General features: G+C 43.4%; 3 protein-coding genes across 7 annotated transcripts in view; 1 reads left to right on the top strand and 2 right to left on the bottom strand.

Moving 5' to 3' along the window:
- SDF2L1 (stromal cell derived factor 2 like 1) overlaps window positions 1-4,113 on the bottom strand; it is a 5,599-nt gene extending 1,486 nt beyond the window's left edge. The window contains exons 1-3 of the mRNA XM_058851696.1: window positions 3,837-4,113; window positions 2,917-3,113; window positions 1-1,711 (exon numbers count right to left, since the gene is read on the bottom strand). The exon at window positions 1-1,711 is cut by the window's left edge and continues 1,486 nt beyond it. Coding sequence (XP_058707679.1) covers window positions 1,433-1,711; window positions 2,917-3,113; window positions 3,837-4,005 — 645 coding nt within the window. The 5' untranslated portion in view covers window positions 4,006-4,113 and the 3' untranslated portion in view covers window positions 1-1,432. The remainder of the gene's footprint in view (window positions 1,712-2,916; window positions 3,114-3,836) is intronic.
- An 8,040-nt stretch (window positions 4,114-12,153) lies between these two features.
- Window positions 12,154-24,558, top strand: YDJC (YdjC chitooligosaccharide deacetylase homolog). Of its 5 annotated transcripts, none has more exons than XM_058851690.1 (6): window positions 12,154-12,292; window positions 12,899-13,071; window positions 20,770-20,929; window positions 21,632-21,731; window positions 22,633-22,810; window positions 24,224-24,558. In XM_058851690.1, exons 2-6 carry the CDS (start codon window positions 12,914-12,916, stop codon window positions 24,531-24,533), a joined length of 906 nt encoding a protein of 301 aa, XP_058707673.1. In that variant the 5' UTR covers window positions 12,154-12,292; window positions 12,899-12,913; the 3' UTR covers window positions 24,534-24,558. The 5 variants fall into 5 exon arrangements, 4 of the variants coding, with proteins under 4 accessions (XP_058707673.1, XP_058707675.1, XP_058707676.1 ...); XM_058851692.1 differs by lacking the exon at window positions 12,154-12,292 and adding an exon at window positions 12,305-12,489; XM_058851693.1 differs by lacking the exon at window positions 12,154-12,292 and adding an exon at window positions 12,501-12,630.
- Window positions 24,559-26,634: 2,076 nt separating this feature from the next.
- UBE2L3 (ubiquitin conjugating enzyme E2 L3) lies at window positions 26,635-44,143 on the bottom strand. The gene is made up of 4 exons (XM_058851700.1): window positions 44,063-44,143; window positions 35,758-35,853; window positions 32,290-32,476; window positions 26,635-29,318 (listed from the first exon to the last, which is right to left on the bottom strand). Exons 1-4 carry the CDS (start codon window positions 44,087-44,089, stop codon window positions 29,164-29,166), a joined length of 465 nt encoding a protein of 154 aa, XP_058707683.1. The 5' UTR covers window positions 44,090-44,143; the 3' UTR covers window positions 26,635-29,163.
- Between the last annotated feature and the right edge of the window lie 26,718 nt (window positions 44,144-70,861).

Consider the following 70,861-nt stretch of genomic DNA (forward strand, 5'->3'; position numbering starts at 1 on the left):
CTCTTACAGAGGTTCTTTGTTCCATATGGACAGATCTTCCCTAGCAGAAAATCCTTAAATGAAACCTTGAGCCAGCCTGGACAGCACTCTGCATGAAGTGCAGAGAGCAGCTGCTGGATTTGTAAAGATGAACTCAACTGCCTGCTGCACCCTCTCAACACAACACCAACACTGCAGCTCCTGACCACAGCTTCCTGCTTCTTTAACTGATTGACTAATGAGCACCGTAATCAGTAAACTATTTACACATGGAAACAAGAACACCTAAATGTTCTGACTTTTCTCACTCGTTTAGTGAGCTTTTCAATTTGAAACAAAATCACAAATATATGGTATTTTGAATTTTAATCAGTATTTCCAGTAACACTGTGTAAAAAACACACTGAAAAATTAATTTCTCTTTTCACAGAGGAACACAGAAATTCTTAACTTGTTCAGTGAAGATTCCTTGCTAGAACTCCAGTGCATACCACTCCGTCAGAAATCCATGACCAAACCATTGTCTCAGATTTTTTTTTATTCTTCTGGATTCACACATAGAAACCCCCACACTGGTGTATGTCTCACTATTTTTTCACCTGGATTGTCATTCTGATCTTGTAGAGTGTCACAGGAGTAAGCCAAATTCAACTCTTCCTTTGCACAGTAAGAAAGTTTGTAAAATTCTAATATTAATTAAGCAAGCAGCAGTTTTCCACACCTGTTCATAGAGCAGAGCAGCCTCACCAATGGACAAGCAGCTGTACCACCACTACTAGAACATCCAAATTTTTTGGATGAAGTGAAAATATTAAAATTTTGCCTTCTTACTCCAACATACACAATATTTTCAAGTCTTCCAATACAATACAGAATGAAACTCTCATAAGACATTGGATGCAATTTTCAAACGAATACTTTTTTTTAACTCAAAGACTGAATAGCTGACTGCAAGGCATTCAAAAAACACCATATTTCAGAACCATTTTTCCATTTCTAGACTCAATCCATCTCCTTATCAATAACATTGTTTCACTAGGACAAAGAAATCTTTGGAAACAAAAAAGTTTCCAAATATTTAATTATAGCTGGAAAAAGATTACAAAATACAAAGTTTTATTCAGACTAGAGAAAAGTACTACTTTCATTTTCTCATTTCCTTCAATTTCGAGAAAAAGTAACAAGCAAATAAATGACAACAAAACCTAACAGATGTATGAACTAGTTTCACCAATAAAGCTTGGAAATTCAGAAAGGATTTCACCAAATAAATGTCAGTGGCTGAACCTGGCAGAAGCCATCCACCACTGAAGTGCTGCATTCCTAGAATGAACTAATGCCCTTCAGTAAAACAGAAAGTCAGTTGCTCAGCCAAGGCAGGACTTAGAAGAGACCAAGGATTAGCATCTCCGAACACTGGAGTCAAATGGAGCATTTTGGATCCTGTGTCAATTCAGAGCTCATCATGTTTTGCAGGGTCCAGACTGGGTTTGATGAAGACTCCCTCCATGGCTTTCCAATAGTTGTGGTGGTTGGCAGCAGGCATGCCATGAACTTCCCGCTGGCCTCTAATGGGGTGGCCGTACTGCTCCCCCGTGATGGACAGGAACACCTCAGTCCCCACGTGCTTGAAGCGCACAGCATCCTCCCGCTCCCAGTAAGTCCCACTGCACTGCACAATCCAGAAATCCAGGTCATCTCCTTCGCCATCATCCCCAAAGGCACTTACTTCCTGTTAGAGACACAAGCTTCCTGAAGTGAAAGTGTAAGCAAACACCTCCAGGACACACAAATAACAACCACAGGCTCAGCAGAGTTCAAAGACAAGGATGGGGAAAGAAGTGTTGTTTTGCTTTGTCAACAGTTACCAAAGCCAGAAGCAGTAAAGTTCTACCACTGCAATCTGAACACAAAGTGCCAACAAACTCAAATCTGTAATCTGAGCAAAAAGTGCTAAAAAATCCCCAAACAAAACAAAACCCCACAATGACAGTTGAACATTCTTACCTTAATGACAACATATGAAGTTCATGTCAACACTGAAAAATGAAACCTGGGGGGAGGTTTTAGACTAAATCTTTCCCAATTCTTCTGAAATGCTATTTTTCCATCACTTCTTTTAATAATTCGGTTATCTAGACACCCTACACAGAGCTGGACCTTATTGTTTCAGCCACTTTACCCATGGTGAAAAAAACTTTTCCACAAAGAGTCAGATCTTCCAAGTTTGAATGTAACAACCTATCTACATAGCCTGATGGAAGACTTACAGGACTAACAACAAAAATCTTCCAACAACTGCAATATTTAAGAGAGATTTTCAATCTTGGAGAAGTAGATGTTCAAGGACAAGACTGGGGCTGAACTACAGTTAGAAATTACACTCTTCTAGATATGTACAAAATTATAAATAAATATGATTGCAAGAGCAGATGAAGTTTTCCTGTGAAAGAGAGACAGATAAATAAGAATGGTGAAATGAAACAGAGATATCAAGAAGACAAATGAGACTAATAGACTGGATCAACAAGGAACATGGACATAGGAATGCCTAAAGTTATAACACGTGATTAGTTGCCTGGCTCTAGAACAATCTTCACAATGTTAAGGGAGATACTCAATCTCCTGCATCTTGAAAACACCAAACATTTCAGGACAGACTTCCTGGTAGCAACGGTGCAGGAAAAAAAAAGCAGATCTGTTAAAAGTACTGTGAAATACCAACTCTGGCACATACTAAATATTACCTCTGTCAAGAACTGAAATACATAATTTCGAGATGCAGAAAAGCCTATACTTGAATCTGGATATGCACAGACATACTGCTTCTGGCAGCTGGTACTCAAACCTGATTCTCCAAAAATCCAAGTAACTGGAGAGACTATTGTCAATAGCATGCACTACTTACACAAAAGCTTAAGATTTAAACCAACTCACTTGGTTATTGGAGAGTGGTGATGGGAAGTGATGAGTGTGCAGATTTTTCCCAGTGTTAACATGGGTAAGTCGTATGGCTTGCCCACATTTCACGGGTGTCCCACGCTGGCAACTGCTGTCACTCTTCCCACGGATCCGCCAGTAGCTATTGGCATCATCTGAAGTTTCAACTCCTGTCACTGACTGCTGCCCACTTCCTGTTTGAATAGAATTAAATGACACAAGACTTATCCCGCTTCCCCAGTTGAAAAACACACAAGAAAACTACAGAAATTTGCTTTAATGTTGTCATGCCTTCATGTTTATGAGCTGCTTAATTCTCACAGTCCACTTACTGACTGCAACAGGAATGCAGGCACCAAATAATCTTTCAGAAGGAAGCAGTGAAACACAGCATGTGTTAGCAGATGCAAACTGTCAAAGTTCATAGCAAACACACATGAAAAATCTCTGATCCATGACAGGTACTATTCACACCATCCCACCTTTATCAAAAATACTATCAAGGTCTTGGTGTTCCCAGGCAGACCAACACCCTGGTTGCCAGAACAGACACTGGGAAGGTACTGCTGAGGCCCTTGACACTGAGCAGGGGTTACCTCAGGGACGAGGACAAAGCACCCCTGCCACATCCTGACTCCAGGGCCCGCAGAGCAGCTGACACATCTTCCTGTCCCCCAGGCCTCAGCATTCCCCTGTCCCTGCCGTGTCTCCAGCCCACCCCATCCCTGGCCTGCCGCTCCCCCCTGCACCAAGGACAGGAATCCCGGGAAGCTCCAACATCCTCCACCTTCCCCACCACCCTCACTGCCTGCCCACCCCCGCCATTTCCTTGCCAGGCACCGCCTGTCCTCCCGCGCTTCCTCGCCCCCCTCACAACCCGCGCCCCTCCATTTTCCAGCCGGCTGGGCCCTCCTCACCGGAGCCGTACTTGACCTCGTGCGAGTGGAGTCGCACGCTGTGGCGGGTGTTGAGCAGTTTCAGCACCGAACCGCAAGTCACGGCGCCTGGCGCCGGCTCCCTGCCGTGGCACAGCCCGGGCAGCAGCGCCAGGAGCAGCAGCGGGACGAGGCGGCGGCTGCCCCGCATCGCGCCGCACCCGGCCGGCCCCGGCGCCCCCCCTCAGCCCAGCCGCCACTGCCGCCCTCAGCGCGGCGCTTCCGCTCCCCCGCACGGGCCCACCGACCGCCCCGCCAATCCCCGCCCGTCCCCCTCCCCGCCGCGCGCTTTCATTGGGCTACGGCGAACCGGCAAGCGGGGAAGTGACCAATCAGAGCCCGCGGCGTGGCGGCCCCCAGGGGAGGACGCGAAAGAGAACCGCGGCCGCTGCTCCCTCACGGGGCCGGGCCGGGATTGCGTTGCCGCCTCCCCCGGGCGCCTTCGCCGCCGGGCCCGGAGCGGTGTCACCGCCGGCTGCTGGGCACCCCCGGGGCAGCGCTGACACGACTCTGCAGTCTGCCCTTGCTGAGAACGTAGGAAGGGAGGCCAGGTCTGTCACTGCTGCCCTCTCGTCTAACGGGGTGTGGGCTGTATGAAAAATTACAGCCAGATCAGGCTGAGGGGTTGTTAAAGGGCCTTGGCGGAAAACGTGCTGTGGGTTGGACTATTGAGTTATTATCGAAGCCAGGGAAGGACAGTCGTCCTCGCAGTGAGAGCCGTGTCGGAGACAAAGTGGCTCTGAGGTCAGAGCCCAGGTACGGGCAGGGTTTACAGCCAGCCTCGGGGAGCCGCAGTTGGCACTGTCAGGTCAATCAGCCCCTGCTGTTCCATTCAGGCCGCTTCTAGCTCAGAGCTGGCAGGCGGCACATTTAGGTCTGCTCCTCCCTGCGGTTCTGGCTCTTAGAGTGGAGTAAATATGTACCCATTTGGGGGATTTATAGAGAAAAGTAACACAGTATTGAAAAACAAAGGAAATTCAAGTCTGTGGAGTGACTTGGATGATAATACATCACAACTCCAGTCATTTTTGGATTATATTAGAGCTTCTAATTATAGGGCATAAACGCTACACAAAGAGGAACTAATAATGGTTGCTGTAGCAATAACTTAACATCTTTACTTTTGGATCCCAAAACTCACCTTCTGTGTTTCAGTCTCCTGCAAAGTTCTTATTACAAAGAGATTATTAAGAGCTCTTCTGTAGAGAAAAACCTGCATAAATTAACACCCATACTGTCCTTTATTGCATAGTTTTGCAAACTGAAGAAATACACTTCCCCCCAAAAAAAAATCTCAATAAGAGGCAGCCATTGACAAAGGACATTTGAACTCCTACATAGTTCTTTTGTCTCTGAAACTGCTCCTTGGATTGACCCATGTACCACATCACAGCCTTGTGTGAGTCCCACATAAAGACTTCAGAATTGTGAAGAATTCAAATTCAAAAGAGCAAAAGATTTTGATCTTTGTAGTGGCAAGGAAAGAGATAGAAGGGCTCCCATTTTGGGATTTAAATATTTGTAATAATGGTATTTTGTCCTTGAAACAGCAAAAAAATTGAAAAACTGAGCTTGGTAATATAGGGTGATTTAGAAAGCACATTAGTGTTGCTGGGTAGTCCAAGCATCATAAGATGCTCAGCTGATTCTCTCTTCCACCAGTCCTGAAGCTGCAGGGTTTTTTCCTGCTCATGTGATACCACTCAATTGAATGGTTAGGTTTTTTGTGCCGGCTTTGGCCTGTTTTCCATAGCTATACCTACATTTAAGAAAAATCTCTGACTAAAATGCCAGGCCAGCATTAAAACAAACCCAAGTGCTAAACTCAGTCACATACACATGTGTCTATCTATGCACATACAAACACACTCAAGTGTGCTTTTCTCAGGACCAAAAAACTCATTTCCTACTGCTGGAGATATAAAGCTTTACTTACAGGAAAGCAAAAAATCCCCCACTGATAGTCAAATGCCATATTTTTATGTCATTCCAAGCAGCCTTGCTGTTCTAAGACAACAGCTCACATTTGCCTCTGTTGTTGTAACAGGGGCAAAACCAGATGTCTGTGGTTGCCATTTTAGCCATGGAAAATCAATCATATGGGGCTTTAGCAGGCACCTGTCTATCTTTCTGGGAGGTCGCTCAGTCTCAGTGCATTTAGTGCCGTTTACATGGTGCTCCCTACAATGCTTTTCAGCCCCACTTTAGAAACATAATTGGGTTAGAACGGTTGCCAACAAAGAGCCCATCAATGCCAAACACCCACGGCAATTAACAACCACCTCATTTCGACAGGGCCCTCTATTGTTTCTGGTAGACTGCTGTAAGCTCCAGGTAAAATTGCCTCAGAAATTATGTGGCTTCACCTTGGTCATGGCAACATCAGCTTTTTTTGATAGAAATCTCTTTATGATTCTTGTTTATGCACAGAAACAAAATAATTCAACGGTGCTGTAAAAGAGGAGAATGAAAAATGTAACTACAAAGCCTTCAGTCACACCCCTTGTTAACAATTGATTTTCAAGCACTTTGGAAATTCCTACCATTTTCACTCAGGTGCAGCTGTAGGTATAACCTGGCCTCCCTGAAAAAAATGATTGAGCAGTGCCAAATGCTATTAAGATACAGGAATGAAAAATCTGTGGCACAGGAAAATTTCAGAGGGCATATACTTACCCAAAGCAACAGATTCTAGAAAAAGGATATAGTTTTTATGTTGGCCTTTGTTTAAGATGCTTTAAACTTTGTTTGCTTTGCATGATTGGAGCAGTTACTGACAACTAAGGTAGCAGAGCTGGCATCTCCTGGGTGTGATCTGCAACCCAAAAAGCACTGGTATATCTTTTGGTATTGACAGCCCTTGGTTTATGGAGAACACTGCAGCAACACTTGGGTTCTTTCTCAGACCAACACAAACCTTAGGCAAAACAGACAGGGACAGTTCTGAAGCTGTTAGTACAGAAAGTATGTTAGTACCTGATACAGAAACAAGCCCACATGAGCTCTTCCATTGGCTTTTCTCTGCATCTGGTTCCTTCTCTGATATCAATAAAGCTGAACTGTACTGAATTCAACAGAATAACTGTAGACAATCAGGTCTGCAAAGATTCTGTGCTTTTTTTCTGTCTCCATCTTTCACTCCACACTGAGGAACAGCTGGTTATAAACCTCACTTCAGATGAAACAGTTGTCTCCACTGGCATGCCTCACAACAGAGCTCTTCCAACTGTGACCCCTAAGCCTCATACAAACAGTGAACAGGAATAATAATGATAAAATGCTGTCACCCAGGGAGAAATCCAAGTGAAAAAAAGAGGCTTGCCAAGAATTTATAGAATTCCAGTTTCTTATCACTCAGCCTAAGGATTAGATAACCAAAATAATTTGCTTAGATTTTTGCATTCAGTACATACAAACATAATGTAAGAATAAGCAGAGTAAGTAAATAAGCAGAAGACATTTGACAAAAAAAGTATTAACATATGCATATTTACATATCTAGATTGGAGATTTTTTCATCTGGGGAGAAGATTTGATGTGTTTTAATTTTGTCTTCTATTTCTAGTCTTAGAGGTAGAGAGGATTTCCTGGGAAGTTCTGCAGAGTCCTGGCTATCTGTGTCCGTCATTGTCGCCATCTCTCAGCCACTCTCCTGATGCTTGTCCTTCAAGAGAAGGGTATCTCCCCTCAGAACCCCAAAGGAATTAATCTGTACCTCCATTCAATCAACTGAGATTTTTCACTTGTTTTTAATGATGCTGGGAGGCGACAACAATCACTGTAAGTGATCTGCCAGATTAACTTCCAGGTGTAGTAACATTGCTGAGGTGTTCCTGATGTTTGCATTAATTCCCTTTTTTCCCCCCTTAACATAAGGACCTGCCTCTGGTATCTTTGATCCACATGACCTCCTGATCAACATTTGTAAAAATCAGGTTCAGGCTTAACTCTGCTTTTGTTTAGACAGTAAGTTGAAGCTGAGGAATTTATTTTGACTGTAGAATGATTATTATTATTATTTAGAATTATTGTTAGACTTATTAATTATTATTTAGAATTATTTAGAATTTGTAGGCATGGATTGGAATTGTTGTTTTGAAGATTAGCTTCTATTTTAGAATAAGAATGTAAAAATGCAATGTATGTTACATCAGTTCAGGCAGCTTTTAAAATAACTTAGTTCTTCGTGGAGTTGAAAAAACCTCTAGACATCTGTTTCATTGGTAGGTAAATATTAATGTAATTCTGAAAATTCCACTGAACATCTATGCATCTTTTATATAACCTGCTCCTCTCTGACCTCAACAGAGATAATTTCCTCTAGGAACCTTTATTATAAATACCGAGAAATGAACTCCAGATAGTATAATAACTTTCAGAGAGGTCAAACTGAATTCCTGATGCAATCAAACAGGTAGTGGAATCAGTCAGTCTGGGTTTAGCTATTAATGTGCACAGTTAAACAGTACCTATTTTGGACCTATCATTTAATTGTCTAGGAGAAATATTCCCCATCTCAACTCTTTTTTGACCAGGTGTCTTTGTATATTTAATAGACCTCAACATCACGCAAAAAGGCATCTGGAAAAGGAATGTGCAGGCTTTACATCATCTCAACCCCAGTTAGAAGTCACAGATACTGTAGCTTAGTTCATATTCAAATATTAATTTTTACCACACATTAGACACTGAAGGAAGTGCAGCACAGAGAAAATAACCCTCTGAAAAAAGGGAGAGTGGTTTAAAATTCACCATCAATGAGCCACAGTATCACCAAGGACCAAGGCCTGCTAGGTGCATCAGGAGGGATTTGAGTTTGGTGCTTTTAGCAATCCTCCATAATTTAATGCTGAGTGCCAAGTTAATAAGAAGGTCACAATGGCAAATTTTGCCTTTCAGCCACCTTGCTAGAACCACACACCTTGCCAGGTACTGGCATTATTTTGTGCTGGTGTTAATTCAGGTGTTTCAGACATGGGCCAGGGAAGGTGACAGGTATTACCTGGCTGTGTCACATGGTAAGCAGGGAAACCTTTCAGTCTTAGTAGATGTATTACAGAGTTTGGGGATTTCAACCCTTTTTGATGCAGGATGCAGGAAGCTGTTCTGTGGATGAAAAAAACCATAGTTTAAGCATTTCTACAGAAGCCACTGAACCTCAAAGATTTACAAAATTTTTGAGGCTGGGACAGAGAAGAAAATATTTACGTCCTTTCATTTAGAAAATGGATTTTACTTTGTGTCATTTCAATGCCTTTTACAGTTCACACTTTCAACAAAATTTCATGCAAGGAAAAGACAAACAAAGTCCTACTGTGCTACCACTGTAATCCCAAATGAACTAACTAGCTGCAGCCAAGGGAACAAGAAAAAGAAAACACATTTTTTATGTCAACATATAAATAGACGCCTTGTTGGAAGCAGTAATTGTTGGAAAACACTTTTGTGAAATACAGGAAACCTCAAAATTTGCTACTGATTAACTCAAAGTTCAGGGAAAGAAATTCAAGCTCAAAAGCAGTGAAGCACTTGAGGAAGGTGAGATCTCCTGCTGGCTTTTGCAGCTAAACTGAGGTAGGGCTGTGTTTTGTTTTAGTTAAGCTGGAAGATGCAGCCTTTCTTTAGTCCACGTCCTAGTTTATGCAGCTCCACCAAAAATACTGGCCAATGTGCCTATCTTCACTGCAAATGAAAGACTATCCAGAGGAAGTCCACCTTGCCTTTCAGCTCTGGGTTGAATTTGTAAGGGCCTTTCCCCGCTGGGCTCTGTCGGGGTCAGCTGCAAGGGCTGTCCTGGCAGCCAGCTGTGAGTGCAGGCTGCAGAGGGAGCACTGCTGCTATCTAAGGGGATGTGGCACAGGGGCAAGGTTTGCTTGCTGGGGAATGTTTGCTTCCAGTGGCAGGAAGGAGAGCTGGATAAACAGGTATGAAATCAGAAAAGAAAAGCCTCCAGGAAGTGCATTAAATATTTAAGAAGGATGTTACTCTTAATAGCATTAAATGCATACTGAGGTTAAGAAGGCTGAGAAGCCAAGCTTTGTCTAAGATTCTTATGATGTTGTGCCTCTCACCTGTGCAGAGTCAGGGAGCACTGGCAGTTCTAGAAAGGGGCAGAAAACCCCAGAGTTTGCATTGGCAAAGAGAGGAGATACTTATTTTGTGATTCATGACATTACTTCAGAGTTGTGCTGACTTCAGCTGTTACATTAACAGCACTCATCACTAAGTGAAGACTCTTGGGGAATGTGGGCAGGCTGTGACGTTCATCTCCCAGAAGGGGAAGCAAGTAGCAGTTGCACAAATATCCCCTCTGAAATGCCAAGGGCACAGGAAAGCTTTACAAAACATCAAAAACTTTTCTGTGACAGAGCCATACAACTATCAAATGACAGAAAAGCTCACAGGAATTGCCTGAATGAAGATTTAGCAAGTTGTCTACAGCATTTTAGCATGATCTGTTTTGAATTTCATTTCATATGGTTTTTTTTTCTAAGAGAAAATGTCACTGAAGAGGCAGAAGGCTGTCTCCAGCTCTCACCATCATTTGCAGCAGTCATTGCTCATTTACATGAACAGGAAAGAGCAAGAAAGAGTGAGAAAGTGACAAACAGCTGATGTCCCCTTTATGCAGCAGAAGTCTCCCAGTGCTGCCCATTTTAAGGCCTGCAGGGAAAGCAAAGCCTGGGAACCAAATTCTCTCATGAATAATATTGCTACTACCCATTTTATTTTTCTCCTTCAGAGTATCAAAATAAACTTACAAATTGTCATCCAAAATTTAGCTACCCCTCCAAGTGCCCTCAGGCTAATAGGAACAAAGTTCTGTAGCAGTTTTGCTAGGTGGACTGCAATTGATGAGAACCTAAAGATAACAGGGCTGCAACCTACCTCAATTCAGTGATTCCTAATTCCTTCTTAGGAGACAGACCTGGAAAACCACTACTCCCACAGGTGTTCACGCCCCCACACAGATGTTTCAAACTTCAGATGCGAAAAGGGTACAATTTCCTCTGCTGAAGTGTGCTTCTATGTCTCCAATCAGATGGTTCTTCCTTTGCCGAAGACAGTCAGTCTCTGGCAAGTCTCAAAGACAAGTCATGTCTGACTTTGGGACATGGACATGTCAGCTGTCTTTTGGGAATTTAACTCTGCTAGAAAGGAGACACCTGGAGGCTTTGGTTTCTTTACACTTTCTTTACACATTAATTAAGGAGCAGGATTGTCAGTCCATTCCCACAGAAACGACCCTTAAAGCCTTTTCCAACCCATTTCACTCCAGCTGCTCTTCCAAGAAGCCGGTGCTTGGCTTGTCAGCTGTTTCCGCACTTACCTCCACACTGGCACAGGTTCAGAGGTGTAAATCACCATCATCCATGCAAGAGTCCCACTCCCAGTGTGATCCCAACTTCCTGGAACAAGTTACAGCAAACACCAAGACAGCTACCCTGGATTCATGGACATGTTACCATGGCACTTTCTGAGCTGCCATTCTCCCTACCCCAAACATGAGTTTATTGTTTCTCCTGAAATATCAGAAGTGGGTAAATGTTTTGGGATAACACTACAGACCAAGAACAGGGTTGTTCTGCTTTGATAGAACTTAATCCTCTTCCACAGGTGAAAAATGCTGGCTAACAGTATCTTCCACTCTCCATTTCAAGCTGAGTACTTGGTACTTTCATTCTGGTAGATCCAGAGTAGCTTTTCTGCAGTGAGAAAAAGCAGCTCAATGGCAGGACAAACAAGATTTTACATGCAGCCTGATGGAGAACTGGCTGAGATCCAGCGCTGAATGACAGCATGTTAGAAGCTGCCCTTCGTGAAACTCTCGTCTGTTCTCCCTGCCCTTCTCTAGCCCAACACCAAGAGCCATGGGACCTCCTGGCCAGGGTTTGCTGCCCTGTGACTCTGAAGTCAGACTGAATGCACACTACCACCAAACCAAGGTGGGGGAAAACAAGCAAGTGGCTACGGTGATGGTCACCGATTGCAGGATTATATATCCATGGCATCGTTGGGATCGTCAGTTTTGCGCTGAAGCCAGCACAGAGCACGAACTGAATTGCTTGTCCCACCCTCAGCCGCAGGCGAGTCTCACCTCGGGAGTGTGGAGCAAAGACCGCCACAGAGAGCGGCACGGGTCCCGGCCCAACCGGGCCATGCGGCGCTGCGGGCCGCCGCCGCCAGGGGCCGCCGCCGGGGCCGCTCCGGTGCTCGCCGCGCTCGGAGGCGCCGGCGCTGCGGCGGGACCGCCCTGCGCTCGCCTCGCCGCGGGAGCTCCCGCCTGGCACCGCTCGGAGCGCGGGCAGGGGGGATGCTCGGCCGGGCGGCGCGGACACAGCTCCGCCGCCGGGGCCAGCGTTCCCCCCGGGGCAGCGGCGGCCGCGGCCGCCCACACCTGGCGGCGGCCCTGGGACCCGGATCGGGCCGGAGCGGAGGTACGCACCGCCCCGGGCGCGGGAGGGGAGTGGCGGGCCCCCTGCGCCCCCGCCACAGCGGGAAGGCAGGGCCGGACCGCCGGAGGCCGCTCCGTCCCGGTTGTCCCCGGGGACACGGCCCGCACCCCCTCTGGCCGCGCCCGATGGAGCCGGGGATCGGTGGCCGCGAAGACGTCACGGCTGCGGGCGTGCCTCAGGTGATCCGCACCCGTGCCATTTCGCTGGGCACCGCGGGCGAGGGTGTGCTCGGGAATGGAATTTGACCCTCTTTTGTACCCTCGATCGATTAAATCATCCCACCAAGTCCCCGACCTTTCGCACGCTCCTCATCGCCAGAGGTACAAAGTATACGCAAGGGTTTGCCCCCGCAGGGGAGGGCACGGCGGGTGCTCTTAGGCAGGGATGGTGTGAGCCCGGCGGCCACACGCAAATTCAACCACTGTGCGAGCTGCGAGACAGCGGCGGGCTGAGGTGGAGCAGGAGGAGTTAGTCAGGGGCTGAGTCACGATTGGGCTCGCCCCCGGTAAGCCTGTCTTTTCCTGTTTGCCTGTGATCTGCAGACTGCCGAGTGTTCCCATTAAACCTCCTTTTACTTTTTTTTGTCAGGGATGACATCTAAGGATGCTTCAAGTGAAGCTGATAATAACTGGAGATGACTTCGGCTATTGTCCTCGGAGAAACCAAGGCATTGTGGACTGTTTCCTGGCTGGTGCGATATCTAACGTGTCCCTTCTAGTCAACGGAAGTGCTGCAGCAGATGCAGCCAAGCTGGCAAGGAGGTAAGCTACTTTCTTTAGCTCCTTTGTGGCCAGCCTCCACGAAAAACCAAGCCTGGAAAATGTAGTATTTTGTAGCCCCAGAATAAACACTGTATCATAGCTCAGGCTGGTATAAGAAAACTGTATTCAGATACATTTACTAAGACTCTTTTTAGTAAAACCAGTGATCTTCTCATACTAGTAGTGGTCTTTCTCTGGTATCAGCTGCTGCACCTTTCCCCCCCACCCCAGGATAGGAAGTCATTTCCACTATTTGACTAGTAGAAATTGGGTTTGTCAGACTTTCTCCTTCCACACTTCTAAGAGATGCATCATCAGAAGGAAAGTGCACATTATATAGTTAGACCAATCTTACTACCCCTAAAACTATAAGAGCATAAAAACACAAGTCTTTAAATCTAATATAATTGATCCATTTCACCCAGGCCAAATACAAGATCAGACAGGCTCATTGCAGAATCAGGGAAAGGTGTGATTCTGCAAAGGCTGATTTATAAATCTGGACAGTGGAAAACTTGACTTTTTCCCCACACCATAAACCTTTTTTAAAAAAGCACATCAATATTTATATTAATTCTAGGCTTGATAAACACATCTGTAAAAAATGCATACATAAAGAAAGGGACAATACCTTGTACCACCTTTACTTCACCAACTTCAGAGGCTGCTGGCACAGTTAGCTCTGCAGCAGATCAAGTGCTCCATGGCAGTCTCATGGTCTAGTCTAGCAAATCCTTTAATAGGAAGCATTATTTGTATTTAGGAAGTAAAACCCAGTTTATGCTTTAGCTCTGGTGTGGCCAGGCACTTGGAAGCAGGAGTATGTCCTGAAAGAGAGAACATCAAGGTTGAGAAACAATTTAGGAAAGCAGAAAAGGAAAGGAGCTGTACTGCTGCTAAATAAATGGAGACCTTATGCTTTAAATGTAGCTGCTGTGGGGGAGAGTCCTGCTGTCCTTGTTCTCACTGAGCACCTCTCCTCAATTTGCTGTGGTTTTAGAGGTATTTGGAAATTGCTTGTAGCTTCTTTGCTGTAGAGTAGTGGAAGAAAGCCAGGGTGCAATGTTAGTGGCAAACTGGTCTGTAATAAGGCTAGAGATTCCTCACAAACATCAAGGGAAGAACTGCCTGGGAATGAGAAGGGGAGAGGCACAACACCAGTAAGATTCCTGAAATCCTATTAGTAAATGAAACAGAACACAGAGATAAAGCCAGCACATCTTTCAGACACAGAGGCACCATGCAACCCTTTAAGCCCCAGTGGTCTGGTAATGTTGTCAGCTATTTTAGCCATGGTCTTTAGCAGGCTTTTAAAATAGAATCCACCTGGCCTCATTTCCATAGCCAGGAAGTAGGCCATGGAATCAGGGGTTTAGAAAGCATCTTTGAATCCAGGTCATGACACTTGTGCTGGCAGTTGATATGGGTGTGAAAAGCCACTTGGGAGGGCAGGGGACAGCAGAGGCTGCAGCCTGCTGCTCCAATTTGATTTTTTCTGGGGAGATGGGCCTGGGAGGGGATGTAATTTTGAATTATCAGTGTGAATGAAATGGATTTAAATCTATTTCTGAGCATATAAGCAGGGTGACTTTGGGAACATCTGCCAGCTCTGAAGATCAACAGCCCGGGTTCTACAGTTCCTCATTTGTGTAACTATCTGCAGGTGTATTCAGCCATACCCAGGCATGAGGGGAGCATTAGCAGGTGTGGAAAAGCGATTTCCTCATGTTGAAATGCAAGCCCAGCCTCAGCTGCTGTTAACTGGCACCTGTGTGTGTAAACAAACCCCTCTGTCACCCCTGAGATATTTGTTCATGTTACACAGGCTGATGCAAACTCTACACAGATGACAAATAGGTCAGATTTGCTAGAAACGTCATTGAGTCCTCCTCATCTTGTGGTGCAGAAATTGGAAAGTATCACTTGCTTGTCTGCCTTGCCAATATTATTCCTTCTTTCCCCTGCTTGGTGTCATCTCCCATCCCACTGTAAATATTGAGGCTTTTCATTTTATAGGATTAAAGTCTGCCTATTTTTTTTTTTTTCTCCCCATGTTTGTCATCCCCTGTTCAGCCTTGACCAGTGGTGTAAGCAGGAAGAGTGGATCTATCCCCAGCTGAGAGAAGAAGCTTGAAGCAAATAGCTTGTCCTTTCCCGGGGCACATTCCAGTGCGGTGGAATTTGGTCTTTCACACACATGGTGCCAGGATTGTCAGAGTGATGGACTGCTTTTGTGGCTTCTTGATAAACTGTCTATGACATGATTGCTTGTCACTGCAAGTCTTAAGCTGTCACTCCTCATCTGGTATTCAGATAATTGGACACAGGAAGAGCTAATTAATAAGTAGGCAACTTTTCCTTCCTAAGCACCTCATGCTGCTCTACAATGTTAGGACCCAGCATCTTTCAGAAAGGAACACAGGTCTTCTGAAATTTCTTTATTCCTTTCATTTTCACAATAATTCTGTAGTTTCTGGGTATACCATCTGTTGCCCTGAGTCTTGATTAAAAGCCTTGGCAGACATGTGATAGTCAGCAGATCTTTGTATCAGCTCTAACACAAGCCAACTGCAGAACAGCAGAACCAAGCAGTAAAAAATGTACCTTCCTTAACATTCAGGCTCAGCACCTTGCGCTTTCCTCATCTGCTGTCACAACTGGGCTGAAAGAAGGGGCACACTCATTCCTGGCAGTAGAGAAGTTTCAGCAGAGGCCTGATCCATCACCAAATGACAAACCTATTGATAGCATCTGCCAGAGCAGAACATAACCAGAACAGCAGGTGGGAGAACAGACTGCCATTGTAGGTTGAAGATTTTTTTCAGTAACTCAAAGCTTTTCTCTTTATGGGGCCTTGACTGACTGTGATTTCCTGCTTATTCATATAATATAATCACAATTTTCTACTTAAGAGGCCCTGCCTTGAAGTCAGGCTCTAGAATAATCACCAGGAAGTCTGTCTTTCTCAGAAACTGGAAGGGTTATTTTGTAACTTGAAGAGATGCCTTAATTTTTCCTTAGAAAAGTTGAGATAGAAATAGGGACACCTAAGACAGTTTACTGCCATATCCCCCCCCCCCTTTACATCAAACAGCTCAGGTGTCACTGAGCCTTAGAACCCTTTTCCATTTGATTGTGTCCAAATAGCTTATGAAGAGTGACATATTTTAGAACACAACCTCAGTCTTCCTGGGTATTTTTTTGTGGTTTAAATACTGAACATCAGCCGAAGCCCCCACAACATCTGGGTACGTTTAACAGAAGAATGTAACAAAGCCACATTTAATTGCTCCATGTTTTCACTTCCTTTCCCATCAACACTAATTGCAAAATATGTGTGTAAATTGTGACTTAATTCTGACCCTCACAGTCAACATCTGACTAATTTAGAATTCTGCTTTCTCGTCACCCTTTTATGTGACTGTTAATCACACAGCAGACAGTTCCTCTGCTGCACTGTTTGGATAGGGGTGGGACCCAATCTGAAGCTTTACACTAGAATCTCAGATCATATTGACTTTACTGGCAACAGCCCATTTTACTGACATAAGGCTACAGACACAGGATCTGCACTTGATACAAAGATGTAATTACAGCAGAAACCTGGGTCCCTAAGCTAAGTTACAGCAACCAGCTCTTAACAGTGCAGAGGGTTTAGAGCATTTCTGGCAGAAGAAATAGGTTTTTAGCAGTAATAGAGCAAGAAAGTATGCTATTTGAAGAAAGACAGATATTCCTGAATGGTGAAAGTGTGTGTGAGGAGGTATGCAAATGCCAACATGAGGAAACTAAGAAATGCACGCTTTTGCTCAAATCCTTGCTTTGTTTGGCTTCAGACACATGGGTGTCCACTGAAGCAAGATGTTTAGATACAGATATGTATGTGAGGCTCTGACTTGGGTCACACTTGGGCTGAAACATGATGATCAGCAATTTCCTGGATGATACAAATAGGATGTTGAAGGTGGAATTTGTTTACCCATCAAGGGAAAGGGAAAAGTGCTATGCTTAAGCCAGAGCATGCAGCCTTCAGCAAGGCAATTGGAACAGTGCTTGGCAAATCTCATAATTCCCACAGCCATTGCAAGTGCTCTCAGGAGTACACAGAGTCCCATGGCATGGGCAGGCAGGACCCAGGACACTGTTACTCATCCAGCCTCAGAGTGACTCACTGCAGTTACCCATCTCCAGGGTCCCTTTGCTGCCAAGGAAGTCAGTGAACAGGGACTGCAGCTGCACATTGCCTCCGCAGAGACATTTGTTCAGAGCACTCATCTGGCAAAACAAGCAACTACTTGAAAAGGAAGCAGTTTAAGCAGTTTACCTGATTGTATTTCCTCTCTCTTTGATAACTGAACTGGGCCTGCTGACTCAGAAATCTTTCCAGGGCGAATTCCTTCTTGCTCCTCCTAGCACTTGCTCTAAGGATATTTCCTCCTGCACAAGCTTCTCCTTTTCTGCCCCCACCTCTACCAGAATGCTGAGAAGAGAACCGTAGATGTAACAGCCAACTTTCAGTGCAAAAAGCTCACTAATGCATTAACATGAGTGGCCTGAACCTCTTCACCACAAGTGCTCAGGCAGCTCAGTCTAATGCTGATCCTGCTGCAGGAGCACACACCTGACTGAAAGGGTCATTATAGCTTAAAAGAGTCATCAAAAAGGATTTAGAGACACCAAGTAGATTCTTCACATCATTTTGTTTTGGCAATGGTGGCTGTATGCAGAAACTAAACTGTTGCCTGAAGCCAAATGCCAGTCCTTTTATTTTGCATCTCGTGTGGGCAATTAGCAGTTCATGACCAGCAATGACCAGCAGAGCTCACCCTGTCCCATCTGGAAAGGGCTTGGGCAGAGGAGTGGGTATGAGGCCAAACCCACAACAGCTGAGCTCTGGTCCCAGGGCAGCGTCACATGCTGTGTAAGCTGCTTGAGCTGCTGGTCTCTGCTTCAGTATTTCAGCCAACAAGTTAGCAGATAGTTTACAGTCTTTTGAAAGATGTGGGCAACTACAAAGTATATTTCTGTAGCAGAAATAATCATATGTGCTCTGAAAAGTGGGCCCTTTCAGGATATTCCTGCACCTTTACTTTTCTCCCTCTGAGGTTGCAGTAGAACTCTGCTGTACCCACTGAACTGTCCTCCTCCCCCTACCCTTACAACTTCTCAGGATGCCTTCTTCTGTGCACCTCCCACAGATGAATATTTCTGAACAAGTTTCTCATGTATGGCATTTTGAGTTTTGCTTTCAGTGCCTGTATCCCAGAGCCATTAAACATGAGCAATTCCTCTCCAGACACCTCAGCATGCGCAGTCTGTCAAACCAGGACTGACTCCATGAGCAAACTATTAAGATATTCAGCTGGTGTTAGGGAAAGCTCTGAAACATGCTCTAATGTTACAGTCAGGGTCTCCTCTTACCCAAGGACAAGGCCAGCTCTCTCTGCACTTCCACATTCTGCACATTCCCCAGCTCAGGGGCTGGCTTTGGCTCTGGCCAGGAGCTGCTCTCATGTTCCCCAGTGCAGCCCTTGGCTCCTTGGTGTCCCACACCTGTCAGAGGGACTTGCCTTCTCCTGGAAATAGCCTCCCTCACAGCATTTGAGGCATTGCACAATTGCAGGCAGTTCATTTGATGCTCCTGGGAGACAGCACTGAGAGGCTCAGCTGTTCATTTCTTGCCCTCCCACAACACATGAGAAAGAGAGTACTCAACAGAAAAAGTCCATCTGCTGATTCATGGTAACACAGGAATCCTTTTTTTTCTTGCAAACTGGCTGTGCTACAAATAATACTCCAGCTGATGCAGTCAAGAGCTCCCTGGAGACACAATAAAGAATCTGGGGTGGACTTCTAAAAGAAAACCAAAACAAAACCACAGGCTTTCCCTCTGCCTTTGGGCTCATGCAGGGTGCCCAACAGGACACAGGATGGAGGGGAAACCCTCCTGCCACAGCACCCCTTCTGTACTGCACCTGCCTCCTGTGCTGCTCTGCAGCCTGTCACCCCCAGTGACACACCTTCCACTTCTTGTATTAGCCAGGAGCTGGTGTGCACATGTGCTCAGGCCCCTGCTCTGATGAACATTTTTCATCAGTGAAACAATCAGGCCCTGCTACACAGAAATCACCAGATCAGAAAAGCCAGAGAGGACCTTTTCCTCCACAAGCTGTTTTGCTCCATGAAACTAACATTCAAGCTCTTTAATCATGCAATGGACTTGTTTTTTTCCACAGATCTGTGCATTTAACTTGACTCCTAACATATATGTCTTTGAGAAGTAGTGTCTAGCAACTGATTGCACCATCCACCTGGTTCACAAGACATGGAAGAGCCAGGAAAAAAAGACTTTCAGTCCTGCAAGGGCCAAAGCCTTAGGACATGAATGAGCTAAACGACTCTGACTTGGTCCAGTCCATCCACGGTCCTGTCTCCAGTGAGCTGGTGCTTCAGCAGTCAGCTTCAGATGTCAGACAGAAGGGGATGATCACAGTTTTGCACCCTTTGCCTAAATGGAGATTGTTTTTGTTTTCTCCTTGCCATACAAGGGCTGTACCAGGGACAGACCACACCCACTTTTAACAGTTCCATGCAGATGTTCCAGAAAGGTTTTAAAGCATCACAGACTTGTTGTCTTGAAATTCACTCTGCACCATGACTCAGACTGGGCAGCATAGACGGAACATTGCAGTTCTGTCATCCACTCACTGGGTCAGCCAGAGGCCACGGGTTGTCTTGGGAAAAGTTACAAAGCATCATTTTGGCTACTGATTCTGAGGATTTCCAGAAACGTTAATGAGACCCAGCACAAGTCCAAGCACGCACAAGTCCTGTTCTCATTGTAGGGGAATCCACAGCAGACCAAGAAGGAAACACCAGCACTCTGCTAAGCCCTGTGCTTGAGGGGAGCTCTGCAGCTACACCAGCTCCACAGTTTTTTGGGTTTTTTTTTTTTTTTTTTCTTTTAAGAATGCTACAGAGTGCAACTGGGTAATCCATATGCCCCTGTGACTCCTTAGCAAGGCTCTACACTTCCCTGTAGGCCTTCTTGCACTAATCCTTCTTTGACTGTGCCAGGGAGATGCTGTTCTGTAAGCTCAGCCTTGTCACTCACTGAGTGATTGCTCCAGTAGACAGAAGCCTGGCCACTGCAGGCAATTCCAGCTGCAGCCCCTTGTATTTATACCTGTGGCCTCTGCTGTTGCCATAACAGCTTCCTTGGGCACTGTTTATATATAAGTGACTGGATTCTTCTTAAGTGCAGTTTTAGGAGTCATCAAATAAAACTCAAATGTCTCATAAATGTTCCATCTTTAACAGGGTGAACAACTCAAGGGGATACCTAGCAAGGGCTAATGAGGCGCTTTAGAAAAACAGCAAGATGTGAATTTTTCAGCTGGTTTCCAGTGACTGCAGTTACTGGAGCGCAGTTACAGCATTTAGCCCAAGATACCTCATGAGCCAGGGTAGGGGCTGGGTTTGGGGGCACTCACAGGCTGGCCCTGGGTAGAGTGCTCAGGGGGGTTACCTGGTTGGGGTCACTCTGCCATCCTTTCTGGCAGAGCAGAGATACAAAGATGTACTCCAGTGAGTGCTGCAACACCTCTAAGATCAGTCTGGTTCTTACATTTAAATCTCCCCTTCTTTGACCACAGTGAGGGAGGTGCAAAACTTAGCAGATATTTCACTCTCTTCCAGATACAACATCCCAATAGGCCTGCATGCCAACCTCTCCGAGGGCTCCCCTGTATGTGAGGTGCTCAAGACGAACTCTTCTCTGCTCAACCAAGATGGATTTTTCCATGGAAAAATGGGATTCAGAACAGCTCTGTCAAAAGGTCTCCTGAATATGTCAGAGGTAGGAGAAAGCCACATACAGCTGTACAACTTGTCTTCCTGATACAAATCAGCCTGCATTTATCCCCATAACAGCTGAGGATCTTTCCCAGATCCCAGCTGTGAGCAGGCTTAGAGATGAATCCTGCCTGCACAGCTTGAGCTGCCTTTTAGGTCCTGGGCCTCATTCTGCCAAACGTTCTGCAGCCTTTGAGAACCCATTCCTTCCTGATTCAGTGCCTGTATATACTGTTAAATATTTATCTGAGGAGGTAGAAGGGGCATTGGAACAGGTATTTACAAAGAACCTAGAGATCAGTAAAGAGCAAATGACAGAAATGTCCTAAGTAAGCACCAGGCTTTTCATCAGCTTGTGAGAGGTTTTGGTTCTCTAGGGAGATGTTTGGTTTTGCCCCATGAGCAAGGATGAACATGTTCAGATGATCAAAACTGCACCCATTTTAAACAGGAATGGGTGTTCAAATATCCTATGTATTTAGAACATCCCCATCAGCACCACCCCCATAAGCAGTACCACAAAGACCCCCATGCCCAGGGGAGGCTCTGGGCAGCCCAGCAGAGCTGCACATCCCTGTACAACCACAGCACCTGCTGCTTCCCAGAGCCAGGTCCTGACTCCTGCCCAGTGAGGTCCCAGCAGCCCCATCACTTCTCTGCTCTCAGCCTCTGCCAGGTCTTGCTCTGACCCTTTTCTGCTGCACAGGTGAAGCAGGAGCTAAAGGCCCAGGTGGAGCTGTTCCATGAACTGACAGGTCACCTACCTCCTCACATGGATGGGCACCAGCACGTCCATGTTCTCCCAGGTAAGAAGGAAATCTTCTTCCCAGCACCAAGCAGGTGAGAGAGTCGGCTCAGAGGGGATTCCCCCTGCCACAGCTCCCTTTATGGGCAATAACCCCACCATGAGACACCTGCTGGGAGTTGCAGTTTGAATGTTCCCACATGACCCCACAGTCCTGTGCAGACCCAAACTCTTCTTGGAGGCTGGGTCTTCCCATAGCAGCACCAGGGCATGAATGGCACAAATGGTCCAGGTTACACCTCTTCTTCCAAGGTGCAATAATTCTCCTCAGCATCTTAATTCCATGTTCTCACCCACATTGAAGGAGGCAGACCAAAGTCAGCAGCAGACTGGCCAGTTTAAACTGGAGTGCTGGAGCTTGCAATAACTGGTGGCTCTTTCAGATCCTACAAGAGCTCCATCCTGTCTGTTGTGTTCCCACACCAGTCCCTGCCTGCAGGTCTAAGCTGCAGAGATGAGCAAGGATCTTTTGTCCTTGTTTTACAAATAAAGTCATTGTGGTACACAGATGGAAAATGGAGTGAGAAAAGAATCCAGATTTTCCCACTCCACTATTAACTGCCTCCGGGTAACATTGCTCTGGCTGTACAAGGACTTGATGAAGAATTTGTTCCTGACAGTGCAGACCTCTGGTGCACTCTAAGACCAGAGTCACTCACTTAGAAGGAGGCTGGACTAAAGGCTCAGTGCTGAAAGGAAGACAAGGCACCTACAGCAGAAGTTCAGGGAGAAATGTTTCCAGTATAGCAGGTGACTCTCATACAGATGGATTTAAGCAGAAGATAAACCAAATGGAATTTTATTTTCATAGAAAGGAAAGAAGCCTCTGTACTAACAGCTTGCAGGGGACTCGAGAAGCTGGTTATCCAACTCCTGACTGCAGACTCTGGTTTTGCTTACAGAGGTCAGGCACGTATTTGCAGAGGTGTTAGAGGAATATGGGATTAAGTACACACGTGTCCCAATAGAGCCAGGCCTTCATAACTGTGACTGGATTCCACCATCCCTGATGGACTTCTACCTGGGAGTAGAGGAAGATTCTTTTAACACAGTGGATGTGTTTACAAAGCATGGAATAAGGTAAGACAGGTATTAGTCATCCTTTTTTGTAGTAAAACATAAAGATTTTATCAGTCCCTGATAGTATCTTTCAAAACTGGAACACCACCTTTCTCTTTCCTCTTAGGACTTAGAGAGAGGTTCAGGAGGAGCACAAAAGTGCCAGGGGCACAAGGGCTTAGAAAGTTTTGTTTGAACAGAGATGAGTCACTTTCCACTTGAAAAGGAATGTTATTTTCAGGGTATGCTTCTCAGCCTTTCTAGTGAAGCTGCATCAGCCTGGCAGTTGGAATGTCAGGAGAAATGCTGCATCAACGCTGGAATTTTAGAAGTATTATCTAAGGAAAATTTTCAAGAACTAAATTTTCATCTTCCTGTCATAGTACAGAAAGGGTTTTAAGTAGCAGGAAAGAGACTAATTAGAAGCAGGTATTTGTTAGGGGGAAGCAATAAGCTCTGAGAGGTGGCAGTACCACAGCAGTGATCACTGCTGTAAGCAGAGCCTTGTCAGTGTCTTGCATCTCAGGGGCCAAACCCAGAAAGCTCAGCCCTTTCCCCAATAAAATCCTTCTCTTAAAAGTTTGGACAGTGTTTTGAGTGTTAAAGGCCTTTCCCTAGAGACCCTTGCAGTCACCTGTCCTTTGGTGCAGATGTCATTACGTCCTCAGTCCACTGGAAACATTATTTTCTGGGAATTTTTTTTTAAATCTGTTGTTCTGAACACCAGCAGCAGGCTGGCCTTTTCTCCCTTCTCAACAAGAGCTGAGCTGGACTCTCCTGTGATCATTCAGGAAACGACTCCAGCCTTGATTTCTTCCAAAACCATTTTCATTCTGCCCTGACATGCAGTGGCTCAACTCTCCTGGACTCGTTCATGCCACACTTAGAACTGACACTCGCAGCCAGACTTGAACAAAGAATTGCGTGAAGCGAAGAAACAGGGTGTAGGTGGTATCCTCTAGGAGCAACATTTTGTCCATTTATTATGGCTTTTTGATACATTCTGGCAGAAGGCTTCTTTAGCTGGGTGATTGCCATTTTATTTCAGTCATTTCAGTTTCTGCTTAGCTGAGGGGTTATTATTCAGGCTTAAGTTATTTCTATAGTGTGGCATTTCTCAGTTTAGCACTGCTCTTCCCTTTTGGGACAATAAAATACACCTGTAAGCTCACAGATGCCAGACACCCCATGTGCCATCACACAGTGCTGGGGCTGTGCTGGGCCTTGCTGTCCTTGTAGAACTGCTGCTTGAAATAGGATCCTGGTTTCAATCAGGAAATGTTCTGGGTTTACTTTTGTTTATAGTTAAAAGTTTAAAAAAGTTTTTTCTATCTTAAATTTTAGGTAAATTTTGATTCCTAATCCAGTGGATGTAACACAATTCTCTACCTACCTCTTTAGCATTAACAGCCGTGTTCCCTCCTCTGGCTGCAGGTGGCCAGACATTTACATAGGCCTGAGCACCATGGGCAGGAACATGTCTGTCAGCAGCATCCGGAGCGCCATCGACAGCGCCGTCCTGCAGCTCACGGCCAAGGCACCGCAGAGCAGCACAGTGACCATCGAGCTGATGGTGCACCCAGGGTACCCCAGTGTCCCACCCGCCGGCGGCTGTGGGCAAGGACCAGATGATTTCTCACAGTCCTGGGAACGCCTCCATGAACTCCAGACATTAATTAAGCCAGAGCTGCAGAGCCATTATAAAAGCAGGAACATTCAGCTGTGTTCATTCAAAGATCTTTAAATAAATGAGCAGACATCCATCCATCCATCCATCCATCCATCCATCCATCCATCCATCCATCCATCATCCATCCATCCATCCATCCATCCATCCATCCATCCATCCATCCATCATCCATCCATCCATCCATCCATCCATCCATCCATCCATCCATCCATCCATCCTCTGAAGACAGGCAAATGTCCAGAAAAGCCAGATCACTGTTCTCAGGGTCACAGGCCCTGGTACAGCTCACAGGAGCTGTGAATGGCCTGGGAATGGACACCAGCACCCTGTGAGCAGTGCCCCAGAGCCTCAGCTGCAGGTTTAACACCACAATGTCTGCTCAAAATGTGCCAAACTCCTTCTGTGACACCCTCTCCACAGCGCCCCAGTGCAGCACACGCTCCCAGGATGCAGCTCCAGCAAAGGAGCAGCACGAGGACAGACCTGGCTGTGAGACACTGCAGCACAGCACCCTGAGGAGTCTGATCATTTCCCCTTCAGACTTGATGGCAAAACAAGAACTGTGCTGGGGAGAGGGTGCTGCTTTGTCAGTCACCCACTGGACACCTGCAGCACTTGGTTCTCTGAAAGCAGCCAGTCCCTGCCCCTCCACTCATACCTGGGCACCGATGGTGAGGGGTGCAGGGACGTCACCCTCAGAGCCTTCCTCTGCTCAGAGCAGTCGGGTCACACGCGGCCCAGTGGGGTCTGCAGCCACCTGGGAGCCACCTCAGCGGGCAGAAATTGTGTCTCTGCCTGTTTACGTTGCCTCTTGGCATTAAGCCCCCCTAGGAAAGTAACATCAGCCACAGCCCTTTTGGAGAGGCTTCTTATTTTTGGGATGACTTTGCAGGAGCAGCAACTGTTGACCCATCTGCTATTTTAGTAACTGCTGTGTATGAGAGCAGCAGCAACTGGTCCTGCACCACCCACTGCCCCTCAGGACAACCACGAGCTGTACCAGCCACAAGCATGGCTGTGAGTGGAGAAGGTCCTTGTACTTGTCCCTTTTACTCCTGTCACCAGAGGATTCAAACTCAAACAGCCCCAGCAGCACTGTTATGTTCTTAACTGCAGCTCTGTCATTCCTGTAAGGACTTTCACATGGGGAAAAATTAATTCAGATTGTTTGTGCTCATTCTCTGCACAGGAGTGATTCTAGTTAACATAATTGGTTTCGTTAACCATGTTTTTTAATATAAAAAAATATCAGTATGGTCATAATTCTTTTAAATGAAAATAAACTCAGGCCTTTTCTATTGCAAAGCTTCAGGAGGCTTTCGAGTTTAGTTATATGTGATGAGTGAACTAAACCCACTCACCTGCCTGCTCCCACACCGCTGGAAGGGCCTCCCTTTCTGTCATTAATGGGAACTGTCTGATCTTTCCTATAACACATCTGAGGAACTTTTTGTCCTGTACCAGTAGAAAAAACATCAAGGATCCTGTAGGAAATATTTTCCCCGATTCTCTCCTATATTCTAGAAAATGCCTTATGTGTCTGAGGCGGGCGGGGTGAGAGCAGAGCAGGTGTTACCCGGGGGATGCTCGGCCGCGAAGCCGCTGCCGGGGGCACCGGGACAGAGCCCGGCCGGAGCGCTCGCACCCGCCAGCGCCACCCCGCGCCCGCCGGGCCGCACTGCAGCCGCAGAGCTCCAGCGGGTACCGAAGCGGCCCCGCGCTCTCGCGGGTATTTTTAAACATTATTATAAACATTTAAACCGCTCCACGTTCTAAGCGCTGGATTGGCTCTGATCGCACCCGTCAGCGCGTGACACACCTGTGGAATTTTGGATGCATTTCCTGGCAACTGAGCACTGAAAACCTGAGGGTGGCCTTTACCTGAGGGCTCTAGTGTGAAAAATGGACTCCATAAATTCCTTATTTTTAAATGTAGAGCATTAAACCCCAAAATTCTGTTTTACTAGAGAAATGAGTAATGAACTACTAAAAGGCTACTCAATAGGGAACCTTTCAAGTGCATAAAGTATACGGAGATAAGGAAATTTCTCAGTGGTTCTGTGAAAGCTTTAAAGACAACCCAAGTTCAAATGAGAACACTGCAATCCCAGTTAACTCCCAGACCTCTGTGAAAATAAAACCATGCCACAAAGCCTTTGAGAGCAATTTTTATTAGGGTAGCAGAATGGACTTGCAGAAAGCCTATACCAGTACTCCTGGGTGTAGTTTCACCAGTGCGCTGCATTCACTGTGGATGTTCAACTGCACATTTAGAATTCAGCATGGCTTAGGGAACCAGAGAGAACAAGAGCTTGATTTCCTGAGTTATCATAGGACTTCACACTTGGATTTCTTCTCCTCAGCCTTCAGCCACACAGGTGCTGGATCCCTTTGTTCAGAGGCTACCCCAGACACGCGCCAGCACTTTGTTTATGCGTCTCACAGTTTAGCAATTGGACGATGAAGAACACACCAAGAGAACCGATAGCGAGATCTGTCTTTGTGTGACCTCTGCAGCTGGATGGGAGCGGCTGGTGCGGCTCGGCCGGAGATCCTGCGATCGCACAGCCCCTCCGTCCCTTCCCGCGGCATCCGATCACAGCCAGGCAGACAGACGCAGTCTTTGACCTGAGAGGCTTTACAACCACAGAGTAACTACTGAGTAGCAACAAGGGCAGCAAACTAGTGCTACAGATTTGTTTCAAATAAAATTTAGAGAATGGTAAAGTTTCCATGCCAATAGACATGATCAAAGGTACAGTGACTCAGGTGATGCAGAAGTTACACACTTCAGTTTGACAGATAATTTGGCATTATTTTATTATGAATCTGAGTGAGCGTGAACGAAACAAAATCAGTACCAACTTTCTGCAAATGAAGACACAAAGATGTGAAAATTTGGTAATAGTGCTCTCACAAGCCTGAAAACACTTAGGAAATGCAAGTTTCCGTAAATAAGGTGAATGTGGTTTAACTTTATTTACCTGCCAAAGAATCTGTCTAAGAACACTTAAACATAAAATTTCTTAGCTCCCTAACTTATAAAAAAATTTACTTTCAACGGAGGTGAGGTACTGGGCTGTCATTGTTTACACTAAATTGGAAATGAAAGCCAGAGGAGAGGGACGAATGAGGAAATAGCAAATACACAAGACATTAAAAACAAGAGAGAGCTACTGCTTGACACAATAGTTCTGAAAGGTTGCAAAGGCAGAGGCTGTGTTAAAATTGAATTTAGGAGTACAGGCAACCACCTAGGTGTCAGGGCTTTTTTAACTCAACTTCCTGCACATCAAAATGATATGTGCTCCCAGATACCTACAGATTTCTGGAAATAATCCATTCACTCAGTAGCAGACCCCAGCTGCAGAAGGGGAGACAGCAGGTTGACTGTGTGGCAGTTTGACTGGAGCTAGGAGCACGCTCTGGGCTGGGGAGGAAAGGCAGCAGAAGCAGCAGAGACACAGCAGAGGATGCTCAGCTCTGAAGGGAAAGGGCTCCCTTTCCTTCAGCATGCGCAGGAGTCCCCCAGGGCAGCCACAGAAGGGCTCCCCTGACACTGAACACTCACTGGATCCCCTGCCCCATGTGTTGAACACAGCAGCAGCAGCAGCAGCTGAGCACACCCTGGCACACCTTATTGCTCAGGCCTGGCCTCGCAGCCGTGCCGGGGCTGGGAACGGCTCGAGGGCCATCCCACAAACACAGATGCTCCTGACGCATTCTGAGGGAAAACGTTCAGAGAGGACAGCAGTGCTGTCAGATTTAGTTCTTGAATTCAAAATTAATATTTCCAAAATAATGATTTTAAACTCAAAAGACAGTTTGTCACTTTGGTACCTCTTGGTCCCCAGTTTCTGGAACTCTCCTGGATTGGTTGCAATGTTGTTCTGTGCATGTTTCCCGCTACTCTGCATAGGTATTAAAGATAGAAGTGAAGGAAGTTTGCAATCACATTCCACTACTTGTTTGCTACAGATTTTTTTCCAAAGTTTTCCAAGAGCAGAACATAAGCCATATTCTAATTCAATGACGCACACAAAAACTTGGGTTTCCCCGTTTAATGGACGTTGGCCAGATTTACATCAGACCCAGACATTATTTCTGATTGGTTTTGTGGGGTTGGATTTTGTTTATTATGTTACAAACTGAAGTTCAGGGGAACTTTCAACAGGTCCCACAAAGCACAGTGCAACATTTAGAAAGAAAAGTAAACGAAACTGCCAAACACTCAATCATTTTCTGCCAGAACTGGGATATTTTTCCTAAGACATCACTTTGAGGAGGGAGTTAAAATCCAATGAATGAACTCAAGATAGTGGGAACTGCAAGGAAAAATAAGAAATGACAGCCACAACCTTTTCAATTTAAGGGCAGAATATAAGTCTAAGATATTTTTGATAAATTCTGACAAGAAAAAGAAAACAGCATACTTTAAAGTATATTGAAGCAGTGATTTTTAAACAAAGAAAGCAGAACTAGAACATCTTAAATTTTAATCCTTTCTTTACAGGTTACCTAGCCCACTTTTGATTAAGAAAACTGTAGAAAGTTAGTAACAGCCACAAGTTCACACCAAAAGGTGGCACTTGTCAATTTTCCATAGAGTCCTGCTTTACGGGGTGTCTCAAATGCACTGCTCCGATCTTCTATCATAGGTTGCTGACAGCGCTTGTGTCAGATTTTAGTCCACTGGTCGCTTTTCACCATATTTCTTTGTAAACTCTTCAGCATTCTTACAGAATTTTTTACGGTCCTTAGAGTATTCTTCAGCTAGGTCAGCCCGGAGGGGGTGCTCGGGCTGTGGATCATTCACCAGTGCTATGAGGGACTGGATTACTGTCAAAAGAAGTATAAATACGGTCAGAGACTTAGATGGTTAATTTTTCAAAATCAAAATGTAAGCAAAATTCCCCTGTAAGAAAAGAGCTTTAACTGCATTTAAATACATCCCCATAAATCTCAGGCCTTTTCAAGCGCAGGGCGTGAGTAAGCTGTAGTGATATGCCAAGATTTAGTTCAATGACCATGAATGAACACCAGAAAATCGTATTTGTAAACAAAATCAACATGAATAGAGACCAAAGTGCACAACAAATGATTTCCCATGTAATTGGCATCCCATCTAAAATCCTCTCCTATGGCTGAGAACAAACAGAAGTTCTCAGACAGGTTCACTGAAGGGATTGGGGAAAGATGGAATTTGCACCATGAAGCATTTCCCAACACCTGTCACAGTGACACAGCTGTGACCCAGACTCTTCTGGAAACCCTTTTTTCCAGCTTTATTTCCCTATGATTCTTCTCCTATGAACAACAGGCAAAGTCTTCCCTTTACTCTCAACTGCCCAAGGCAGCCAGTAGAGATGCACTGGGCAAACCACGGGGTGAGAGTGACAAGGTGCTCACAGCAATGTCACCAATGTCCCTGTCACTTTCTGAAGGAAAGTCATTCTTCAGGGAATGGAGATGCACCTGACATTTACACAGTGAACCTCACACCCCACCGTGCCATTTACTGCTACATTTTTCTCACAGACATCCTCACAGCCATTGGAAGCTCACAAGGATCAGGAGTCCCACTGCCCACCCACCCAAAGGTGTCAGTGTTCCTGGGCAGGAATGCAAGTTCATACAATGATGATCACTACAGCAGATGCTTCTAGAACACCAGAGTGGCTTTGTTTGGGGCACTGATCTCAGTCTTTTCCACTCATGAACAAACCTCCAAATACTCAAAGCCACACTCAAATCTGACCTGTGTCTCTAAACTGCTAAACAGGAACATTTCTTACCACAAATGCAAGTTTAAACTGCATCAAACTATCTAAGGAAAGTAGAATTGATACCAGCTTCCCTCACAGTAACTCACCAGTCCATACAACAACTACCATCACATAGCTGAAACCAGCAGAAACACTTGAGTGGCAATCCCTTCTCACTGAGCAAGGCATGCAATAACACTACAGAGAAAATGTGTGTTCAATAACCTTAACAACAGTAACAAGACAGAAAAAAACAGGCCTGGCAGAACAGGAGCTGCCCCAATATTCACAGTGTTTGAAAACTATCCTGCCATAACAGTTGTTTCTAATATTAAGCATAAATTTACCAAAAGTACAGCAGTAAGATGCAAATTTAGTATGTGAAAGGTAAGTTAATGATTTATGATGAATAATCTCTTTTTGACACCTGCATGAACAAAACAAATCACTTTGATGCTGTACTAATGATGTCACATTATTTCACTGAGAAAAGCTGAGAGCGATTTTTCAGTGCAGAAGAAATCTGAAGGAAAAGGAACAGACATTTAAACAGGGTTTTAGTAACATTGTCACAGGTTCCTACAACCATGTAGTAACAATAGAAGTTGACACTAAAACAACTAAAACAACTTATTGAAGAAAGAGTTAAGACAAATAAAAAACCACAACACAGCAGACCTTGAGAAATTTGTAATATTTTGATACCCAGGATCGGTTGAAATTCTGATTTTAGCACAGCTTTTATTCACTCTCTCAGATAAAAAGGGAATTGCTACTTCTCAGGGAGACACTGAATATTTCCTGCATGCAAACAATTGTTACAGTAGCTCCAGCTAATGACAGCTTGTTTTTCAAGCTGGGTAGAAACGTGCAAGTAATTTAGTTAACTAGCAAGGGCTGATAGCACCAAGACAGCTGCTCAGATGTGGAACAGAACAGAAACCTTCCACACTTTTCCATCTCCTCTCTTGGAGAGGACAGATCTTGGCTGTCTTATTTCACAGGTTCCTTTTGCTGCCACACCTCCATTTTCACCAACATTCAGCTGCTTCACCTCTTCTAAAACAACTACAGGAATTTTCCTCTTTTGTCTTTGGGCAAGATCACACAACAGGAAGTACTTTCTTTAGCACACAGGGGTGCACAGAAAAAAGATTTCTTAGGCACAGCATTGTTTTCTATTGGGAACACAGATCGTGTGAAAATAACCTTAAAGAAGAGCCTGGAATAGAGAATTATTTTCTCCTATGGAAGAAGATATTTGTGTCACTGAAGCTCTAGCTGCTACTAACTGCCCTAAACTGCTACTCATTTGAATTAAATTCAAGGATGTTTGCTTTCCATATTTATAATAATGAAAGTGGCAGATAACACAAAATTCTCACCCCAACAACTCATGCAAGCAACAACAGGAAAAAACCCTACTTATATGACACTGAAGTCTGCCAAAGAACCTGACAAAACTTTTTTCCTTACAATATTTAGATTCTTATCAAAGACACTCTACAAGGCAAGCCCAACAGCAATAATCTTTTAAGAACTACAAGTTAATCTCTGGTATTATTTCAGATTTTGTTTATGACTCCCATGATAATTCAAGCCATATGTTCAAATAACTGAACCACATGGCAGATTATAAAATATACAAAGCCTTTAGACCCTTTCTTTCAAACATCCAGGAATTTACTGAACACCTTTGGATTCTAAAGTCACTGTTTAAAAAGAAACACAGAATAAACCCCACACAAACTACCAGCAAAATTTTAAAGTATGCTGAGGACACTTCCTTAATAAACTCCTTAGTCATGAAGTGGTTTCCTGGAGGTGGAAATGCCACTTCAGTGCCAGTACCTCCCATTCCAGTAACACAGTGAGATTCCACAAGAATTATACTCTGTGCTCATCACATGTGATTCATGAGACAAACCTTAAAATGAATATACCCTCAGCATTGAGAAGCTGACAAGTGAAACATTATTAGCTTTAAACTCAAAGACTCTACAAAGTTTCTCAATACCCAGTTATTTCTCCACATGGAGTCCTACCTTGGTCAGTTTTGGTTGCTGGCTTCCAGTTTTCAGCACTAATTACTGGCAGACAAACCTGCCCCTTTTCATCGATGTTAGGGTGATAGATCTTTGTTTTAAATGTAATCTTAGGAGGTTTGAATGGATATTCTGCTGGGAAGTTGATTTCAATCCTGAAGGCTCCTTTATCATATGGAGGATTGTCCTGCAACAAGAAGGCAGAATGTCAAGAATGTGGCACATGCTAGTGTGACACTAGTGAAAAGCAGCATGGTACGGACATGGATTTCTTTGATCTCTTGAATAACCTCTTTGAAAGGCATTTTCTACCAACACTACTGCCAGGTTTATGTGTCAGGAAACATCAAAACCTATGTGAGAGGCAATACAACCTGTACATTTGCATCCACCCTGGAAAAAGCAGGTTGCCATTGTCCTACAGCTGGCTGACATTTCTAGAGGTACAAAAGCATCCAGCTCCATTCACTTCCAACTCCAGGCCCTCTCTGTCTCTTGTAAGTAGTTTTATTCCCTGCTTTGTGTTTCGAAAACATAGTAAACCCTTTCTGAGACACAAACAGCAAGCCTGACAAGGGAAATGGGTTTCTGAACAGTTATTTTGTGTGTCTCACAACATGGTGGCATGAACAGCAATGCAATTTGGTTTGACAGATCTCCCTAAATGTTTCGAGAATGTTTTTGTGCTGACTACACAAAAATCTGCTGAGCATTCATTGGTACTAAAGATAGATATTCACTGTGTTTGCTGATGAGAACATTCTGAATTTGTATGCAGTTTTAGCACCCACTCTTATCAGATCAGTTTTGAAGGAGAAGGATGAGAGAACTGTGAAGTGAGCAAAGCAGTTCTTCATGCTGAAACAGAAAAAACAATGCCCAGAATTTCACTTGGAAAAACCTGTTAGACTACTGATACTGATGCTTCAGATACTGCACAAGAGAGGCAGAACAAAAATAAAATCATTGCTACTTTTAAAGCCTATGAAAATACTGTTCTGCACTGAAAACAGTAACTATGGAATGAAGCCTTTCCAAACACTCTGGGAACAAGAATCAAAGGATGAGAGCTTCCAGTTGGTGTAAAGTATAATCACACACACTCTTCATTAGCAACCAGACCCATCCCTGTAATCAATTCCACTCCAGAATTTACCAATACTTGGCAGTGGGGAGCATTCTATTGAAATATTTGTCAACAGAAAACATTTCATTTTAGGCTCATCCATGTGGAGAATCTAGTTGTGTGTTTGTAGGAAATACAGCACAGTTTCTGCCAGAGAGGCAACTACAGCAGCTTTAAAGTAACTTTTTACCCAGGCAATCCTAAAAGCTTTGGAAGTTGAACTAATAACTTGTGGTGGTGGTGACAACTTAGGCAGTCACTGCCCTCTTCCCCCACAGCTCAGTTGTTCTTGCCTGCATCATGTGCTGTAATTTGTGAGGATGTTCAGTGAACTGACACAAGTGACCTGCCTTCAAAACATCTATTTTCTTCACTGTACCTCTTACATGAACAAGGAGCATGGGCTACCTAGTCTTGTTTTGATGTTGAAATCAAATAAATAATGTACCCTGGCCACCCACAGGACACAGACTACTTCATTCTACAATTTAGAACACGAAAAGAAGTTGACTGGGTATCTTCAGCTTCTCAATTGAGTGAACACCCTTAAAAACTAACACTTGTTCTGAGGAATAAAATATGTTACAAACACGAACTTTACATTTTCAAGCTTTACAGCTCACCTTTACATTATCTTTCACAGTAATTCTGTAAGAACACTATTAAAAATAATAAGCATTATCTTTCACACCATCATTAAGCAGCTGACCAAGAAATGCCCAATTATAGCATTTAATAATCAGCAGCTGGTTAGTCCTACTGAAATATGTGTCTTTAAACCCTAAGTAAGAACATTTGCTAAAATGGAAACAGCACGTGAAGCAAAAACACAGAGAAAAAAGTTTAACTTTGAGTGAGCTCATGTATTGCATTTTTAAGCTATCAACTGTGGTACCAAAAATAGCTCAAGAGACAGTAACACCAAAACATCTATAGCATAACCTCAGTGTAAAAACTTATACTACTCTTTGAACACATTTTAAATTACTATAGGAAGTGCAATTTCTTAACAAAATTCTCCCTTAACTATACCAGCAGTGCATTTGAGGCTATTTCCCCTGTAACAGGACATATTACAAACCAAAAGGCAGATCTGGAGCACAGTCCACTCTGCCAACATTTAAACACTTGTGATGCTGCAAAGCTTTGCAAAACAAACAGCACACTCATCCTCTGTTGAGCAGAAACTGTTAAAAATAACTGCTATACACCACACATTCCTAATCTTAACAGGAATAAACAAGTATTTTCGTGTTTTGCTTTATTAGTCATATTTACCAACCTTATACTGCTTCAAAGTATTATCAAAGCCCTAAACTGTTACACTTGAACCACAAAGTGGCTGATTAAAGCAAGTTGTTCCTCAGCTCTAATTTCAGTGTCAGATCCTGCTTGCTTTGTTTGCAGTAGTGTCAGCCACTCCAAGGAATCACTTGCAATCCATAAGCAAACAGTAAACGTAATGTATTCCACAGCATTTGAAGTGTAAAGGCCCAGCCATTACCTCAGCCTGTGCCATGTGAGCTCCAGAGCAGCCTCTGACTAACGAGGCAGAGGCACTGCTATAGAGATGTCTCAAAGTCTTACTCATATAATAAAAAGACAGACTTACACTGGTTGGGGAGGCTTTTTGGCAGCACCCACAGAAAACCACAACTGCTGCCCCCATGGCCCATCCCCTATTGCTGCAGACTAAAAATAGCTCTAAGAACCAAGCCAGCCATTTCCCACTGCTATGGGCCACAGCAGGGGAAAAAACAAGAGGTGAAAATCCAAGTGATTTTCAACCAAGAAACCAACACAGCACATTTCCTGCTTTCCCCTTAGTAACAAATCCCTCTGTATTCGACTAAGAAAAGGGTTATCTACTTTGATTAAACATTCCCTAAGAAGACTGTAGTGCTTTTAAAAAAACTAAGTGAAATAGGTTTACTCTGACAGTAACTAATGTCTAAATAAAGATACTACTTTCGTTTAAGGAGCTCACTTTGGAAAATCCAAACCTTTCCCTCGCATCAAATTTTTCCCAATACTCAGTTATATCCTACTAATAAATCTAATAAATTAAAAAAACACATTAAGGAGTTTGTATTTGCATTCTTTTTCCTCATGATCATATACATTTTGTACTTTAGGCTTAATGTAAAACCAAACTTCACTTGCTTCCCCCTTCCAACACCTCTCCCAGCAGCCCAGAGCCACCATGGAGCCCCAGCCATGTGTCCAGGCCTACAATAACGAATCATTTCATGGTCACCAGCAGCACTGCTGAGCTGTGGATTTATGAGATACAAATGATCCTCGTTTTATTTTAAAGCTCATAAGGAGTAGTCTATACTCACAGGAACAATAAGCCCTTGCCAGGTCAATAAATTAGCTTCATCAACCTGGATATTACGGAAGTTTTTCATTCCACATTTGCGGATTTCTTCAAGCTCCTGGAAAGCAAAACAAAGTGTTAAGTGTAAGTTAATAACTGTATTAACCGAGATGCTCACATCATTATAGACACAATGAAGCAGAAGTATTAAAAAACTACATTTAAAAATGTTTTTCTATCTCAAATGTAAATCAGCGCCTTTGGTCACAGATTATTGATAATACTCTGACTGTAGAAATAAAATGCATCTTAGGACTTGTGTGAAGGAAAACAGTGATTTGGAAGAACTATTTCATAATAGTTTTAAACAGGGATAAAACCACTGAACAGGCCAATTATTTCAACTGAAAACGAACAAATTCCTGCATGAACAGCTTAAAGTGATCCAAACCCAGAAAAATATCAATCTAAGATAAACAAGCCTTGTTTGGAGCAGTAACTTGAAAAGATTCAGCTCTCTGTTTAGTACCTCAAAGCTCACACTATTAGTACCTCAAAGTTCACACTACACACTAGGATTTCTCTCTTTAAAGCTGTGTCAGTCTTGAGCAAGGTTATCTTTCTGCACCAGTCAAACTATTTTTAATCAGTTAGCAAACCAGGTATCAACAAAATAAGTATTTCAGCATTTTTATATTTAAAATGACACATAAGCCCTACTGTAGGGACTATTTCATGAAGTATTTCAGAAGACCTAAAAAGAAACACCTCAAGGTTTCACTTTTATTTCCCCCACAACAATTACAGTCCTTTGTGGCTGAACTCTGCCATTTTATCTTTAAAGAGAATTTAACCAAATATGAATTCAAAAATCATCCATAGCAAAACATAAAAGTTTCCCAGTGCTTTCAAAACTGCAGCACATGCCTGGCAGCTGCACAGGTTAGGAAAAATGTTGCTTATACAGCAGCACTGGGGTGCTCTGACAGTGTTCAGCTCTGCACTGGGTGCAGGCATCTTGCAAAATTAGGCTGGATATAATTATGATAAACTCACCAATTACAAGCAAAAGCACTACACAACAAAAACCAAAAAAGATCAGTTTTTCTGCTACAAGTGCTGAACTGTCCATGGTTTGTTTTCTAAAATACCTCTATGTTCATCTTGGATCAAACCTCTCTGCACTTGACTGGCAGATTTAACACTTGCAGTAACCCCTTGCATAAATTCAGCATCTTGATAAAATTCAAAACCAAAGGGAAAATGAGAATTCCAAGCGCATGTGAAACAAAAATCATGAGAGCCACACACCAGCAAATGAACATTTATATTCCTACTAAAACAAGTTTAACCTTGGAGGCTTGGATACTGAATTGATGCCTAACACTATCCTCATGATACTAACAGTGACTTTTTAGTCTAGACCCATGGATTAATCCCCAAATTCTACTGCTGCTCGATTTATGCAATGTCACAGACAGTTTGGGTGGTTTTTTTTTTAAAGAGCTAAGAGGATTATCCTATTTCCTTAGAGCAGGAAAACATAAACCCCCCCAAAATAATCCCATGAAGCATATTTATAGGGAGAGAGCAAAACAAAATATTCACAAGAAAATAACCTTTATGATGGCAGCTCTAAGAGGTGCTTTACCATCACTCAGAGTGCAAATCCCCCCAGTCCCTTGAGTGCTCCTGCACAAAGCAGCAGCTCAGGGAGAGCCGGCTGGACCCCAGGATGACTTTGTCCTGACAGGGTCAGGAGAGGAACTTGCTCTGAGTTTTGCTGCTCACTCCCATCACATACAGACATGCAAACCACTACTCCACAGCATGTAAAAGGAATAAATTCCACTCCACACTAGATGTAACACATCAGACACTGGGAACAAAATAAGCTAATTAAGCAATAGGTATTTAGAGTGAATAAATGTGCAACATCGCAAGTGCCTTCTCTCTAAAACAAGGCAAGGAAAATGGGTTTAGACTATTTTCTAGTTACTATAGTAAAAGCACATGACAGAAATCTCCCCCATTACACCCAGTGGGACTGCAGCTTCCATGCAGGAACTTTTGTCCCAGGTTCAGGCAATAGCATTGTACCACTGCTGGCCCAGAAAACAATCTTCCAGATGCAAAAAAAGGAAGGACTATGACTCCATAATTCAGGTATGTTATTAAGCTAATAGAGCAAATTAGAAAAGCGTGGCTTCAGATTGCTGGAAATTCAAACACCTACATTTTATAGTTAGATTCAGGTTAAAAAATTGGATGCTGAATTAAGAAATGGAAGAATCCCATACAGAGATCATTATAAAATTGTAAAACTTTGTATGCAATCAATGAAAAGTTAAAATAAATATACAAATTGTTTCCCATTTTTTCTCAAGTCCACCATACGAGGGAGGGAATTAAACAGTACAGAGGCACTAAACTAGACAAAAATTATTCAGGCCATCTTCCTCTTTAAACTGACATGTAAGACCTTTGCAGGAACCCACTTCCAAAATCAAAGCCGCGGTAAATGACTGGAGTGTGTCAGGCCTGTACCGTGCCCTTCTCCTGCGGGAGGAGCTGACAGCTGTGCGAGGGACAGCCAGGGATAAAGCCGGCAGCTCCGTGCCTCACACGCAGCCAGGACTGCAGAGGTCAGGGACAATCCAGCCACCTTAGCAGGGCATACACCTGAACTATGGGCTTAGACAGACTGCAATTTATACTAGAAATTGCTTTTCTTATACTAGGGAGTGTTTCAGACTTTGTCTGTCACTCCAAATGAATCAACTCTGTGGTGGAGTTCTTTACAAACAGCTCCTTCCCCACTACAGTCCCCAAACTGCAGTGTAACACTACACAGGCCAGCAGCTTCCAGGAGTGGTAAGAGCTTCACCAGTCACAATTTAAGGGTGTGAGGGGAGGTTGTTTGGATTTTTTTCTTCTGGCAACTGCCAAAACCCGTAATAAAGATCTAACTGCCTCAGGGCTAGGGAGGCAGACACAACTGCAGTATAAAAGTACTGTTAAAAAAGTGAATGAGCTACTAAATACTTTCAAGCAACACAGATTAAAAGCTAACAATAAGTTTAACGTGGGCTTGAGCAACTCCAAAGGGACAAAAACTATTTTATGAGGTAAAAGGATACAGTCCAGATATTTATTTCAAAGTAATACTTAAGAGTCTAGGCAGACAGTAAATAGATTAATTCCTTTTCTTGTCCTCCACCCCCTAATTTTGTCAAGTAACATAATTAAAGGAGCACAGGAGGAGCATAACTAAAGGTTAGATGACTGCAGTAAATTTCAGTCTTCACTCCCCGCTCCTTTATCAACCTTGCATGTGACCTTGGCCGCTTTGGTTTATCCACTTGAAAAACTGCAATGTCTTAGTGCATGGGGCTCTCTGGAGAAATGATCTTTTTAATTTGGAATTTGATGTTCGAAGTGTTCTACACAGCAAATGAAATGGAGAAAACACTGTTTTAGAGGAGGTACCTGATCCTCAAGCATATAATGCAGAAGGTAGTCATAAAAATACATACATACTACTTCTCATATATAACCATTAAAGGTTTAAAATTTGTTATTTTTCAATACTTTGCAATAATTTGTGCTGTTCAAATCAAAAATCAAATGTTTGAAAGAAGAAAGAAAAGGGGCATCAGCTTAACATATAGCTAAGTCTTTTAAAAAACCTGCAACTGTGTTGTCTGTGCATCCTTCAAGTTTTGGGACTTCTCTAAAAACTCAAGCCAGAAAGGAAAATGCAGAGAAGGCAAATACTTCTAAGAGTGCAATCCCAGAATATGGGAAAAAGTGTAAGAGCTGATCCTGACTTTAGTAAATTCTGCCTCAAGCCCAGAATGCTACTAAATTCACAAATAAAACCAAAAGTCTCCTGAAATAACTGTAAACCATTATTGCAACTTATATTTATCTGCTTTTGAATACATTCTCTAAAAAATGCCTGTAAGTCAAACAGGCTCCAAAACACTGATCAGGAACTGGCCGGTTTCACTTTCTGCATTTACAGTACAGAGAAGTCTTAATAAAACACCTTAAAATCTGATTCTACCACACACACAAAAACTCCCAACCCATCACAAATCCAACCAAAAACAGAAATAGAATTTAGTTCTTTCAAGAATCAGCAGTGTTTCCTCTGCAATATTACAACCGTGGACGCTCACGTCTTATTGACTGAGCAATTCTATTTTTTGGCAAAGTAATTTCATTTGATTAAAAATCCTTTTGTCAATTCTCAGTTTCAAAAGGGAAAAATGCATTGATATTCTCACTTCTGCCTAAGGACAATCATATGTTGCTCAAAACCGTATTTCCCTTGTTACTAAGAACTGAAGTTTGGATCAATTTAAATTCTTTTTCAAGTATCAGAGTTGTTTAAAACCCCTTTATTTGGGAGCACTACAGTGTTTACAGGACCACAGCATCCTGGAGATTGCAGGCAACCTACTTGGGTGTGGTCCCATGTTTGTGTTTTATTATGGAGTTCAACAGTTGCACAAATGTTTGACTATGGAACTATGGAAGCAGCATAAAAACAATAACATTAAAATAATTGTCTACATATCTCACCTCCTATGTGAAGTGTTATTTACTATTTAAGACAATTTTCAATTTCTATCCCTAAAGATACTTTTGAACATCTAAAAACCAGGAAACCAAAGCATGCATCTTACAGACAACTGAGCTCCATCCCAGGCAGTCACCATGGAAGGGCCCAGCTCCACACCCGGGGCAGCACAGCCTTCTCCAAGAGCACCCAGACACCCTTTGGGAGGTGCAGCTCAGCACCACATGCTACCACCCCTGCAAGTACTGTGAGTGTCCAGCACCACAAGAGCCTTCCCTCTGCACCACACTGCACTCAGCTAGGGATCCAGCATGGAGAAGGGCTTCTTTTACATTAGTAGGTGGCAACTGCGCAAAGCCTTGCCCTGAAGTCTCTGGCATGTCTCTGGGAGATCTGTGCTCCCCATCATATGGCCTGCAGACAATTTCACTTCTATGAGAAAGGGCCATGAAGCCCAGCACCCCTTTCAAAGAGAAGCCTTAGATCCTCTCCTAAATATAATCACTCCATATTTGCCTGTTTTAACCCTGAGAGAGAGACTGTCCACACCACCACATCCTTGACAAAGACTGCTTCATTCCCATCGTTCACATTTCACAAGGCATCAGGATTCAACAACTGGGGCACTAAGAAGAGGCGCAAGGGTGGCTCACAGATCAAACCTCCACCTCAGAAGTCATTGGAATATGAGTCATTAGCCATGTTTATTCCACGTTTTTGCTAAGCTAGGCGTGCTCCTGGAAGGACACACCTCCACAGAGATGCTGTGAATCAGGGGAGGAGACTTCAGTTAGATGGCACTATTTGATGGGACAAAGCTCGGCAAAAAGAGACCATAAAAAAGGTCTTTGGCCTAGGGAAGGTGATTTGTTCAAACACACCCTCAGTTAACAAGCCGATCTTGTTGTCTTTATAACTTGAATTCACATTTAAAATTGACCGGTACAAGTAAAATGGCAAAATTTATAACGCTTGTTTCACATAGAGCTTTGTGAACTGAAGATGCAAATGGCTTCTCCAACTGGAAAAGGGCATCCATTCCCACCTGGACAGTGGACATGACTCCCAGTTTTCTACATGCAGACAGCGAGTTATTATGGATGTACTGCATCCAGTCTTTTTGAGCCACGGTGATTAATATGAATAACTATGATGCATGACTTGAGTCCAGAAAAAATGCAGTACTTCAAAATGTTGGCAAGACCTTAAGGAAACAGGAATTGCTTAATTTTATATAACTATAAAAGGTTTAAGGTTTAGTCTTATTTATCAAAGACAAGCTTGATTATTTAGCTCAAAGAAAAGACAGTTAATGCTTATCCTAAATTATTTTAAAGGTAATTGACTTACACAGTAAAAAACCCTATTTCCTTTAGTTATAATCACTCATCATTCTAAGGCCCTGACAAAGACACCCCAAAGACTCTTCCCAATTGCAAAACTTCAGCATTGAAAGACTTTAAATGCAAGTGAACCTGTGAATCTGGGACTTTAACAGTGATATTAAGTTGATACACGTGTGAGTCTGGACCTTCACATCATGCTGCAGCAATCCCGATGACATCATCCCTACGAGAGCTCTACTTTGTTCCTACCGAGATGAATGGCAAAGCCAGAGCCTTTTGGGCTGCCTTGACTCCCCAGAGGAGGAAGGGAGCTGCTGACTGAACAGCCTCTGCAAGCTGTGGGACAGAGCAACCAACAGCTCTTCAACTGCATAAAACCCATACACAACATGAACAACCCACAGATATTAGGCAACAAAAACAAAAGTGAAAACATAAGTGGTAAGTTATCAATATCTCCTTCATTCCCACACCACTCTCTCTGAGAAACAAGTGCCACATCAATTTTCTAGAAAATCACATTATCAAAACTCATTTTTAGTGAATTTTAGTGAAAGACTGAAGTACTAATGTTTCAGAAGTATAGTGAAAATGAGGAGGGGGGCTGAAAAGCAAGAGACACTGAAAACATTAAGAATAATTTTTCTTGCCTTTTCTTGTTATTTTAAACTAACAAAAAAATTTGCAAATATATATTATTCCTACCAGAGTAGTAGTGATGTGCTTCTGAACAATTAATGTATTTTTTCAGAACAGGCAGAAAAGCTGCCTTACAAAAATAGTAAACAATCATTTAATTTTATATCTGAAAATAAGGGAAATTTTGAGTATAAAGCAACAGACACAGTGATTATGATACTAAAGCCCTGAGAAAATATAGAGTTATCAAAAGTGAAATAAAAAATGAATTCCATCTCACTGGGATCCTTAAGGACAATTAAAGGTTTATGCCTACTGATTTTTAATATATATGAATGACACTCCATGCAATCTAGCTACTATTTCAGTTTTAAATGCTCCATAGAATATTTAAACCAACAAAATGAGTCTTATAGAAGCACTGCTGAGTTATTGGTTTCTTCCAAAATACCCGAGTTATAATGGTTATTTATACATCTGCACCATTAAGGAAATACAACTTCAGGGTGTGCCATGAACATGTCCTGGTGAAATCCCAGCCCTACTGGAGGTCCATGTCCTTGAAGCCAGCTGTAAAACTGGTATTAGAGGATTAAGTTTAACAGAATCACCCAAATATCTATCAAATACCAGTGCAGGGTTACTCTCGACCCCACAGGGATGGGTTTTTTAATAAGGCTGAAACACTGCTCAACAGTTACGGGGTCTTTCCCCTCCATTTCCCAGGACTGGCCTGTAAAGTTCATTGATTTCCCCACAGGCACTTTGCATGCAAATTTGGGTTCTGCCACAGCATTTTACAGATGAATAAATTTTATGCTACTATGTGCGTGTGTCCTAGGCAAACCTCACTGCTTACAGTTTGTGATGTTAATTGGCAATTATATACAGCACATAAAATAATTTTGAGTGCTTTGGGGGCAACAGTTACTATTTTCCTTCTAAGTACCTTCCTCCTCAAAGAAATTAATGAGAAACATAATCCCGAGTGGTATTTAACCATAAACTATAGGTGCTCTTGGTTAAAGCCCAACTGGGGCCGAGTCTCCATTTCCAAGTATCATCCACGGTTCAGAACAAATAAGAGTGAAGACAAAAACATTACCACGTCCGCAGCGAATGAAGTAACTTCTGAACCCAGGTCCATGTTTCAGTGTGATAAACCTCTTACTCATACAAGGAAGAGGTTACTCTCCGAAACAACGAAAACGAAATTATTTCATCCCTGGGCGTCTGGGGACGGTTCCTCACCGGGGCGAGCGAGGGGGAGCGGCGAACCTCCCCCCGCAGGGAGGAGAGAGCGCTTCCCCGCCGAGCCCTCCCCCGGCAGGGCCGCCGAGCCCTCCCGCCGTCCCGGGGATGCCCCGGCCCCGGGCGGCGGCGTTTCCTTCCCCCCGTCCCTTCCTCTTTGCTTAGTCACCCTGGAGCCCCCCGAGCGAGGGGGTCGGGGCAGCCCGCGGCGCCCGCCCAGCGCCCCCGCCCAGCCCCGGGCGGCAGCCGGGCCCGCGGGGCGCTGCCGGAGCGCGGGGCGGCGGCGGCGGGGGGGCGGCGCGGCCCCTCACGGCCGCGGCCCAAGTGCCGGCTGCTCCCGCTCTGGCCGCTCGGGCGCGGGGCGCCGCCGAGGGGCGCGGATGAGGCCGCCCCACCGGAGCGCGGCGGGGGAGGCGGCCCCGCGCTGCCGGAGGGGGCCGGGGCGGAGGGGCAGCCGCGGGAGCCGGGGCCGCCCGCCCGACGGCCCTGCCCGGCGCTGTTACCTTCATCAGCCTCCTGCTGGCCGCCATCTTGGCTCTGCTGCTGCGCCCCACAATGCATCGCGGCGCGGGCCGGCCGCTAAACCCTGCGCTTCCTGGGGCGGGGCGGGGCAGGCGCTCGGCTGGGCTGGGCTGGGCTGGGCTCGGCTCGGCTCGGCTCGGCTCGGCTGGGCTGGGCTCGGCTGGGCTCGGCTCGGCTGGGCTCGTCTCGGCTGGGCTGGGCTCGGCTCGGGTCGGCTGGGCTCGGCTCGGTTCGGTTCGGTTCGGTTCGGCTCGGCCCGGCCCGGCCCGGCCCTGCTCGGCTGTGTTCGGCTGTGCTCGGCTCGGCTGGGCTCTGTTCGGCCCGGCTCGGCTTGATTCGGCCCGACTCGGCCCCCGCCGCCCTGAGGTCTCGGCAGTGCCTTTTCAGTAAGCAGTCACTGATTTAAAAGTGTTGCTGTGCCTTTTTCTGTTTACTGTGCATCCCCCAAATTCCCATACATTCCCCATTCCCCCATCTTCCTCGGCGGGGAACAGACCTGTAGTTACATGCATTCTCAAAAAAGCCCATATCCTCTTCAGAGCCCTTCGGAAGCTTTATTTCTTAGTTTCTTCAAATACTCTGAAGGGAGAGGGAAGGGCGATTTGAGAAGAGGCATCTGACCACAGAACCATCCCCAGCTCCACTGGTGTCTGATGAAATCACCTTTGCCCTTACCTCACCTCGAACAGTCCAGTCCAGCCTCAGCCCCCGCTTCCAGCGCCCTGACACAATCTCCAAGGGAAAAGTGCTGTGGAAGAAGAGAAAATCCACTGTCAGTACTAGCCAAGCCTATCATTTGCCATGTGCTTTTTAGCTCTTTAGCTGCTCCCCAGCTCTGAAACACTGGATCCAGCATCGCTGCAGGTGTCCTCAGGTATCCAAGACACAGGGCTGGCAGACATAAGTTCCTACATGGGCATGGGACATAAGTTACTACATCACATCTAAAATGCCACCAGACATCTGTGTTCAGGTATCTGACATGCTCCCTGAAACCTTCTCCATTGACCCAGTGTACTCAGGAATTACTCCAGGACTGCTGGATATGTGGCCTCAATTCCCCTTTCCCCCACCCTTGTGTCAGTTCCTGTTCTCACTCAATCTAACACTTATTCTACAGAACAAGTCACCAACAAAGTTCTAAGCTCTAAAAGGAACTTTACAGAGTCATACAACCTGAAAAAGGAAATCTTGTGGTTATTACAACAGGCTTTCAAAAACTTGTAAAAACTCAACAGAAGTTTTTAATTATGAAGCACAGGATCATAATCTTAAAATTAGCCCTTGAATAAGGTATTTGCTAATCAATATTTACATTAATATAGCGCTTATTGCTAACAAAACTCAATCAGCATTTGTTAATGAAGTAAGTTATACAGCACTTAGAGGAATCACCTTAATCCTCATTTACTTCATATGCATATTATGAAATAGTTTGTAAACAGTTATTAAATATATTTGATGATCATGATAACTTTATTCTATCAGATATGTAAAGATTTTTGCATTCATTTTACTCCAGGAAAATGGAGTCAGAGGAAGCTGAAAGAGGCAGACCCTCATGGGGAAGGAGTGGAGAGATGCAAAGCGAGCCTGTGCTGACTGGGTGGAGAAGTTACACACGCGACAGGCAGGCATGGCTGTGAGAAACCAGAAGCTGCAGGGACTCTCTGAGAATTCTTGATGTGCTGCTGAAGTGGGATGCTGGTGATGAAGATTGTAAAATGCTGACATCTGATAAAAGAGCTAGTTCAGATTCTATGACTGTGAAATGTAGTAATACCTAAATCTGATACCATGGTAACTTGGAAGAAGTGTTCTTACAACTGATTATCCAGATGTCTACAAATATGAAAAACAAGCTGCTTCAGATACTATCTTGATTTCTTTATTTGCCAGAACTCTATTTATATCTTCAGCTCATCTTTATTTGACTGCACAGTTTTCCAAGACTACCATATGTCTTTGCATATTCTCCAAAGATTATTTTCCCCAAAATACAATTCTTCCGTCCCTCAACTATACCTGCATTGAGACACAGTCACCAAACACCAGAAAGTACTAGAAGTACCACAGGGAATTCTGAAATTACTATCTGTAGTTTTAATCCATGAATTTACAGCTTGTAAGAGAGTGTCAGAAGTAGCTGGGATAATTATAAGATAATCCGCATTTCCTTTAACAAGACAAAAATACCGCCCACACTACAACTAACAACAGCCCAGCCAGCTCTTAAGAAACTGGTGTTGAGTGTAGCTGTCCTAACAAATTGAACTTAATGTTGAAATCATTTATTGCAGCAGTGTTTGAGAAGTTTACACAGAACTGGACACATCTCACACACCTGCTGCCAGTACCCTGGATCCTTCCAGTGCCCAGGCCAGGCGGGATCCGAAGCAGATCTGATGGTGCCAACACTCACGTGCATCTTGTGGATAGAGGCTGCAGTCGTACTCCCAGTGCTGGATCTCACCCAGGTGCCACTTACTAAGTCAGGACACGCTGTTGTACAATCCTGGAGAAGCAGCAGGAATTTCTTTTCAGACAGAATTTCATCAATTATATTTTGTACTCCTCTGTCAGCAGCAAAATCCAGGCCATTTGTTACATAGCTTGGAAGATGGTTCTGCATATTTAAACTTGCCTTTTGGTGTAGTTTCTAGGTCATATCTATTATTTTACTTGACACTTTAGAGTGTCCAGAATGCAGGTTTTAGTGTTTATCCTGTAATATCTTCAAAAGATTGGACACTAATACCTGCCCTCTGCCAAAGATAACTTTCTATTACATTTCCACTTTTTAAAGCAACATAACTGTTTAACTTCTAAAAAAGAAATTGTGCAAACAGACTTGTGAACAAGTGAGCCACAAGAGCCCAACTGTTAAAAACTTTAGAAAAAATTCTCCTGGCTACTTTACTATTATGAAATGGCCATCTGAAAGAAAACAAAAAACCTCATGAAAACTGAAGGGAAGAGGAAAGAATAAGAATAATTTGGCTGCTGTATGAAACCTTGGTACCCCCACATTGTGCTTACGAGAGGGAGACATCACTACACCACAAGAACAACACAACAGAACCAGGGAAGGTAAAGAGAAGGGCAGAGGAGGTGATTGAGAGAGTGCAACAGTGATGTACTAAGAGCGATTAAGGTGGCTGAGGCTCTTCCACCTGCAGGGGAGGAGATTGAGAAAATATGATCAAAGCTTATGAAATCATATAGGCAGGGGCTGAAATGAATATGAAGTTGTTATTTATCAGACTGGAATGAAGGTACTCACACAGAGACTGATCAGGCGTTACAAACTGCCCAAAGACAGGGCCTTTTTCCACAGCAGATAATTAATGTTTGGAACTCCCTACCACAGGCTGCAATAAAGGCAACAGTTAGCAGGTTCAAAAAGAAACTAGTCAAACTGGGTAACAGGTCTGTTCATGGATTAGAAAATAGAATAGGCATGGAATAATCATCTAACATCTCCAATTGATGCCTGATCATGATTATGGATACTTGGAAGTGTGAGGTGACAGCTGTTGGTTGCATGGTGGTCCCTAAATAAACCATTCCCCCCCTGCTATGGACACCCAGAGAGGGGAAGGATAGTTGGACCTCTGTTCTGGTCCAGCTGGACACTTCAGACATTCAGGATTCCTTGGATGTGATGGCTTCTAGAATATAGACAGAATTCAGATTTCAAATGGGTTCTAATACCCTGAAAATACATCAAAGGGACCTGTAATCCACAAGGGCAAAATTAATCTCTAGGAGCAAGGTAAAAGGTAAAAAGATAAGATTAAAAAATAATTAATGCCTTAAAAAATTATAAGCCTCTCCATTGGAATTGCTAAATCCAAAATGGTTAAAAAAAAAAGAAGACATAGTTTATTATTCTGTTGACAGTTCTCCATCCTTTATTCCTGGCCAACAATTTAAAGTTTTTATGTAGGTTTTCTTGTGTCTTCAGTCTCTTAGATCTCTACTGACAAGCATTTAAAAGCAATTAATTATGTATGATGATTGCCATCTGACATTTGTTTTGTCTAGTAAGTATCCATTATAAAATTATAAACTCATTGTCTTCCTCCTGCATTTTGTGTGTCATGAATGTTATTAAAATGATTGTGTCCTATAGAGATGCCTTTCCCCTTGAATGCAATATTCCTTAGCTTAATAAAATCAGTGCATTAAGTCCCCTTTGATGCTGGAAACTGGTCTGGAGATGGAGAGGGGAATGTGCAAAGTACAATAATACCATGAACTTTATGCTCTTTTCTATTCATGCTTCATTAGTTTCTATCAGTCTGAATCAGAGGCAGGGTCCCATGGTGCTAGAAACTCTGCACATCACAATGAAAAAGACCATTTCTCTCTGAAAAAAACCCTGAGCAGCTGTGATAGCTGGGGACGATCACCCCCAGAGAGACCGAAAGGGCCTGGAGGGACTATGGAGTGTTCTTCAAAATAAGAACTGCCTTGGAGGGCAGGGAGCTCTCTGGAAGTGTGGCAGGAGGCAAAGCAGCACAAGAACACTGAACTGCTTCTACTGCTCAGCAACTGGAAGAAAGAGACAGGTAATGACATAGTGACATGAGACCACTTCCAAGGCAATTAGCTCTTGGCTTCTTTCAGAAGAGGCTGCTGAGACACAGGAATCCGTAGCAGACAAGAATTCCTTAACCCTAGAGTCTCCAAGACAGTAGGCTGCAAAATTTGGAGTATTCTTAGCTCAACATGGCTATGACCCTTTTAATGGACATATGGAGCACCCTGAAGTAGAGCTTCCTTTATCTGCTGGAGAAGTGGCTTCATTCTTTTGAGACTTGGATGAGGATGGTTGATTTGAGGGAGAGTTGACAGATGGCAGAGAACAGGTCCCCTCTAACGTGACAGAAGTTTCAAAGGGTGACATGATGAGCATTGAGCCTCCATAGCCAAATGAGCTCTTGCAGAATGCAGATCATGAAGTGAGATTTTGCAGCAGAAGCATGACCAATGAAGGTAAAAGGAATGGTCTTGACAAAGAAATCTGTGTCATTGTGTTGGCTGATAGACCAGGAGATACAGAGATTTCCCTTAATCATGTGTCAGTACCTCATCCAAGAAATCTCACTCTAGTCAAACAATTTGGAAGAAGTATTGTTGTTGGCTGGGAGCCTCCACTTGTGCTGGCTGTGTAGATATTAAATGTGGTTTCTATAGCCAGACAGTCAGCTCAGAGATTCAAGCAGTGATTGAAGATTTGGATTTTGAAAAGCCAGACCTACCAAATTCTACTTCAAAGTGTAATATAAAAAGGAAATTCCTGTTAGAGGCAACACACCATCCTAGTAGGGAGAGACTTCCAAACAGCTCCAAAATGTTTAACACTTAGGGGCATCATCCTGTTTCAACAGAGGTCACTTGCATGTCAAGCAGTGATTATTTACATGCTGTGTACCCTAATGAAAGGTACATGCCACGAGGCAGAGGTCCACTGGTCTGTGTTCCAAAGCTTGCAACCCAACCCTCAGCAAAGAGCAAAAGTGGAAGTGTGACCTCAAGATGGGAAATGACACATTAACCAAGAGCAGCAGGAACAAACGCATCAATGGGATTTGTTACTCTATCCATGCATCATAAGTGAACATTCTGTATATCAGCTGGCAACAAGGCTGGAATCTTCCAAAGGAAGGGTATAAAGGGTAGGTCACAGCTAAAATATATGTGGAGAATTTTAAAATAAGTGAACATTCAAATATTTAAATTTAAATAACATTATTTAATATGATTATTTGTTTAGACCAGTGGAAAGTTTACTAGTTTTTAAAGCATTGTTGGTTTTTGTATCTGTCTCATTATTTGTTTTGGGATACAAATGTGTTTTGTGTTTGGTTTTTGCAAACATGGATGTTGGAGATGGCTTTCTTGTGATACAGGCTTTCTTAAATCAACATCTTTCTTGTAGTTTTTCAGTATTTGCTTTTAAGCCTATTATTTAGTGAAGGATAAACCTGTAAAACCTTATGAGAGTTATCTTGCCCTTGCACTGTGTTTAGTTTCACTGTCAACTCATGAATGAATCTCTTTGATGAGAAAGGGATTTTGCAGATGTAAAGTGACAAGGTCTAGTGTGGGTTCTACAGATTTGTGTGGAGAAGCCGATCTGTCCCTCCCAGAGGTGGGAACACTTCTGTGCCAAGATCATCCTGCACATTCACAGCCAGGAGCTGCTCTGGCTTCTGGCCTGTCTGTACAAGCACTTAAAGCTCTATCAGTAATTTAGAAGGTGCTTTTAAAATCTTTTCAATTTGTGAGCCTTAGGTAGTTTTACAGCTAGGTACAGAACACAGGAAACTTCACCTTACTACTGGCATGAAGCTGCCCTTTATCCTTACTGCCGGCTGTGTCAGAGATAGTCCGTAAGGCCCTGTTTATGCAATAGAAAGGGGCAGAGGGAGCAGCTGCTCCCAGAGCCCAGGCAGGAGGTTCCCGAGGCTGGCTCGGGGCTGTGGGTGCCATTAGGTGGCAGCAGAGCCCGGGGAACGGAGCCCCCCGCGTCCCTCGAGTGCGGCCGTGCCCCAAATGTCCCTTCTCTCCCCCATGGCCCCAGTGCCGCCTTCAGGGGATTTAAAAAAGGACTTTTTAAAGCAAAACACTTGCTCTTCATCAATATGATACACTGCAGCTCCTCTTTCAGCATATAAACTCTTAGACAGTTTCTAGTCCTTAAAATACTTTTGACACTTTCCCCTGAACATCCCAGTGTGTTCAGCCCATTGAGGACTCAGGTCTGCAAAATGACCAGGGCTGAGAGGCTGTGCCAGACACACACAGGACAATCCACAGGGCGGTCCCAAGGTAATCCCAGCAGCTGGAGCTCACACACTCGTGCTTGCACCACTGCAAGAAATGCTCCTTTACAGCAAGGCTGACACAGGCTGGATGCACTGATGGGTGCCCTTCTCTCCTCTACTCATAGCTCAGTGTGATGGAGCAGACCCTGTGGAATAACATAACATTACCCAAGTCTAGTTTTATAATTCCAGTATTTCAAACCCCCTAATGTTGTTCTAACCAAGAAGAAGGAGTATCATCCACTGAAGGGGATACACTTTGCTATGACTTTTAGCCCTGACCTTTCCTGCACAGCACATTTCGCTCCTGTGACCCAAGCACAACTGTTAAGCTGTCACATCCATGCAGAAGGAGGACTTAGAGCTGTCATTAGCAACTTGCTGCTTATTCATAGACTGTGACAGGAAGACAAATCCACAAAGTAGGATCCAGCCCTTCAAGCTGGCAAATTTAGAGTATGCTGGTTGGCAAAAGGATGAATTTGTATTAGTTATTGGTCTTCATCTAAGTTTTAAATCAAACTCATCAAATATGAACTCTGAAAGGGCTCCCAGGTGACAAGAAACATGATAAAGACAAAAATAATTTTTCATCAGCATTTACATTGTATTCTATATTACAAAGTAACTCTCCAAATTCTAACAGAATTCTCCATTGCTTATCTTACTGTACTAAAGAAAGACAAAGAGCCCAGGGAGAACAGAGCTTCCATGGCTTATGGCTTTTAGAAATTACCTTCTAAGTGTGTAATTTTAAAGTGATTGTCTTCCATTAGGGCTACAATAAACAGCATGGTGGAAAATTCTATCTGATTAGCTTTTCTAATGAGCTGCAGGAGGTTGGGGAGGCCAGAGTGTAGAATCTTAAACATTTCATCACTGATTACAAACCTGCCTCTGAATTAATCAGATAATGTACATAGATTTAATGAACCTTATGCTGATCAACAAATTATCAGTGATCCTTGCAGATTTTTAGCAGGCTAAACACCTTTTTTACAAGGTTTCTTAAAGTAGAACGTTTATAAAAAGTATGTGCTCTATATATAGTTTTTAATGCAATAACCAGTAGATATAAACTTTATAATTTACACAATTATTTAATTTACTCACAGTGGGTTTAAGTTCCTGTTGGGGCTCCGGGGGGCTGTTATTATCACAGATGCAATTTAATCGAGACAGCAGCAATTAAAGATGAGCTAAATCTTGAAAACTTTTAACTACAATCTCACTGGAACAAGTGGAGCTCCGGCCTGGAAATGAGAGAACAGTTTTTTAGGCATTGCCAATATTTGAGCTGTGGACCAACATGGTGCAAGTCCAAGTTCCTAAACCTAAACCATCCCTTTTGGTTGAACTACTCTCCATGGCAGCATCAAACTTCCCCAGCCCTGACCTCCTGGTGTCCACCCTGTATTGTTTCCCCTCCAGCCATTTCTTTTCCCTCCATGTTCCATTTCTGTTGCTAGAGTTTAATTACACACTTCCATTTTGCAGAACAACTGCCCACTTCCCCAAGCCATTGTCCCTGGCTGGGCAGGAGAACAAAACAAGTGGATGCTATTGCAACAACAAACACATTTGCCATGTGCTGTGCCCAGCCAGCCTGGGGCCTGCTCCCTGTGAGACACAGCCAGAAATGGCCTCACCTGCTCTTTCTCCTGAGTTTTGGAATGTTCTGCTCTTGGGATCTCTTTTGATTTTCTGCTTAGTCACCAACTTAATACTCACTGAAAGATCAAAGTTATTACTGTTAAAGTCTAAGGTACTGTTCTTGGCTACTGACGGATCTGGGGTATGGACGAGATAGACCTTTGCTCTGATCCAGGATGGCACGTCTCATGTTCCTATTATCACTTAAAATTTACTTTCCCCAAAGGGATGTGCTTGTGAAAGTCCATCTGTCAAGTGATTCATGAGAAGTGGACATAAAAGAGAACCGAATATGACTAACTGAATACATTAAAAAAATTAAACAAGTATCCCTGGTAAAGGAATACTTGAAAGATCTTAAATAAAAACACTAAGAACTTGAATTTATCACCTCTCTAGTCTCCATTTTGCATTTTAAATGGTTGCACCTTTGATGAAACATTTTTTAATGTTATGTATTACCCTTTTTTTATAAAAACATATGTGGCTTTTCCTTTCTATCTCAGTTGTTTTGGATTAAAAGAAGAAGAGGCAATTACAGAGATATCAAAGAAAGAGGCAGAAGCAATCACATGGATCAAATTATTATCTCATTGAAATCCAGGGACTTGTTATTCGCAAGTTCAGTTAGACCAGGATTCATCCTCAGTGCCTGGAACAGTGGCAAATTGGTTTTAATTTCTGCACATTTCTCATCTGTGCCCAATATGGTTTATCCTGCTAGGTTCTTGGTATTTGTCTGGATGGCTTTTAATAAAGATTGAATGAAAATGCCAAACTTCTTCTGTAAAGTAATTTTTTTAAAAAATTTCATTTTTATTTCAGTTCCCAACTTCAAATGTTCAGAGTCACTGTGAAAGTAAAGCTGTTTGGTAGACTTTTTGAAAGTACTTTTTACAATGTTTGCTGCTGAAGAGCGGGAATAAGCTCAATTTTATGACAATAATCATTTTACACAGGAAATATCAGTGTGTATCTTTCAAGTGGTTCCATGTGTATGTTGTAAACAAGGTATCATTGTGATTCTGATAGAGCATAACCAGAATAGATCAGCCAATAGATAGGTGAGAGGTGGAATGGCAGAACACTGACACTCTCATAAAATAATCAGTCTGATTTTTCTGCCAAATGCAGATAAAGCATTGCTTACTGTGGGTTTGTGGGTGACATGTGTCTCTAAAATGTCTTTTTCTAAGCACAATTTTGAACATCAATTGCCTCATTGCTTTGGAGTTTTCATGAAAGGCTTAATTCATAATATTCAAAACAAAACCTTACCAGTTTTAGGAGATAAAGATACATATATGGAAACAGGAGATTGTGTTTATCCTCAGCAAATATCCACACTCAGAAACAAAGCCTCACTATTTAACATAGTACCCTTTGCTATAAATTAGCCCACTATCTCTTATCCTGTGTTAGTGTACCTAAGGAGTAATGATTTTAAAATATAAATATAAAATAGAAACACCATTTACATTTTTGGAACCTTACAGCTTCCCTCATCAATTTTCTAAATTTAGTGGAGACAGTTCTTTCAGCCTTTCCTCACAGGTCATGTTTTCTCAATCTCTTAGTGCCTTAGCTCTCCCTCTCCTCCTGTGCTTCCCCACTTTTGCTCTTTTCAGACTGCAGAGTCCAGACGAGATCCAGCAATCTGGCTCAAGTCTCACAAGTGCTAAATTCAGCAGAGCAGCCACCCCCTATTTCCATATGTGCCTTTTGCAGACACATTCAGTCTGGGATGGATAGCAATCTTCATGCCATGCAGCTACTAACCAAGAGGGAAAATCATTCTTGATTTTCAGCTAATTAAATGGCTGAGAGTTACCATATCTCCATGTGTGCCAGTGCTGAGCAGGCTCTGTGCCATCCCAGCTGTGAACTAAGGTAAGAAGGCAGTCCAGAGAGGTCTGTTTGCTAGAGCATTATGATGGGTCAAAGAAAGTTCTTGGCAGGCAACACAAGCTCTTGGTCAGATGTTATGCAGTCCTGTTTTATATCTTGTCTTTTATGTATTAAATTCTTGTGAAGTTCTTCAATAACAAAACTCCTGTTGCTCTTTTGCATGTTGTTCCAATATCTGAAAATCTACAGACTGAAAATCTAGGTGCTTTTGTTTACAGATGCTTGAATTGACATATTTGCTATTGAAAGTTATTGCCCATCCATTTAACAAATCTAACTTTTCCACATGGCTCCCAAATTCCCGCACCTTGAGGTCTTTCAGGGCACATAGTTAAAATTAGACGGGAGGTCTGTAAATGATGTAGAGAGATACTGCATTTATCTGTAAATCTTTCAGAAATGGAATATATGCAGAACACTAATGGGTCAATGTATATTTGTCACATGAAGTTGAGAATTCAGGCAAGTCTATAAAGTGGTTTTTCTTTGTAATTTTCTCCAATTTTCCTGTGTCTTCATAGGAAGCGTTTTGGGGCATTCAGTGAACATTTACAAGCAAAAACTATTGCTGTGCAAGTGGATTAGAATGTGGGTGGGGCTTTAAAGACAATAGAATAGATGATAGAATAAACAGGAATAGAATAGAAAAGAAGAAAAATAGATCCATTATAATTATAATACATGCATGAAGAGGGCTAAATTCACTGCTGCCATCTGTAGCTCTAACTCTCTTGATTTAAATTAATTTCTGTCTATTTACTCCAGTCTGACCAGATGTGCTGGCCAAGTGAATTCGAAAGCTTCCAGAGTATCTGATCACACAACTGAGGACTCTAGATTAACTGTCTGTAGAGGTTTGAGTGACCCAGCCACCACACATTCACCAATCAGGCCTGCTGGCACCCTGGACCTGTGGCTGCTTTCTGAGTTGTGCAGAACTGTGATTTGACTGCAAGTCAAATCTACTTTAGCTGAGCTAAGTGCCTCGGATGCCAGTTTTTGAATGTATAGCTCTATAAATCTCAGCATGGCCTTTTGAACTGTATATTACTATAGAACTGTGGGAAATCCCTTTTGGGAGAGAAGTGGCACAGTTGATATTTATCACTACAAAGTCTATTGCAACACACTGTCTCTTTCCTTTGAAATAAAAGCTTTTGAATTACAGATGATCGACTATATTCACACCCCAAGCGAAACCTGAATATTTCTGGCATTTTGCCAGTATCGGCTTGGGTGTGAAATATTCGACATTTTGCATTAATTTTTTACAGTAATAAAAGCACTTTCTCAGCTAAAAGCTCCTTTGCCATCCAGGAAGTGCCACTGGGCTTGCAGCTCCTCCAGACTCCTACTCAGTAAATCTGTGTCCCATGACTGAAGGGAGCTGCAGTCCTGGGCTCCCTGAGCACATACAGATGCCACCATGGTACAAGCATTGACCCCAACTACAATGTGACAGGTTAGCAAGAAGCAATACTTTGGGATATCTTTTGATAAAGGTAATTGCATTAATCTATGCACATGACCAGTGAAACAAGGCTGCTGTATGGTCTGTGTGCAATGTGGCTGAGTTAGCACCGACACAGGCATCTTACCTCAGCAGTTCCAAAATGTCTAGCTCTGCAACCTGAATGTAGCATTAACTTATCTTCCTCTCTCATGTATTGACATTTCTTTCCTTTGGGGAAGGAGGCATAAGATTTTAATGAACTGAGAAAGAAGATGTTAACCTTGTAAGAGGGATCAGTCACGGAGTGAGTTCTGAGTTCATTTCTATCACCAGTGGTCATTTGGGTATTGCTGCTAACAGGATCAGTGTTCCTCTCCCAGGAGATGAGCAGCCACCCCACCAAACCCCACTTTTGCAGAGTTTTGGGAACAGAGGCTGACCAATCTGTGAGGACCCAGGGAGCGAAGGCTGGCAGATTTCAGACCATTGAGCTGCCCAGCTCCTGCTGAGATGCAGTGAGGGAACAGATCACAGAATCTCTGCAGGACCTTCCTGAGAAAGCAGAGCTGTCAGTCCTACTTCCAATGTCTCAACCAAACTGTCTTAGCTGTAATTAAATGGAAATAGAGAGGAGGAATAAATATTTCTCTCCCTACTGCAACAGTCACTTCTAGCATTCAATGAATCTCTAAGCAGAGATCTGCCACTTGGAATTTCACAGGACAAGAAGAATGCTGCCACTAGTGCACGTGAATTTTTACAAAGGAACACTTGTAGGTATCAGGTTTAGGGTCTCACTTGTGGCTCATTTAAAGACAGCTACCCTGGGCTTGATTTACAAAGGCATGGAAGCCCCTCATGGTGCAGACAGAATCCCAAGACCCTTGACCCTCTAAAACCATGATCTGAACAGAAGTTTTGTGCTTAAATTGCTTAGAAGAATTTCTAATCACTTCAGGACTTCTATCCTCTTTCTACAGGTGAATCAGGAATGGTTTCATACTCCAAATGCTCTCTTACTTGAAAGGAGTAAATAACTGGGTTTTGCCTATTTAAGCAGGAAAAGTTGCACCATGAGACACGGCCCCATGAGATCTCCAAACTATGTGAGGTTCCCTTCTGGTCACTGGACACTGTCAACAGCAGAACTGCAGTCTGCAAGGCTGCAAAAGTTTGCATATGGATGCTCCTTACTTCCACCTAACCCTATTCTACAATTACATTTCTACCCAAAAATAATTGCAAAAAGGTGTAAAAAGAAAGAAGTCCCCATACCTTAAAGGTGTTTAATTCTATGATAATGGATCTACATAGGTATCTGCTGGCCAGAAGACTTCCCTGCTCATTTATGATGTTTAGGGCTGGGATACATGACCTAGTGGACAGGAAATTAGGCACTCACAAAACATACCCTCTTTTTGACTCACACAGAAACAGGATAAAGAAAAGCTGGTGGGGAAAAGAGGATGGAGCAAGAGGGAATGAGAGACAGAACAATCACAGTTGTTCCAGCTCCTCATCACGTTGTTTTTATCCGAGACCACCTCCAGGGACGGATAAACCCTCGCTTTGCATGGGTTGCTTTGGGAGAGCCCTGGCCTCTATGAACAACCATGGGCATGTGATGCTCAGCTGAGAACAAAAGGCACTGTGAAACCTGTGTGCTCTCCATGCTGCCTGAAATACTGAAAGCCACTTTTAGGAGACAATTTACAGAAAAATAAAAAAGTTTACAAACTGGTTTACGAGACAGTTAAATGGTTCTTGAGGGGGGGTCCTTATAATTGAATTATAAGAACAAAAGAAATCTGAGGAGCAGACAGAGGCCTTAAGGCCCAACATGCTTGACCTCATTTGCTTTAATTGTACTGCTGGCCCTCTCACTATAACCTTCACTTGGACAACAATCTCTGGAAATCATTTAAACTCCTTGCTTCAGTTGCCTTTGCTAGTGATTTAGTCAATAATTTTATTACCTCTTTGTTAAGATAGCTCTGAGTGCCCCAGTCTTTAATTAAAAACCTCTTAGGTTTGAATCTTTAAGCAATATGAACATATTTATCCAAGATCTTTATCAGAACCTTTTGTAAATTTTATAACTTCCTCCTAATCATCTTGAGGATGTTATTTTCCATTGTGGATGAACCTCAGCTCTAGGCTGAGCTCTGCAGAGCTCCTGGAGGAACAGTGAGGTGCTAGAGGGAGGGTGGCCAGGGCAGCAGGGACAGCAGGGACAGCAGGGAAGTTTCTGCAATGGGCTGAATGGGGCTAAGGGAGGTACCACAGCACTGGGAATCCCTGTGCCAGCCCTGCCACCTTTGTTACTATAGCCAGGGCTAACAGGGTGCAGATTTTGTCTTCCTGTGTGCTGTCAGTGGCTATAGCAACATTGATGCCACAGTCCCCAAGACTTTTCCCTTCCTTTGTACATAGCAAGTGTTAAATTTGAAGCAAGCCCTTCTTGAGGGTCTTAGCTTCAGACTGTCTCATATCTGCTCTCCATTAACTTCTTTATTTTTAATATTCAGGTTATTTCTTTTTACATCGGGTCCTGTTCTTCAGGAGGGTTTCTGTTCAGCCAGTGACCTTCCTGAATCACAAATTCAGTGCCACATGATTTCAACCCCAAGTGATTGTAAGTGAATGCTTGTAAAGCTGGAAATAGTCATTCCTCTTCTGAACATGGTTGTGATGTTCAGTTTTCTGGAAGCAGAGGAGGGGTTAACAAGGAAATGGGCACCATTAAGACAATAAAACTCCTATTAAACTGATTCTGTCAGAGCTCAGTGCTGCTTTGAGAGGGCTGGGGAGGATGGTTTTCTTGGGAGAATGTTTTGGAAACACTTTGGTCTGATCCTGACCTGTCTCATGCTCTGAATCCTTCTTCAAAATGTGCCCACTGTGGTCCCTGGGCAGGCCTGCTCAGCCTGACTGTGAGGATGGGGTTGGGAAAGATAGGAGCAGTGCTAAGTGGGTCTGTCCCCACGGTCTCCAGAGAGGGAGCTCAAGCTTCCTTGCCACAATATACTCAGAGGTGGTACTTTTTTCACCTGTCCATAGTCTTCCAGCATCCTCCCAGAGCTGGATCCATGCAGGAAGACCTGAAGAGCATTTCTTGAAGGCTACAGCACTCAGCAGCAGGCTACTCTGGCCCCTCACTGCCTGCAGGCAATGGGAATGCTCAGCAGTTTCCTGTGGAGGTTCTCCAGGGCTGGAGAAACCCTCTTTGCACCTCTGTTCCCACATAAAATTTGAGAATAACCTGCTTCCTCCCATCAGAAGTTCAGCCAGCTCTCTCATAGGGAGGATCCTGAGCACTAGGGCTGGCTGTCACACTGTCCTCCAGCCCCAGGATAAGGCACAACCTTTCTGCCTCAGTTTCCCTTTCTGCAAAATTACAGTAATTGTGGTGGACACCTCACAGGGGAGGGGGTTCAGAGAGATTAATGAGCTCTTTATAAAGTGCTTTGAATATGAATATTGCTATGGCTAGTAAGTGCTAACTATCAATTATTAAGTGGGAGTCAGGTTTCAGGAGCTTTATATCAGGGAAAGGTTAAGGAAGTGTAATAGCAGAAGACATGTAATGAAGCTCAGTACTGCCCCATAGCACTGGCTATGAAAAGCTAATATCCACAGTAAAATTCCAGCTCTGTAGCCTATGCAGAGTATTTTGCTCTGCTGCTATAATGATGACACTTAGAATTAGACCGACATAACCTAGAGAGCTCTGGGGACTCATCATCTCTGAGATTTCACTTAATTATTGGCAAACTCTGTCATTTAGTATCCCAAGCAGGCTGCGCTATGTATAACCAACACATCTAATTTGATTTCATCTTGAATTGCTCCTATGAGTGGTCTTGAATGGGACTGCATCTGGTATCTTGGCAACGTCCCTTCTTCTCGTAGAGAGAGCTGTCCTTGAATCTATAAAATGGATCTCTTACGGCAGGGGGGTGAGTGTGCATGTGTGGGGGGAAACCCTCTGGGAGCACACAAAGGGAGGCTTGGCTTACATGCACATTTGACACGTTTAGGTTTTTAATACTTTTTTTTCCAGATAAATATTATCCATGAATCTTGGTGTAAATATATTTTTTTTGGAGTGAGGGCAGTGGATTTAAGAAGCACTTTGGATACTTGATCCTTAATTGAAGGTTTCAAGAAGGAATTGGTTGCTGGTTTGTATGGACAAAACATTATTTCTTTCCTCTCTGTGATAAACAGTTAGAAGGGAGAGTGGGGAATCAAGTGTACATTTCAGGGAGAAAATCAAACTAATCATAAAAGTATAGTCAGAAAATGATTTTTCTGTGTAACAGAATGAGGTTCAGAATTCTGGCATGTAGGATGTAAGGATCACTTGCTTCCCACTAACTCAGGATTTCCTGGCAGCTGATTTGTGGAGAGGAAAAATCACCACTAATTTTCATGTACAGCATAGAAATGAGAGACAATTCACAACTCATTTCCTTTTTCAGGGTTTTAGATCTTACAGTTTACATAGGGATAAGCCCAGGTGAAGGAATGAGTGGTTTCCATAGAGGATGTGCATTTCACTGTGTTCATGGGGGAAATGTTCAGATAGAGAATATACATATATATATGTGTGCCACAGTTTCAGTAACTTCACTCAATTTCTATTGCTCTGTGATAAAATGACATTTTCTGAATTTCAGGAGCTTATCTGTCACTTAAGACTTGCTGTTCCCTTTTGCTACAGCAAATCACTGCATTTTCCTACTGGTCAATAAAACCTAATCCTGTAAAGCTGAAAGCACAAGGACTCTTGTTCTATGTTTCCAGAGGAGAAGTATCTTACAACATTTGTGATCTAAACAGCCACAGGGAATATTCTCCCTTTGTGTCACAGATTGAACATGCTTAGGAGTCATGTCTCAGGAGTATGGTCCTTCCAGCTGTGAAAGACAGAGGCATTTCAGGAAGAAGATCAGGACTAAAATGAACTAATAGTTCAGGTTTTGTTTTATGCTCTGTAACTCAGAAAGTGACACTTTTTTCAGTCTTCTCTTGGTCATTCTCAGATTACCAAGTTAACATTTCAATAGGACTAAAATACAGATTAGAACCTTGAACATTGCCAACTACTTGGTGACTTGGTGAACTACTTGCTTACTTGACAAGCTCACAGAACTTTTTATTTTCTCACAGGAAGATCCAGTGTTTTCCTATTCAAAAGAAAGCTGTGGTCATTTCTTGCTTTCAAGACAGACCTTTTACCAGCATCTAGGATTGCAGAAACTGCTTATTTGCAATGATAGTGTTTATTTACTTCTTTACCTTGCTCAGTTCTCTCCAGCAGAGTGAAACCACAGTACCACGTGCACTTGTGAATATACTGTGTTTGAGTGGTTAAAGTACATTCATCAGCTCTAATAAAGTGCTCGGTGCTTCCTGGATGTACAGGATATGAATCACATAATGGGAAGAAGATGACCACATAGCATCCTCATTACTGAGCTGGGTTAGTGCTCCGCTGCCTGCAGAGCAGCTGTGCTGGTGTGTTACTGTGCACATTTCATCAGACTGAGCAAAGGGAGGGAATGGATGCAATCCTCTCCTCAAGCACACAGGACTTAATTATGAAAAGGTGTGATTTTTGGTTGGTATTTTCTTGTGTAACTACATCCCTGACTTAACACGGCTTCATTCTGACCGTCTCTCTCAGTAAGAGCATGGTTTCAAGTACAGAGTGATAATTGCTATTGATATTTTGCACTTCAGGTTTGGTCAGATGGAGGAAGTTCTATGACCATCCAAATAAATGGATAAAAAAATGATGCTAACATCAGGATATTTTGGTTGATTAATAAAGGGGACAATGTTTGGAATCAGGATGGAGCTGGCAGTGTTGCTGGGAGATCTCCAAGTAACCCCACTGCAGCAGAGTTCCCGCAGCCTGAGAGCTACACAGGGTGGGACCCTTCCAGTTTCTGCACTGGTTCCACTACACTTCAACAAAGCTGGACTAACTAGGAAAGAAAACACTTATAAGCATCTATGAAAATAAGTGATGTCAGGATAAAACTAATCAGAACAAAGGGACTTGTGCCTATTTTAAAGTATAAGCAAATCTGGCTTTAATTGCTTTTTTGAAAACTTTTGCTTAACGTGGGCCTTTCTTCAATTTAGAGAATAAAACACAATTTTTGGTTACTTTTAGATTCAAACCATTGCTGGCATTGTGCAATGGAACAGTTTTTTAAAAGAAGTTCTAGGGCAGTCATTTGATTAAAAAAATTGATGACTGCCAGACTAGACAATCTCTTAGGGTCTCTGCCAGCCTTATGGATTCCATGATTTGTCATCACTCTGGAAAAGTCTCTGCTCTCATTCCTATCTGTGTAGCTGCATTGTCTTCATTTTACACAAAGAAGAGATGTGGAGAGGCTGAAGTAGCTTGCCAAGAGCCAAAAAGGGATCGGTGATCAATTCTGGGCAGAACTTAGCCTTCTTTTTTATCTCTGTATAACCAAAGAGCACGGTCTCTGACAGAACTGCTCAGCTCTTGGAGCTACCTTCTCTACAGACCTTGGTGCTTCACCCTTCCAGTCAAATGCCAATTCCACAAACAGTGGTTTTCATCAATTTATTTAGCATTCCTTCACTCTCCCTCCTCCTCCCCATCTTTTTCCTAATTCCATCTCTTCACACACCCATGACATCACCTGCATGCCTTCCCAGGCCTCCATGGCCACTCTGTTCTGCAGGTCAGTGTTCCCATCACTTCCTTCCCAATGGCTTTTGGGGTCACAGAAAGAGTGAACACATGTGCAGAGGTGGGAAGAAGAATTGAAGACATTCGTTTGTGGGAAAGGAAAAAAAGGCTGAAAAAGAAGACCCGGGCTGTGCTGGCCTTATCATAAACTGAAGCTTATGAAAACTCTCATGACAGAATTTAGGAATTACCAGGAAATGCCAGGAACGTTTCAGACTCCCTCCTCCCTCTCACCATCAGGTACAACATGCCAATGCATATGACACACTCACAGCCACAAGACTGCAGAATTCCTGTCCTTATTTAAATTAAACCTGCAACAACTCCTCTTCCTCTTGGAAGCCAATTATTTGGCTTCCAAGAAAAATGAGGACTGTACAGTCATTTTGTCTGTCTGTTCCTTGTCCCCGTAATGTTTCAATTGGATGGCCAATTTCTAGGAAAATGTTTCAAAGCTATTAAGTTCCCACATGTTTCATGAAAGTGAGTGTCTGGACAGAAGATGAAAGCCTTTGCCATAAAAAGTTCTTATGCCTCATAACAAAGATCTGGAAGAGGATGTGTGGTTGCCCGTCCTGCTATGAGTTAGGCTCAAACATTTTCCTCAGTGAATGATTTTTGAGTCTGAATCTATTCTGGAAAGCCTCTAGCAAGGGGATGCCTCATCATGCCCTGACCAACCCAGAACTGCCACCTAAGCTTTTCCTTCACACACTGCGGTCTGTAGAGATCCTTTCAAAATTTAAAAGACTATTTGGAGAAATCAGTCCCCAAAGTCCCATAAGCACAGAACAAAACACAGCAGTGCTGGATGTTGCCAGTTTGTTGCTGACAACGCTTTGTGTCACTACCCTCATTTAGGAACACGAGATGGAAAACACAGTCCTAATACCTACTTATCTCCAACAACCTCTGCCCTTTGTTCATTTCATTTTTGGTATAAATCTCTACACACCATATCCTTTTGTGGGAGCGAGGGACCCGGGGCTCAATGTGTATAAATATCACCAGACACAGCCTTTAGCCTTGAACGCAGGTCAGGCAGCATTATTCCAGTTTGAGGTGTGGGAGACAGAGCAGCCAAACCCATCTCCACGGTGGCCCTGGACAGGGAACAGCAGAGCTGAGCGCACACAGCCCCTGCGAACCCAGCAGAGGACACTCGGAAACAAGTGCCAGGAGCCGCTCTGCCGGGGCAAAGCTGCTTGGGGATCTCGCTCCAGTGAGGTTTGAGGACTGGCCAGCTCGCCTTTCACACACACTGGGGCATCCAGAGTGGAAATCCTGACAGAAAATCTTGAACTTTCTGGGAAAAAAAGCAGAGACATTCGCTGGAGTGCTGCTCCCCTGATGAGTGCTTGGTTTGCCAGGGGAAAAAGTGATAGTTTTCCATATCCTCCAGCTCATGGCTAAGGCTCTGAGTGCAGTATTTCTGCCAGGTTTTCTGGCAGTGTCTAAGAGCTAGGGGTTGTATTTCAACATGTATTAAAGTGAAAGAATATAGGGAGGGGAAAAAAATATTGTTTTAATGGGAAGGGAGAAGGCAAATGCGCAAGTCTTTGCTTTTCTTTACATTTTGTGCTAACTGGTCGCTTACTGGTTAATCTTCCCCTGTTGCTGCCATCCTGCCAGAGCAGCTCATATTGCCCTTCCAACCACAGAGCAGTGGAAAAGAGGTTTAAAAATCCATCAGCACTCACAGAATGCATTCAGCAGTGCTGCTCAGGCACCCCTGCCCTCAGCAGCAGCTCCTGTGCTTTGATTGCACACTCTGTGCATCACAAATGTCCCAGGATAATTAGGAAGTACTGAGGGGGTTTAGTTCTGGCTTTGCCATTTCAGAGCTGTCCTTTTCTCTGCTTTCAACTGCTTATTTTATTTACTCTGTGTTGAATACTCTGTCCCTTGACCTTTCACCTTTCCAGGAAAGTTACTTCAGGATTTTGCCAAACATGTGAGGGTAGGGCAGAGGCTGAGCAGGGAGGAAGTCAGGCATTGCCCCTTCCTCCCAGCAGCCAGGCTCTGTGGAGTGCCAACTCATGGCAAAACTTGCTAATGGGCACTGCCTCCGCACATAAACTTCACAGCAAAGGTGTAAGAAAGATTTTGTCAAACCTTTTGGGAAATAGGATGCCATTTAGAGGTTAATCCCAAAGATTCAGGGAGAGTTGTAGCCAGCAGAAGGGTGTAGGAAAGTAGAGGAGAGGCCCTTTTACTTCTGAATACAGCCTGATTTTATACCTGCAAGAAGAGTTGAAAAACTTCTCTTCCAGGAGAGAAGTGACAGGTATTAAAAAAGCCCTCAGCTGATTTAAATGACAGCAATGTTTATTGTGGTTCAGCTCGGCTGCACAAAGGCTTGTCCATCTATTGCTGGGTGGTTAAATTCTCAGGTTTTGAATTCTTTCAGGTGACTCAAGGAAATAAAATTTAGTGGCTTTTAAAAAAATTATTACTTGTAAGAGACAGAAGGATTGCAAACAAAGGGCTGGTTCCTGCTCCTGTTGAAAGCATGCAGTAGAGGCACCAGAGTTCATTCCTGACTGCCTTAGGTGTTCAGGGAGAAAGAAAGAAGCAAGAGAGCTGTAAGGCTAAAAGCAAGCACTGACTTGCTGTAAGACCTTCATGATTACCTCTAAGGGGAGAAACACTGCTTGTAAAAAAAATTATAAGAGGATAACTGCACCTTCTTCATGAAAATGAGCAAATTCCAGAGAGTTTCTTCTGCCTGCTATGCAATTTGCTTCAGCTTCATTTCACGTGCTGTCTCACACCATAGCCTCCGGGGATTCTCAGGGAAAAAAATTTAGCTGCCTCACCTTCTATGCCCAACTCCTGCCTTCCTGCAAGGAAATTATTTGCTGCTTCCCTAACAAACCTGCTTCAGTTGTCACTGTAGGTAAGGTTATGTCAACACTTCTATTATAAACTCCTCTTGTCAGGAATTTACAAGTTGGCTGTAAAAATTCCCTTTGCACTTAATTCTGGCAGAGATGAAAAAGCGCCAAGAGCATATTAAAAAAAAAAATAAAAAAAAATCAACATTTACATATTAGATTTTGATACTTTCCAAGAAATGAATAGTTCAGTGTTAATGCAGACACTGTATGACCAGACAGAGACCTAAACAAATGGGTCCAGTCAGGGAGGGAATCCTCGACTGAAATAAGTCACCCTGGAGTGCCCGGCACACTAGTGCCACAAATATGGAAATGTCACTCTGAGTGCCACCAGAGGAATAAGAACAAAAATACCCTGAAAAACCTCATCTACTTACACTGCAATGCTAAAATACAAGCCATCCTGTTTATGGAGGGATATGTCCTGTCTGTCAAACGAAGAAGCTGAGTTTAATATTTGAAGGTTTCACTGGAGTTGAGGAAGGATATTTTTTAAAATCTGTCTAAAGTATTTATCTCATCTTCATCCTCATTTGAGCCCCTTGTAATTACCAGCACATTTAGCTTTCTTGGTGCATTACTGCTGTTAATTTTCATTTCAGAAACAGAACAGTGATATGGAGAGAGGTTGAATGACTTGCCCAAGGTCACAGAGGACAAGCCTCTGCCCTGGGAAAAGCACTCGCCCATGTCTGGGGCCCACCCCAGCACACTGTCCATCCTCTCATGGCCTGCTAAGGGGTAAGAGCAATTTATGGTGCTTAATACAGCTCTGAGCCTGCAGTTTCTTTTCTCTTCCCTGGGCTACTACTTGGCAGGATTTAACAGTTACTGGCTTCATTCTCCCTCTCCATTCCCACCCCTGTTTTTTACAGGTCTAAGAGGAACCTGAAATTGTCTGATTTTGGATCTGAGGAAATGTAGATAGCCTGAATTCTTTGTGTATAAGAAACATTGCTGCTTAGAGGCTGAAACAGAGACAGGCCAGGATGTGCTGCGTACACAGAGGTGTGTGCTTTTATATTCTGTCCAGTCCCATATTGAAAAGGAGGACTACATGGCACTATGCTAAATTCTGGAAGTCTTGAGAGAAAAAGAGGGGAAGGCCAAGAAATGGAAAAGGAAGATAGAGAATAAGCAGTAAGTGTTTTTAAGTCTTTAGTTAATTTTCAAATGTTATAGGGAATCAACAACTGAAAGAAATTAAAATAATCCAGTTAGAACTAGTGCAGCTTCAATAAGACCACATTTTAAAAGTATGATTCCAGCCCTCTAAACTCTTCCACATATTTAATGCATGCAAATATCTACACCCATGTGTATGACTCTGCAAAGTTATGTTTGCAGCCTTGCAAACCACATTTTAAACAAAGACTCAGATCTCCATCTTTTCCCTCCCCTTTACTGTTCAGTACACAGACAAGAAGTGCTGCTTCCTCCAGTGACACCAAGCAGGACATGCACTACCCTGGGACACCCCAGGCCCAGTTCTGAGTGAACAAAGGTGTCAGTCTGCCAAGGAAAGGACCAAATTCTGCAGAACACAACAGGCCCAAGAAGCACAAATGAATTCAAAAAAGCAAGATTTTCTGTAAAATGGTCCATTGGCTTTTGATAATAAAAACCACATTGTAAATGGCCAAGAAATTAATCTTTAAGAGGCAGCTGTAGCCCATGTGTATTAACTATTTTTCAAAGACATTTCCTCTGGATTTTTGTTACCTTCTTTAATACATGTTTCCAGCCAGCAGAGATGTTATGCTCTGTGGGTGAAATATAATATGCATTTTTAAAACATTTATAAATATGTATACACCCTATGGATTCACACGGCACCGTAGGAGCTGTGTGCTGGTCTGCAGTCTTTAAAAATTAATTACAAATATACTAAGGTGTATGTTCTACACAATGCATGGGGATTTAGCCACATAAATTTCATTAAGGCTGATGGGAGGCGTACAGTTAAAGCCCAGCATATCAAGACATCATGCATAAAGAAAAGCCTGTCTAATTATGTATTTACTTATTAAACCAGAACAGCTCTGAAGGGCATGCATGTTTATCTAATTTTATTTATTCCTTTTCAAAACAAATGAAATACACACATGAGTGCACACATGTGCACACACACACCCATATTCTGCAGAACATAGAATTCTAAAATTTGATACGTTAATATATTAAAAAATCAATTAAATTTATTCTTCAGCTATTGTTAATTTTTGTTACAAGCAAGATTCAAACATCCCTTGAGGTCACAAACTAAGAACATGTAAATAACCCTTCTATGTGGAATGGCATTTTTGGGGTAATAAAGGCATTGGTGGCACATTTTAGTAGAGTTGCAATTGTGACACACAGTACTCAAAGCTGGGAAATTCTCAGTTCCCCTACCTCATTTCCTCAGGTCTCACTTTTGTCATCATAAAACTTCTTTACTCTTCTTAACAGTGGGGCATGTAGACGGCACACAGCCTGCATTAAGGTAAAGCCTTGGGTTTAGCCCATGCATGTGGGTAGAAACTTGGTATTTTGCATCAATTTTGTTAATTTCTGGACATGAAGGAATGTTTATTTTCTTCTCTAGATTACTGAATGTCTCCAACGTGTTTGCTGCCAAGTTCAGGATGCAAAGATGTTGCTCCAATGTCTCTTCCGAGCACTTTGATGCCATCTACTAGATCATTGTGCTAGGGGCCAAGTTAAGGCCAGCAGGGTAAAGGCAATTTATAACCCACATAGTGACATCAGTCTAACCTAGCAACCTCCCTAGCAACACTGCCAAAGCATCACAATGTGGCCCCCATAGCTCAGATGATATGAAGATAGCAGCAGCATTGTTAGGGTGGGAGGTTGTCCCTTTGGCCTAGCAACAAATAACAGCCTGACCTTGGGATCTATTGAAAGCTGAGAAGCCAAGCAGAACAGAGGGAGAACCACCAAATGAAAACCCAAGGGTTCCTGTCCATTTATTTTATGTGACCTAAACAAATTCTTCAGAGAAAAATATGGCAATGCTTCCAAACACACTGCATACTTACATATTCAACATTGCCTTTCCACATGGCTTGTTAAGAGCTGAATGGATTTTACATTGTGATTTGCGAATCACAAAACCTGTGTGCAGAAAAAGGATGAATAAAGAAATCACTGCAGCCAATTACAACCAAAAGGTGACAAACAGGCTGTGTGTTGCTGTTAAAGTGCACTGATGTGAGGGCTCCCACCCCCAGGTATCGCACAGGGTGATCTGGGAGCTGCACACACACCAGGCTTTGGGCTCACCCAAGAAATCCAGCTGTAACCAGCTTATATGCAGCATTTTGTCACTGAAAATAATGAAATGGAAATAAATCACATCCCCCCCTTCCATCTCTTTCTTCTTGTTGCCCATTCAAAGAAGCCCCTTGTCCACGCCATTGTGCCAGCTCTGCACAGGCAGCTGCCGAAGCAAGGTAACTTCTCTCTCCCAAATACACATCAAGAGCAGGGCATTCTCTAAAGACACTCTGAGGAGCTGGACCTGATCTGCTCGATGTTTCTAGCAGTGATCCCATACTCCTGTTGTTTTTAAGTGAATACCACCTACAGCAGCTTGACAGTTATAGTGATTCAATGACCACTGAGAGAAACAAATGGCAAGTATGGAAAAAGTAAGTGATGGGGCCTGAGCCAGTGTGTGGTGCTGGAGGTTGCCTCATGCTGAGCTTCCACCATTTGGCCTTAAGAAAATATAAAACAGTATTAGCCCAACAGTTCCTAGGAGAATCATAACCCTCAGAATTCCAAAGCTATCCTGTACAGTGACCACTTCTAAGACCAACCAGTGGGGATAATTCACCTCCCCCTTCCAGTTTGCTGGCTTTAAGCTACCAGCTGGCCACTGCAGAGAAGCTCAAATTGCAGCTGCCTTCACCCTCTTTAGCTGTCAAGATAAACAGATGACTTTGATTTACAGCAACAGAACATTGAATATATATTTTAAAAAATGTAATTTCTTTTGAAATTTCAATGAAACATGCTTTCACATATGTGTGGCTTTGCATATGAGTATGTGAATACACACACATTTTTATATAATTACATTTTTTTGTAGGTGTTTTTAAAAATAATTTTAATTCCTTCAGTTTTTATGCATTGTTTCCCCCTTGTATAATACTTGGTATCACTTTCAGTTTATAACTTCTCTTGAGACAGGAGTCAAAAGCCACAAATAGCCAATTGTCTACTTGCAGCAGCCTTTTACAAAGGGACTGATAGAGCTGAACTGGACATGGTCTGTCTGTCCTGCTGTCACTGCTGCAGTAACCACAATTGTCGTGTGGGTAACAGGAAGTCAGGGGCAATTTATCTTATAAAACCTTAGTGCAAGTTTCATCACAGAACACAGCATCTGCCCATTAGCTCAATTTCTATTTTCAGCCAAGACTGTGACACATTCAAAGGCACTGTATGAAGCATCTGAAAGTTTACTCCTTTGGATCTTTCTTAAATTACAAGCTTTAAGTACATTGAAAAATAGAGAACATTGGGAGAAACTTCTTGTGTTAGTGCCACTTCCTCCGTTTCACACTTTTACAGACTCAAACCGGCCAGCTGAAGCTTTTTTAACTCCTTGGCTTTCCCATAACAGCCCTTGCTGGAGATTTGTGCATCCAAATGGTGAAGTGGAGGCTGCAGTGGTATCCAAACTATCCAAACTGGTGTGCCTACCTCCCTAGGATGCAGATGTGCTGGAAATCCTACAGATATAAGGGAAAGGGAAATTTCAGCTTCTCACAGTGCTTCCCAACCACACTGCCCTGACTCCTTCTGCTGCCTCTCTGCACTATGGTGTCCTCAGAGGTTAACTTCCAAACTCTCAAGGAATGGGAGGAGAATGGGAATGGGGATGAATTCTTATGAACTGACCATATGACTTTCTCCATGTATTTCCTGCTAAGCATCTTGGAAAGTGCTGATAATCTTTCTCAAGCCTTAATGCTGGCCACAGGTTTCCCCCCAGGGTTCCACATTAGCATGAGCCCTGTCTCCCTTTTCCATGTAATTTCCTTCCCTCTTTGAACTGTGCTTCCTGGATGAGTGAAGGCAGCAGGGTGGGGAAGCAACTCCTCCACACAGGGCTGCCAGAGAACAAATGGTCAATACTGGCTGCGAGTCTTTTCCTTGGCACCATATTTTGCCAATCTGTAGAATAAAATGTGTGAAATACACTTGCAAAAAATAGCTGAGAATCTCATTTCCTCCTTCCTCATCACTCAACAGCTCTATAACTCCAGCCATGGTGT

Source organism: Poecile atricapillus, chromosome 16, assembly GCF_030490865.1.
Source record: "Poecile atricapillus isolate bPoeAtr1 chromosome 16, bPoeAtr1.hap1, whole genome shotgun sequence".
NCBI classification, from domain to species: domain Eukaryota; kingdom Metazoa; phylum Chordata; class Aves; order Passeriformes; family Paridae; genus Poecile; species Poecile atricapillus.

Excerpts from the sequence above, each read along its gene's own strand:
- UBE2L3 (XM_058851700.1), bottom strand. The coding sequence starts at position 44,089 with ATGGCGGCCAGCAGGAGGCTGATGAAG. Across the intron at positions 32,477-35,757 it reads GGCAAGGGCTTATTGTTCCT|GACAATCCTCCATATGATAA; the intron begins GTGAGTATAGAC and ends TTCTTGTTGCAG. Across the intron at positions 29,319-32,289 it reads AGCAACCAAAACTGACCAAG|TAATCCAGTCCCTCATAGCA; the intron begins GTAGGACTCCAT and ends TTCTTTTGACAG.
- YDJC (XM_058851690.1), top strand. The coding sequence starts at position 12,914 with ATGCTTCAAGTGAAGCTGATAATAACTGGAGATGACTTCGGCTATTGT. Across the intron at positions 21,732-22,632 it reads GCACGTCCATGTTCTCCCAG|AGGTCAGGCACGTATTTGCA; the intron begins GTAAGAAGGAAA and ends TTTTGCTTACAG. Across the intron at positions 22,811-24,223 it reads TTTACAAAGCATGGAATAAG|GTGGCCAGACATTTACATAG; the intron begins GTAAGACAGGTA and ends CTCTGGCTGCAG.